The 64570-nt window shown below is 45.7% G+C and overlaps 2 protein-coding genes across 6 annotated transcripts; one reads left to right on the plus strand and one right to left on the minus strand.

The window, feature by feature from the left end:
* Positions 1-11018: 11018 nt before the first annotated feature.
* Positions 11019-44007, minus strand: GNPAT (glyceronephosphate O-acyltransferase). Of its 4 annotated transcripts, XM_047824972.1 has the most exons (17): positions 43039-43208; positions 42173-42401; positions 35368-35550; positions 28563-28739; positions 25859-25988; positions 24595-24722; positions 24035-24110; positions 23620-23771; positions 23352-23482; positions 21591-21814; positions 17789-18031; positions 16378-16457; positions 15172-15312; positions 13986-14085; positions 13813-13906; positions 13110-13171; positions 11019-11331 (listed from the first exon to the last, which is right to left on the minus strand). In XM_047824972.1, exons 3-17 carry the CDS (start codon positions 35473-35475, stop codon positions 11288-11290), a joined length of 1890 nt encoding a protein of 629 aa, XP_047680928.1. In that variant the 5' UTR covers positions 35476-35550; positions 42173-42401; positions 43039-43208; the 3' UTR covers positions 11019-11287. The 4 variants fall into 4 exon arrangements, with proteins under 4 accessions (XP_047680928.1, XP_047680926.1, XP_047680927.1 ...); XM_047824970.1 differs by lacking the exons at positions 42173-42401; positions 43039-43208 and adding an exon at positions 43875-44007; XM_047824971.1 differs by lacking the exon at positions 42173-42401 and having other exon boundaries at positions 43039-43210.
* Positions 44007-59952, plus strand: CD2H1orf131 (chromosome D2 C1orf131 homolog). Of its 2 annotated transcripts, XM_047824974.1 has the most exons (7): positions 44118-44318; positions 45966-46312; positions 56316-56372; positions 57058-57153; positions 57297-57383; positions 57943-57995; positions 59097-59952. In XM_047824974.1, the coding sequence occupies exons 1-7, from the start codon at positions 44231-44233 to the stop codon at positions 59233-59235; spliced, it is 867 nt and encodes a 288-aa protein (XP_047680930.1). In that variant the 5' UTR covers positions 44118-44230; the 3' UTR covers positions 59236-59952. The 2 variants fall into 2 exon arrangements, with proteins under 2 accessions (XP_047680931.1, XP_047680930.1); XM_047824975.1 differs by lacking the exon at positions 45966-46312 and having other exon boundaries at positions 44007-44318.
* Positions 59953-64570: the final 4618 nt, after the last annotated feature.

The raw sequence follows: 64570 nt of genomic DNA on the forward strand, positions 1-64570 counted from the left end.
AAGGCCCGCCCTCAGGGGAGACTAGTTAACCAGAGCCTAACCTACTGGGGCATTAGCAGAGCCTAGCTGACTGGGGAAGGGAATACCCAACCCCAGCCCACTCTAGCCAGCCTGTCCCACCCAAGGGGGGGGGGGGCGAAAACAGCTGAGAAACACTCCTGAAATTCACTAAAGACAGACCTTATCATTGGATAGTACAGCCCTGCTCCCCCCCACTCACCATATCACTAAAGGCCTATTTACAGCAGTTCCTTTCTTCCCCGGGAACCCCATGTCCAGCCACCAAGAAAAAAATGACAAGGTGTCCCAAAAGGCAAAAACAGAATTTGAAGAGACAGAGCAAGCATCAGAACCAGACATGACAGGGTCCGTTGAATTGAAAACAGACTGGGAATTGAAAACAACCATGATTAAAATGCTAAGGCCTCTAACGGATAAAGAAAACAGCCCGCAAGAACAGATGGGCAGCAGTAATGCAGAGATGGAAATCTTAAGAAAGAACCCCCCCCAAAAAAATGCTAGAGATAAAAGCAACTCACAAAAGCCCACATCGCAGTGGAAATGGAGAGCGCCTTTGATGGGCCTGTCAGTAGACTGGACCTGGTTGAGGAAAGCTGCAGGATGTATCAACAGAATCCTTGAAAACCGAAAAGCAAGGAAAACAGAGACTGAAACCCAACTAAACAAACACAGAACAGAATATCCAAGGACTGAGGAACAACTGTAAAAAGTGTAACAGGGGCCCCTGGGTGGCTCAGTCGATTAAGCATCTGACTCTTGATTTTGGCTCATGGGTCCTGGGATCGAGCTGACAGCACGGAGCCTGCCTGGGATTGTCTCTCTCCCCTCCCCTACTCATGCTTTCTCTCTCTCTCAAAACAAATAAACATTCAAAACAAAGTGTAACATATCATAATGAGAATACCAGAAGGAAAAGAAGAAGGAAGAAACACAGAGTATTTGAACGGGTTTCGCTGAAGCAGTGTTTGTATCAGCAAAGGAATGGAAACTACCCAGAACCATATCAAACTTCAGTGCGCATGCACAGTGTAATACTATGCAGCTTAAAAAGGAATGCCCTGTCCAGGTACCGAGGTGGAAACATGTCTTAAGTAAGTTGTTAAGAGGGGTGGCTGGCTGGCTCAGTGGGCAGAACGTGACTCTTCATCTTGGGGTCATGAGTTCAAGCCCCATGTTGGGTATAGAGATTACTTAAAAAAGATTTCTTAAAACAGGGGTGCCTGGGTGGCTCAGTCAGTTGAGCATCCTACTCTTGGTTTCGGCTCAGGTCATGATCGCAGGGTCGTGGAATCGAGGCCCGCATCAGGCTTTGCACTGAGTATGGAACCTACTTGGGATTCTGTCTCTCTCTCTCTGCCTCTGCCCCTCTCCCCCACTTATGCTCTCTCTCTCTCTAAAATAAATAATAATAAATTACTTAATTAAATAAAAATATGTTGTTAAGTATAAGACAACATACAGAATAATCCTACAGTGTGCTGCTTTAGGAGTAAAAAAAGAGAAAATACAGGTGTATATTTGCAGAGAAATTCTGAAGGGGTCTGGGCAGCTAGAACTGGGAGACAGGGATAGAGATGCACTGTAGATTGGTTTTGTTTCGTTTTGTTTTAGTACTTGAATGCATCACCTTTTCAAACCATTAAATAAGAAAAAGAAAATTAAGTACGTTATGTTAAAAATTAGATCCACTCTCTGTTCTGTGCTACATCTTCCCAGCACTTTTGTTCTATACATTATGTGTGAGGTCTAAGGATACTTATTATTTTTTTTAATGTTTATTTATATTTAGAGAGAGAGAGAGAGAGAGAGACAGAGCACAAGTGGGGGAGGAGCAGAGGGAGAAGGAGACACGGAATCTGAAGCAGGCTCCAGGCTCCGAGCTGTCAGCACAGATCCCGACGCGGGGCTTGAACCCACAAACTGTGAGATCATGACCTGAGCCGAAGTCGGATGCTCAACCGACTGAGCCCCTGCTAAGGATACTTATTTTTAAAGACTTTTTATTTTGAATTTTTCAACACACAGACAGTAACAGAGCAGTATAAAGAATCCCCGTGTCCTCATTACCAAGCTTCAAAAATTGTCAACATTTGGCCAGTGTTGTTTCACCTGTACCCAATAGCTCCCCCCACCCCACCCCATCTCCACTGGTTGTTGTTAATTATTATTATTACTTACAGTTTTGCTGGAGATAAGCTTTGGATGCACTGGAATGCATAAATCTTGGCTCGAAAATTTGGAAAAATGGTTCTGCGGATGTAACAACTCCCCAGTAAAGATGTAAAACGTTCGTGTTTTCCCACGTGGCGATGGCGTTACCTTTCTTGCGTGGAGCACTGTGCTTGTTCTTGCCCTTACCTCAGGTTCTTTTTCTGGAAAAGAAAATCATGTTTTCAAACATACTTGAGAGTAGTAACACTTAGACCCCGTTGCTTGGAGCTCGAAGGTCTCAGTCAGGTACGCTGGGGAGGATGTTAGGGGAATCTGGGGTGGGTGAGTCTAGTCTTTCTCTAAGAGATGAAACATCTAAGGTTGGACTGTCCAATATGTAGTCACTTAGCCACATGTGGCTGTTTAAATATAAATTATCAAAGGACGCCTGGGTGGCTCAGTTGGTTGAGTGTCCGACTCTTGATTTTGGCTCAGGTCACGATCTCACAGTTTTGTGAGTTTGAGCCCCACGTTGGGTTCTACGTTGACGACAAGGAGCCTGCTTGGGATCCTGTCTCTCTCCCTCTCTCTCTGCCCCTCAGCCTCTCATTCTCTCCCTGTCTTTCTCAGAATAAATAAACTTAAAAAATATATACAAATTATCTAAGGGCATCTGGGTGGCTCAGTCAGTTAAGCCTCCGACTTCAGCTCAGGTCATGATCTCACAGTTCGTGAGTTCGAGCCCCCTGTCGGGCTCTGTGCTGACAGCTCAGAGCCTGGAGCCTCCTTCGGATTCTGTGTCTCCCTCTCTCTCTGCCTCTCCTCCACTCTCACTGTGTGTCTCTCTCAAACATAAACATTAAAATATATATATACTATTAATAATAATAATAATAATAATAAACTCAGTTCTTTGGATATACTAACCACATTACTAGAGCTAAGTAGTCACAGATGGCTAGTGTATACCCTATCGGACTATGCAGTTATAAAACATCTCCATCATTACAGAATATTCTACTGGACAGCGCTGATCTAGGGCACGGATGAGGGGTGAAAGGGAGAGAGAGGGATGTGGGGGGAGAGAGGGACAGAGAGAGGGAAAGAGAGGGAGGTAGAGGGGGGGACAGAGAGGGATAGAGAGGGAGGGGGGAGAGAGGGACAGAGAGAGGGAAAGAGAGGGAGGTGGGGGGGACAGAGAGGGATAGAGAGAGGGAGGGAGGGACAGAGAGAGGGAGGGAGACAGAGAGAAAGAGAGGGACAGAGGGGAGGGAGGCGGTGGACAGAGAGGGGGCCTAGCGGGGTGGGAGGTGGGTCGGGTGCTGACGGGAAAGCCACGGGCAGCCGGAAGCCCTAGCCGCCTCACCTGAGAAACTGAGGCTCCCAGCCCAGGGCTGTTCCGTCCCCAGCAGGGTCCTAGAGCTTCTGGAGTCACGCCATCCCCCATGGCCTGGCGGTGTCGCTGCCCCAGCTCTGGGCCTTTGCCTGGGTTCCGGCTGCTCTGGCCATTAGCCCCCTGGCCTGAGATTTTTGTTTTGTCTTGTTTTTCATGGAAACAAGAATTGGACTTTATAGTCTTGTTAGTCCATGATTCTTTCACAAAATTCACGTGAATGGAACCGGGAGACGATTTACTCCCTCGTGTCACTGACCTTCCACGGGGCTCACTTCCCTTGTTGGTGAAAAGGGGGTAATCCTCACACGACCCTCTGCACACTCGTCCCGAGCACTCAAAGAGTTATTTTTTGGGGGGCACCTGGTGGCTCGGTCGGTGGAGAATCCGACCCTTGGTTTTGGTTCAGGTCATTTCCCCAGGGTTGTGGGATCGAGTCCCATGTGGGGCTCTGCAATGAGAGGGTGGAGCCTGCTTGGGATTCTCTGTCTCTCTCTCTCTCTCTCCTTCTGATCCTTCCCCTGCTTGCACGCACTCTCTCTCTCTCTCTCTCTCTCTCAAAAAAAAAAAAAAAAAAAAAGAGCTAATGTTTGGAAGGCACTTCTAGAAGTGCCTGGCACACAGTAAGTGCCCGGTAAGTGTTACTCAAATAGAACAAGTAAGTCGCAAGTCTTCCCTCTGCAGGGGACACAGCCAGCCCGTCAAGGCCTGACATGAGCCCAAGGTCCCCCGGCTCCCCACCTGCTTCCCCTAAATTAAGCTCCTCAGTTCAGATGCTGTTGCACAAGACAAGGAGTGTGCTGGGTGAAAGTCACCTTCGGTTTTTTGAGCTAACATTACCTTCCGTTTTAATAAGCGATTTTTACACTTTAAAAAAAATGTTGATTTATTTTTGAAGGAGAGAGAGACAGCGTGTGAACGGGGAAGGGGCAGAGAGCGAGGGAGACACAGAATCCGAAACAGGCTCCAGGCTCCGAGCTGTCAGCACACAGCCTGATGCGGGGCTCCAACTCACAAACTATGAGATCATGACCTGAGCTGCAGTCGGAGGCTTAACTGACTGAGCCACCCAGGCACCCCTAAGCTTTTTTCTTTTTTTTTTTTTCAAAGTAGTTGATTGAGAGAAATCTGGCAAAAACGTCGCAGGCGTGCGCTGAAAGTTACCTGACTTAGGAGATCCAAACCTTAACCTGCAGGAGACAAGCCAACCAGTGTGCGCCAGGGAACCCAGCCCCGGAACCCTAGCGAGGCTCAGGAGAGGCAGGATCGTGAGGAGGAGCCTGGGAACCTGTGAGAGAAGCAGTTAGAGTCCTAGAAAGCCCGCCCACCTCGCCCCTCCCAGCAGCTCTTCCTCATCCTCCGGGTTAGAGACTTACTTTCTGAAGAGGTTAAACCAACGTGACCCTAGTCTTAGATTCACCGAGCACCCCGGGGCCGGGTGTTGTGAAAGCGTATACGCTGGAGGAGACCCCCAGGCTCCCGGATGCTAGGAGACCAAACGATTCCTCTCTGGAGAAACGAGGGCTGCCGATCAGCTCAGTCCCGTCTCACTCCTAAATGTGGATAGATAGGCAGAGGTCGCTAGGCATCTGGGGAAATCTCATTAAGATGGTAGTGTGTCCCTCAAACAAAGACAGGGCGTTAGCAAATTAGAAGCCAGGGGTCCTAAAATAAAATAATATGACTTTTAGCTGTAAAGAGTAAAGGAAACAGAAGGAAGACAGTTATAAAAGAAATAATACAAGGACATTCCCTAGCACTGAAGAACACGCATCTATTAAAAAGGTCCACTGAGGGACCAGGATAAAAAATTTAAAAACATTGACAACAAATCAACAAAATGAAAAGGCAACCTACTGAACAGGAGAAAAGATTTGCAAATCACACATCTGATAAGGAGTTAATATCCAAAATATGTAAAGAACTCATACAACTCCGTAGCCAAAAAACAATCCCATTAAAAAATGGGCAGAGGCTCTGAACAGATATTTTTCCAAAGAGGACGTCCAGATGGCCAACAAGTACATGAAAAGGTGCTCAGTCTCACTCATCCTCAGGGAGACGCAAATTAAAATCACACTGAGATATCACCTCACACCTGTTAGAATGGCTAAGAAGGTTAGGTGTCTTCAAAAAGACAAGAAATAAATGTTGATGAGGATGTGGAGAAAAGGGAATCTTCGTGCACCGTTGGTAGGGATGTAAATTGGTGCAGCCGCTGTGGAAAACAGTATGGAGGTTCCTCAAAATATTGAAAATAGAATTACCATATTATCCAGTAATTCCACTTATGGGAATTTATCCAAAAGAAATGAAAAGATACCTGCACCCCCATTTCACTGCAGCATTATTTACAACAGCCAAGACATGGAAGCAATCGAAGTGTCCATTCATGAATGAATGGATAAGAAGGTTTGGTTCATGCACATGAAATATTATTCAGCCACGAAAAAGAAGAAAACTTTGCCATTTGCAACCACATGGATAGAAGTTGAGGGCATTATGCTAAATAAAATAAGGCAGACAGAAAAATATAAATACTGTACGATTTCACTTATAGGTAGAATCGAAGAAACCACCCCTCCCAAAAACAACGACAACAAAAATCAGTTAGTTCATGGATACAGAGAAGAGATTGGTGGTTCTCTGAAAGGGGTTTGGAGATGCGTGAAATAGGTGAAAGCAGTTTATAGGTATACATTTCCAGTTATGAAATGAGCAAGTCAGGAAGATGTAATGCACAGCATAGTGACTTTAGTTAATACTGTATTGCATATTTGAAAGTAGATAGATTTGATCTTGAAAGTTCTCATCACAAGAAAAAAAGCTTTTAGAACTATGTATGGTGACAGATATTAGCTGAACTTAATTGTGATCATTTTGTAATATATACAGATATCAAATCATTACCTTGTACACCTGAAATTAATATACTGTAATGTCAGTTATATCTCAATTAAAAAAAAAAAAGTGGAAGAGGAATATGGAAGAGAAAAAACAAAAGGATGTAGAATGAGGCCTCCACCTGACATTGCTGGATTTGAAGAAGCCCCAAGCCAAGGAATGAAGGGAGCCTCTAGGAGCTGGGAGAGGCAAGGATACTGATTCTCCTACTAGAGCCTCTGGATCAAGGGGACACCTTGATTTTATCCTAGCAAGACTCCTTTCAGATTTCTGACCTTGGCAACTGTAAGATCATAAATTTGTCTAAGCCACAAAAACAAAACAAAACAAAACATAAAACACAACAAAGCACATCACCTGAAATTTCAGAAAGTATAAAAAACAGATCCTAAAAACTTCCTGAGAAGGCAAATAGTTTGTATTCAGGAATCAGAATGTTCTTTTGACTTCAGAGAAAAATAACTTTAGAAACTAGAAGACAATGGAGAAATACGCTTTTCAAAATTTTCGTAGAAAATTATTTCTAAACTAGAATTTCTATACCCAGCTAAATTGTCAGACAACTGTGGATGGAAAAAAGACAAGGTGATGTCTACAACATTAATCCCTCCTACAGCTGGAAGATAGGCTTCACTAGAATTGATAAACAAAAGGGAATAAATGTGACCCCAAAGAGGGGAATCCACCACAGAAAAGTGAAGGGAATTGTCAAGAGAACAGTGAAGGGAAATCCCAGGTTGACAGCTGTGCAGCAGGTCCAGAGATGGCTCTAGAAAAAAATGATGCTTGAATCTATTTTTTTTAAGCCTATTTATTATTATGAGAGAGTGCACATGTGCGTGCATGGTGGGGAAATGTGGAGAGAGGGAGAATCCCAAGCAGGTTCCATGCTGTCGGTGCAGAGCCTGAAGCAGAGCTCGATCCTATGGACCATGAGATCACGACCTGAGCTGAAATCAAATCGATGCTCAACCGACTGAGCCACTCAGCTGCCTAGATGTTTGAATTTGTCGATGGGAGATTTGTGCTTCTGTCAGAGTTGGTAACTTAGAAAAAAAGAAAGAAGAAAGAAAGAAAGAAAGAAAGAAAGAAAGAAAGAAAGAAAGGAAAGGAATGAACAAAGTCAAACGATACATCAAAATCTACTTTCTACCCTACATTGAATGTTCCCATTCTATTAATGGAAGAAGAGATGTAGGGAAAAGTTGTGATTTCCAGCACCGCTCAGCTGAACTTGGAACATGACAGGTGTCTGTGGATGAGGTACTGGGGCAGCGCACAGCATGATGCTGTTGGGCTGAGCAGCTGGGCTGAGGCACATGCATCTGCAGCCACAGAAACCACCTGAAAGCATCCAATCTCATCTTCTTTGAGAAGCCAACTAGGGTTTGTCCCTGTCAGTAGTAGTAGTAGAAGATAATAAGTAGATAGATAAGATAAAGATAAGTAGAAGTGTAATAAGATCACACTTATTGCCAAAGACTGTTTCAAATATGCTACCGGCATTTCTATTTCTTTTTTTAAAAATTTTTAAATTTACATCCAAGTTAGTTGGCATATAGTGCAATAATGATTTCAGGAGGAAGTTCCAGTGATTCATCCCCTACTTATAACACCCAGTGCTCATCCCAACAAGTGTCTTCCTTAGTCCCCTTACCCATTTAGCCCATTTCCCCACCCACAACCCCTCCAGCAACCCTGTTTGTTCTCTATATCTAAGGCTCTCTTATGTTTTGTCTCCCTCCCTGTTTTTATATTATTTTTGCCTCCCTTTCCTTATGTTCATCCATTTTGTATCTAAATACCACATAGGAGTGAAGTCATATGATATTTGTCTTTCTCTGACTTATTTCACTTAGCATAATACTCTCCAGTTCCATCCATGTAGTTGCAAATGGCAAGATTTCATTCTTTTTGATTGCCGAGTAATACTCCATTGTATATATATACCACATCTTCTTTATCTATTCACCAGTTAATGGACATTTGGGCTCTTTCCATACTTTGGCTATTGTCGATAGCGCTGCTATAAACATTGGGGTGCATGTGCCCCTTTGAAACAGCACTCCTGTATCCTTTGGGTAAATTCCTAGCACTGCAATTGCTGGGTCACAGGGTAGTTCTGCTTTTTAATACTGTTTCCATACTGTTTTCCAGAGTGGCTGCACCGGTTTGCATTCCCACCAGCAGTGCAAAAGAGATCCTCTCTCTCTGCATCCTCGCCAACATCTGTTGTTGCCCGAGTTGTTAATGTTAGCATTCTGACGGGTGTGAGGTGGTATCTCATTGTGGTTTTGATTTGTATTTCCCGGATGATGAGTGATGTTGAGCATTTTTTCATGTGTCTGTTAGCCATCTGGATGTCTTCTTTGGAAAAGTGTCTATTCATGTCTTTTGTCCATTTCTTCACTGGATTGTTTTTTGGGGGTTGAGTTTGGTAAGTTCCTTAGAAATTTTAGAAATTTCTTTTTGCTTTTTGAAGTAAGCTCTGCACCCAACATGGGGCTTGAACTCATGACCCCGAGATCAAGAGTCCCATGCTCCACTGACTGAGCCCCCCAGCATTCCCGTTTCTCACAGCCCAAGAGGGATCATCATCCCTAGTTGATGGATAAGGAAGCTGAGGCTTTGAGTATAAGTAAATCCTACAAGAACACAGGGCTAGCAGATGGCAGCGTTGGATTTCAAACCCGGTTGGGTTCCAGACCCTGCATTCTCAGCTGCGACATTGTGTTGGGATAGCAGACTTGGAAAGCCACATGCTAGGGGCCTTTCTACCCACTTCAAAGCAGTGGCAGCTTCAGGATTTATAGATGGGATGGAGTGGAAGGGTGTAGGCACAGCAGTGTGGTCTGAAACCACGTGTGTGTAAAGGAGCACATGTGGGGTAGGATAGCATGCTTTGAAAGTACGTTAGCATAGGGAGCACGCTATTCCCCCAAACTTTAGGTTTGCCTGGGTGATCCCAGGGGGTTTTAGGGGAGCAGAGCCTCTGCTGCAAAGCCTCGTTTGGTTTTGGCCACCCCCGCCCCTCTTCCTGCCCCTCTCTTTATCTGCTTATTTGCTGGCTCGGATGTCAGAGCTGGCCAGGAGACAAGTCCGTCGCCACCTGTGCCCAGAACCCCAGGCTTTGCCCCCAGACCTGAAACGTGTTAAATGTAAACAAGTCGTCTTACTCAGTTTTCAACATTTATATGCATAGCACGACTGTCATGGAGAAAACCAAACCACCAAAATCGGCTGTATGGGGACTCTTTCGAAGGCACATCTACTCGGGAGGAATTGGCCAGGGTCCCAGGTTGCCAGCTGCTTTGAACTCACTCTCCCTGGATGGTCAGCTTTGTATCCCCGTCTAGCTGGCATGCCATGAAATCCTTTGCCAGGAACACTGTTTAATTGACTTCTTGTTGTCAACACACATAAATCTCTGGCTTTCCATACAAGCAGAGCCACACAGAGGGCCCCTCTGCCACCAACGTGTGGACCAGCACAGCAGCTCTCCACAATCTGCACGTGCAGCAGAAACCGCCTGGCCTCTGCAAAACAAATGCACGTTCCAGGAATCTGGATACAGCAAGTCCTGGCACCACATGCCGAAACCTTCCAACATTTTCCATGGCACTTACGTTCCAGTTCAAATGTCTTACGAGAGTCCCTCAGTCCCCATGTGTTAACCCTGCTGCTGTGGACTGAATTGTGAGCCCTGAATTCTGATGCTGAAGCCCAAACTCTCCCAAACGTGACTGTGGAGAGGGAGCCTTTGGGAAGTCATTGGGGCTACACAGAATAACGAGGGCAGGACCACCGTGTGCGCTCACAGCAACATGGTGGCCTCCGACAAGCCCAGAAGAGAGGCCTTGGAATGAAACCTACCTTGTTGGCACCTTGATCTTGGGACTTTCAGCCTCCAGAACTGTCAGAAAACGGATTTCTGCTGTTTAAACCACCCAATCTGGTATTTCGTTATGGCAGCCTAAGCAGACTAATACACCTGCCTTTCTTTTTAATTCCGCTGCCCACGACTGTGGTTTCAGCCACGTTGGCCTTTCGGGTTCTCCAGAACTAACCCCAGAACACTGTGATCACCCTTCTCTCAGCACACTCTGCTCCTCTGTCCCCGCTCTGTCCCCCCAATCCCACACTTGGAGGGCTGGCACTCATCTTAATTCTTAGCTTAAATGCCACTCCCAGTGGTGGCTGGCTGTCACAGTTTTTGGTGTCACCCATCTTATTTCGAACTCTTCTCCTGGATTCTTAAGCCTATTTATGATCAATCACATAACGTCTCTTTGTTGCACATACTTTCTCCAATGCAGCTTTATTGCTTAAGGCCCCTGGGTGGCAAGCTTTCATGTAAGCTGGCTGATTTATCACACACCTCTGTCAAACTGGTACTTGTTTGACGCCACGTGAGGTGAAGGAAGCCACAGGAAATATAGGTGTGCCACTTCCGACAGCCACCGCCTTTCGTGCTGATGTCACACTGCAATTCAACAAGTCGGTGTAAATGTATAATACATGTAACAAGTTAGTGAAATAGGAGCTGGGCTTTGTTTTTCCAAACATGTTTCCAAAAGACTGTTTTATTTTAAAACACACACAGAGTCGGACACAGATGCCTTTTGAACCGTCACGGTGGAGAGAGTTACACTGATTGCTTACACCGGCTACCTCTTCCTCTCTGCCGAGCCCATGGCTCTCACGTCTCGTGAAGCACGAGCAGATGACTCTCTTCCTTCATATCACTGCTTGCTGGAATAAGAGTCCTCAGATGACAGCAATTATGTGACCACATTTCGCATAACTGTTTGGCAATTATTAAAGTTTTGCAGTTGCCGGCTTTCCTAGGGGTATCTTACAACCTAAGGAAAAAAAACCAGCTCATGAAATGACCTTGAGTTTGCCCATCCCCATACAGCTGTTTAAGCCTGACACCTGTGTGGTTTCACAGGCTGACAAAGCCCCGATGGAGACACCTGCCTGTCCGCAGGGGAAGCAGCAGCCCCTCCCCTGCTCTACTCCCACCCCCGTCCCACTGGCCAGGCCCAGAGCCAGGATTAGAACCCAGTCTGCTTTCTGAACTTCCAGCCTCCTATGTTGTAGTACATCCACACCCACGTTACATTTGCCATCCATGATTAAGAAATCCATTCTGTCATCCTCACTGAATGAGGGTTTTATTTAGGGTTTGTTTTGGTTATACGCACCTCTTACCAAACTAAAAGATTGCATGTTCTGAGATTGCAGACATAATATGACAGAAGACTGGGATTTCATCATTCATATTTTCTTCAGCAAGAAACTAGCATTCCCACCTTCGCTATTTATGTCAACCATTCCTTTGTCCGTCTACCCTTTCTCTTCAACCCTTCTCTGTCAGCCACACGCCCCGTCCTGGTTTTCCCTTCATCCTGGCGGACAACTGCCTAAAGCTCTTTCATGTAGGTTTGACAAATGTACTGAATTTCATGTAGGGGTAACAAAACTGCTACTTGTAAGAATATCCACTCAACGATGTAGTGCTTATTCAATATAATCAGCAGACAAGTATTTTTTTTCAGATGCTAACACTCTCCCCTTCTAAAACTATCCCATCATTCCTATGAGAAATGTTTGCTATCTCCTCTGACCTTTAGATCTCTTTGCATACCATAAACAAATGACCCTGCCTTTCTGGACTGGATTATTTGTTGATAAGCCAATGGCATCTGGAGAAGAGTAAGGCTGGATTATTCTCCCAAGGAGGTGCTATCGGCCCCTATTCTGAGTTCAGAAAGTCTATATGCTGTGAACACTGACCCCAACCCTTTACCGGGGAAAGAAGGGATCCAAGAGTAGACAGGGAGAAAATGAATCCAAGGACTCGGATGAGAGGTATTTTCTCCATGTCCAATAAGACTGGATGTGAAGGGTCCAGATCTCAGACCCTGATTAGTTATGCTAGAAGCTGGTAATTTTTTTTTTAATGTGTATTTATTTTAGAGAGAGAGAGCATGAGCAGGGGAGGGACATAGAGAGGGAGACAGAGGATCCAAAGTGGGCTCTATGTTCACAGCAGCGAGCCCAATGCGGGGCTTGACCTCACGAACCAGGAGATAATGATCTGAGCTGAAGTTGGACGCTCAACTGAGTCACCCAGGTGTCCCTGAGGCCGATAATTTTTTAATTTAATGAAAAAAATTTTAAGTAGGCTCCATGTGGGGCTTGAACTCATGAGCCCTAAGATTAAGATCTGAGCTGAGATCAAGAGTCGGACAATTAACCGAGCCACTCAGCTGCCCCACATAATTTCTTTTAAAGGTTTGGTTTTCAAGTAATCTCTACACCTGGTGTGGGGCTCAAACTCAAACTCTGAGATCAAGAATTGCACGCTCCACCTACTGAGCCAGCCAGGCGTCCCTAGAAGCTGATAGTTGTTATGTTGTGAGGAGACTGCCCATTTTATGCTTGCTGTGTGTTCTCTGCACTTTGTCCTCACTTCCCTTTGGAAAAACCTAGATAATATAAATAGTTCTCTTTATATTAAAACTCTACTGTTGTTCATTTTGATGAAGTTTCTGGTGCCACAGTATATTTTCTTGTTTTACTGCATGGTGATAAATACAATGTGAAACCACATATGTCACTAAACTGTACTTACCAAGCATTTCTTCTAATTTTGTCGTGGCAGGTTCATTCACATTAAATACACTGTGACTATTTCTAGGGGAAGAAAATGCAAAAAACTCTTATCGCATAAACTTGGGTGGGGGGAATGTTCATTATTTATACAGTCAATGTTCATTATTTATACAGTAAGACTACTTTTCTTTTGTTTTCAAGTTTATTTTATTTTTTAGTAGTAATCTGTACACCCAGTGTGGGGCTCGAACTCACGACCCTGAGATCAAAAGTTGAATGTTCCACCGACTGAGCCAGCCAGCCGTCCCTAAGCTTGACCGCTCTTACCTTCATTCACTCAGAAGAGGAAACATCTAACGATCTGCACATACACGGATGTATTTAGGTATTGCACGTGGGCATATACAAGTGTATACATGCACACACACTCTACTGTGCTCCCCCAAAATCTTTCTTATAATTAATCTATACATTTCAATATTAGGTCAAAGCCAAACTGCTGGCCTAAAACACTTTTTTTGCCTCAGTATCATTTTTATTCATATCCACATAAAATTTGCACAGTAACTCATACTGACGTGACCCATCAGCAGATGGGTGAGGGAGGTATGGTATAATGTTTACAGATCATCTATTTCTACGACTTTGTCTGGATTCGGGGCTCAATTGTCATTAGCCGTCGCCGCCCCTTCAGCACCCATGCGATCCCACGCAGTACTTACACTTTCTTCTTCTCTACCACACCTAGCCTCACAAAAGCTGCTAAGGCATTTTTCTGTACATCGGAAGACAATACGTCGTAACACTGCGAGGCACCTGGGACAGAGAAAGAAGTGAGTGGACCACTTCTTGTTTTCAACCACAGGAAATCACCACCCGCAGGGGTGTGACTGACCTTGATCAAGAAGCCCACTGGTGAATTTTCTAACTCCATCCAAATACTGTTTCTCGGTGAAGTAGTCTTCTTCTTCGTACAAGAGGTATTTGCAAATTATCTGGTTTTAACAGAAAGAGAAAAAGGCAGCCAAATACAATAGGACAGCCAGTAACGTGATAGTGCCCCTCGTCACAGAAAGATACTTTATGTAAGAGCAGAATAAATGCCCTCCAAGGTTTGGGCACAGAAAAGCCACAGAATTCTTGGGTCCCTCTTGAGCTCGTATCACTGCTTATAGTTAGAAAAAAGAGTTTGAAATAGTATTGACATTTATTAAAATACAATTTCTCACTTTGAGGGGTTGCAAATTACGTGAATCACCATCAGCTTAACAGATCTTACACTGCTTAGGAAGAGAGGACCGAAAGTTTTCCAACTGTTTTTTCTCTAAAAACACCTAATAGGCCCCAAATGCTGATGGCTTCTAGCACAGAATGGTACTTTGAGATAGAAGGAGCATTTATCATTTATCTACTAAGTGCCAGACTTTGTACAAGAACTATTTCATAGGCCAGAGCGCCGCTCTGCCAGGAGGTCAGTCCCGGGTGCCTCTAACCGGTGCACAGAGCTCAGAAACAGAGCCCTCTTCTTGCAAATATGTACAGTCCCTTGAGAGCTTCCACTGCAAACTCCCCTTCTCCCTTTGAATCCTGGCACAGTTCCTGCCGGGCATATAGACCCTCCCCCTCTCGAAGCACTCCTAGAGCTCTGACACACTCTTTCTGATACTTGCACCCCAACCTTTCCTTTCCCTTCCAACATCAGCCTTTAGTGATAGAAATAATTTGTGTAGAAATTCTGATAGAAATGACTTTCTGTATCATTCAAATCTTGCATTTACCGCGCGCCTATGATGTATCAAACACCTTGCTACGTGCTACGAAAACAGCTGTTAAGATACAGCATGACAGTGCTTGGGTGTAAGTGTAGTTATGTGGCGTCATAAAGCTGCTACCCTCTGGGGTCTGAGAGGGTGAATCACCTGAGAGGTGAATCTTTCACCCTATTGATCAATCTCCCTACCGTTCCACCATTCACCTGGGGGAGACACTTGCCCTTGGGACCAGAAGGAAGTACAGGCTGGGGGGATCTTAGTTATACCGGATATGGGAGGATGAAGCAGAACTTCCTAAGAGTTACATACCTGGTAAGATTCCACAAAAGGTTTAAAGAGGCCTATTAAAAATTCTAAGACAGGATTTCCTTTCGGGGTAACTAGGATGTCCCTTGTTGTCACTTGTATTGTCTCACTTTTACAGAGCAGGTAACAGCCTTCTTCAAAGTCCTGGGAAGGAAGAGGAGAAGACAGAGTGCATCCACTAATTTAGGTTAACGGGGACACTGAGAGAACACCAGTTAATTCCACAACCCTTCCGGAAGGTTCTGGCTGTTAGCAGCCAGAGAAGCGTGTGTGCTAACACACAAAATGCGGAACCTCAAACAGCAAACACACAGAAGATTCATAAGCCTTAGAAATCATGACCCGGGGGATGGATTTTCTCACTCTGCATGGCCACACTCCTTACATTCCAACAGGAAGGACATACAGCAGGGCCTCAAAATATGTGGGGTTATGCTTATGCTCAAAATCTGCTGCCCTCATTTTCAACTGAGGAAAACCTGTGCTCCCTGGCACAGCGTACAGAAACCTAACTACTTGCCATCCTGGTACACCGCCCGCCGCGGCAAACCAGCGGGCCAGCAAACTACCGGGAATCTGGGAGCCCGATTCCTCATGAGCTGTCTATACCACTGGGTAACACTACTGCTCGCCAATCTCAAAGCAAGAGGCCCGGCACATTCCAACAAGTTGTTAACGGGAAAATGTGTGGCAGTCGGTAAATTTTGTTTTAAGTTTATTTACTTATTTTGAGAGAGAGAGAGCCAGAGAACCAGGCAGAGCGAGTGGGGGAGGGGCAGAGAGAAAGGAGACATAGAATTCCAAGCAGGCTCCATGCTTGCCAGCACGGAGCCCAACATGGGGTTCAAACTCACGAAACCGCAAGATCATCACCTGAGCCTAAACCAAGAGTTGGACGCTTAATGAACCAAACCACCCAGGTGCCCCTGCTGGTTGGTAAATTTTTAACAAAACGGTGTTGATTTATTTACAGTGGCTGCACTGAAGGTTGAAAGAAAGACTCTCTTCTCACCAAATAAGCCCTACATTACTGATTAAACTTGACCAAGAACCAAAACAGAGCTTGCTGAGCTGTGAGTGTCCAAGTGTCTCTTTAATTCTGCCAAATGAAGCCTTGGAGAAAGGGAGGTCACACTCGTGGATACAAGCCTACCATTTCCAGAACTCACACTGTGAACACACTTGGGCTCTTCGGCTGTAAGGATTTACCTTGACTGTGTTTCCTGGAAGGAAGATGAACTCATCTGAAAAAACACTGACCAGGAAGCGAAAGCAACCGTAGACATCCTCTGGAAATAAATTAATTACATCAAATTACAACATTGCTTTTGAAGGGAGTACCAAGAAGTCCACGACTTTCCAAAATGCACTGCTTCAAAGGCATGTTATTCAAAGCCAGGGCCAAGAATTAGGGCCCCCAAAGGAAGTTATAACCAATCCAAATTTTACGTACAGAACAAACTATAGTTTAGCAGTTTCAATAGTTGAATCTTAATCACAACTAGGCCTCAAACCAGTCAGTTTGGTGACGAACGAGATGCCACATTTCTTGGACGCTAGGGTCCTTCACTTTCCCCTGCCCATGGTTCCTTAGTAGAGAAGGAAAGCAATGACTTACTTCAGTCCCTTCTCTATTCATATTTCCGGCTGTCTTTACTATATTTTTAGCACTAGAAGACACACAGTAGAAAATACGGATTCTCCAGACACGTAGGTCTACCTCGCCCATCAACCACAGAGCCTTCTTCATTTTTCTGACATATGCTATGAACTTCTCATTAGAAGAATATACAGACGCATGGACAGGAAATGTTGCCTCCAATTTTAGGGTGTCCCTAACACTCTAGAAGACCATGCATGTGATCCTTAGTTGTGAATGAATTTCAATGTAAGAAGCCTCAGATCAAGATTTGAGTTTCCTGGGTCTTGAACTAAATTGTCTGACTTCTCTCCAGGGCCATTTCCCCATCCACAAAATGAGGGCATGGACACAGGACCCTTGAGGTTCATTCCAATGCTAAAGGTCTATGGTTGGCACCGATAATTCTATCTTTGGAGCTTTGAAAAACAAAAACAAGCACAGCAATGTGTGGGCCACAGTCCAGACCCACTGAATCAGAACAGGGCTCGCCCTTAGTAATTCCAGCATAGCCTGGGTAGAAAACCCCTGACCTCGACTACAGGTTCCGGTGGACAAAAACGGTTTTATTCATTGTTTACACTCCTCATCGCCACTGGGACGTTACTGGGTATCTAGTAAGCACTCCTGCGCTGCTGGATTGTTGTGCCCATGCTGACCGGGACATGGACAGCCGTGCTCTAGTCCCAGAACCTTCCTTAGGTGATTAGGTACCTTTCCAGGCCTCACTTCCCTTACTTATAAATGGAGAGGTTCAGGTTAGATGATTTCTTAGGTCCCTTTCAACTCCCAAATGTTAAGTGGATGGCCATGTATTTAGGGAACAAGCCTAGCTTCTTCCGAGTACACAGGGCCCCTTTGATGGTGTCTGGGACGCACACATGTGGCTGAGCGTGATAAGGCTTCAAATGCTGCTCCCTATATACGGAGCTGAACGGCCAGGTCTCTTCTAAAGTTCAAGACCACATTCCCGAAAGTTACCTTTCCGCAACCCGGGTGTCATGTGCAGTGCCATGGCTACTAAGGAAGGGCGGACAAAAATGTTGAGCAACTGGTTCCTGTAAGCTGAGCACATGAGGAGAGTGATATGCTGGAAGAGAAGCCCATGGACCACTTCTGAGTCTCCGGAGTCCACGTTCAGAACCACCTGGTCTTTGACAAGGCTGGCGATGTTGGAATGCAGAAGAAGGCTGGACTGGATAACTTCTTCAGCAGCTTCATTATCTACACACAAAGACAATGCGTTCAGGCAGCAAAGAAATGGGATGGGTTCCCTGCTGGGAGTCTTAGGCCAGTGCATGCATCAACGGTAGGGACCTGACAGATTTACTTTCAAGCACCAGGTTCTGGTTTTAGGCTCTACCAACTGAAGTAATGATACCCTACATGAAAGATACCTATTTCTTTCTCTCTTTCTTTTTTAAGTAATCTCTATGCCCAACATCGGGCTCAAACTCACAATCCTGAGATCAAGTGTCACATGCTGTTCCCATTGAGCCAGCCAGGTCCCCTGTGAAGGATATTTTCCAAAAGGAGTATAAACTCTGAGGACATTTAATGCACTTTCTTATCTACCCCTAAATTGTCAGCCACTCTGAAATGCATATCAATTCCCAGTCTAAAAACCAACACTTCCTCAGGAACCAAGGGTATCCAGAGTTTTGTAATAGCAAGTTACAGGATAAGAAAATCACATGCATGTGAATTCGCAAAATACTAAGATAAGAAGGCTCATGATGAAAACATACTTCACTCTCTCTCTCTCTCTCTCTCTCTCTCATACACACACACACACACACACACACACACACACACACACCCCTTGCTTAGACCAATTAATTCCAAGATGGCAAGAATATTGCTTTGCAGCTTTGCTGGTGAACAAAGGGTAAACCCAGAGGCACTCCCCTAGCACCAGGCTTCCCTGGGCACAGGCGGACCCTGAGGAGGTTTTCTGGTTTTTTCACATCGGAGAAAACTAAAGAACTGAGCCCCTAACAGATGCTGGTAACTTACCACCTGACACCATGCTGGCCTAGAGAAGGCCAAGAAGTTAGTATTACAGAAGCGTAAGGAAGAGATGGTGATATTTAACCAACATTCTTGGCAAGGGAAATCATTTTACTGTTTCCCTGAGCCAAAGAGCTGGTTGCCGGGTATGTAGCCAGGCACACTGGTCAAGCTGGGCAAAGTCTGCTAATGCTTTGCGGAAGAGACAACTGAGGGGTGTGGGGTTTCCTTCTGGACTCGATCACATTGCTCTAGATGCACGTGTCTTGTCTCCGCTTGCTCAAGGTAATGACATATGGTAATGTTATATACACGATATAATATGACATGGCATAATGATACATGTATCATGAAGACCACTTGATAGGAGAATGCTTAGAATACGTGGTAAGTGGAGTAAGGAAGAAAAAAGGAACTGAACGGATATACCACATTCTGAATCAGAAATCATATTTAATCACTCTATTACTGTTACTTAGATACCAACAGACTCTCACTCTATAATAACTTATTTTAGTTGCTGAATAGATACTCTTAGCTACAGACTGGCCTACTTCTTCCATCTTGAGAAAACAAAAACGCTTGCAAAGACAGGTGTCTAGGTTTTCACATGCTCCTGGGCCAAGTAGGAGTCAGCACTTTACCTACGCTTTTCTCATGATTTTCTACCTGAATCACACTCAACGTGTCCTTTGCCGCCCACGGGAACATGTGTCTGACTCATCTTTGTTTCCCTACTGGTGACCACTATTCAAGGCGATGGCCACTTCTGCTGGCAGTTCTGCCTAAACACCTCATAGCCCTACCTCAGCTCTGCTATTGCCTTGTTCAGGCTCCTTCCCTTCCCATTCGTGTGGCCCAGCTTGAAAACGGACACTGGTTGTTTTCTACAGTTGTTTGCAGTCATGTTTCCCTGCTTAAAATCCTCGACTGTGGGGTGCCTGGGTGGCACAGTTGGTTAAGTGCACAGCTCTTCATTTCAGCTCAGGTCGTGATCTCACGGTTCGTGGGTTCAAGCCCTACATCGGGCTCTGTGCTGACAGCATGGAGTCTGCTTGGGATTCTCTCTCTCTCTCTCTCTCTCTCTCTCTCTCTCTCTCAAAGATAAATTAAGGGGCGACCAGGTAGCTTAGTCAGTTAAGTGTCCGATTTCGGCTCAGGTGATATCTCACGGTTCGTGAGCTTGAGCCCCGCATTCGGCTCTCTGCTGTCAGCACAGAGCTTGTCAGAGCTTGCTTCCGATCCTCTGTCTCCCTCTCTCTCTGCCCCTTTCCCACGCTTTCTCTCTCCAAAATAAATAAACATAAAAAAATAAATAAACTTAAAAAAAAATCTGCAATTGAGTCCCGTAAACTACAGCTTCCAGTCCAGATCCCCCAGGCAGCAGGCCCAGCTAACCCAGCCTGTGTCCACATCTTTACCTTCCATCATCCGTCTCCCAGAGCCAACACTGTAAGCTCACCCACCCACCTGCAGGCCAGCATCACCGTGATGCGGTGCTGTTGCACCATTTCACGTTTCCCAATCCCTACGTTAGCAATCCCTTGCCCGCTCGTCTTCCAGAATGGCTCCTGCTTTTCCATCAAGATCGGTTCAAAAGTCATTTCTATGAAACCTTCCCCGAGCGTGGCCCTTCCCTACACAGGGGTCTCAGCAACGTTCTGCGGTCCATTCAAAGTTCTTTGTGTGTGTTTCGCTGGCCCCGCTTCACTAGATGCCCCGCCCCTGCCTTCCACACGCCAGGAGGACGTCCCACACAGGGGTTGCGCCTTGTTCTCTCTGGCCTCTGGGTAGTTCCCAGCACCCACCAGGCACTCAAGAGGTTTAATGAGTGACCAGTGGGGAGCTATGAACGGATTACATTTCCATCTGTGGTCTCTGCAATTTTGACTCAAAGAGATTGGAAACAGCTAAAGCTAACACTTGGCACACACGTCCCAAACTCCCGGCGAAGTGTTTATAACGCCAATGAGGGCTTTACAAAGTTGTCATTTTCTGAGAATCGTATAAAGGTCCACGAGACTGGCCCTTTGGTCCTTTTGATGGGGTGAATCGAATGGGCTGCAAATCTAATGTGGTTTAAAACGAGGTGGGTGTATTACACTGACCACGGTGAGCAGTGAGTAATGCGTAGAACTGTCCAATCAAGGCTGCACACCTGAAACAAAACACGTGACGCTAACTGTATTTTAGTAAAAAAAAAAACAAAACAAAAAACTTTGAAAAAATAAAAATAACAAGAAGTGGGTACGGAGGGAGGAATATGCGGAGGAAAGAAGATTCATCCACTCTCCACCCTGCTAGGTGCCAAGGAGGCAGCATTTTAATTAACATACCCAGAGTCTCATAGGAAGAAGTGACACGTAAGCAATTGTTCTCAAATAATCAACATACTGTATTCAGTGTCCCCCAGTGATAAAAACAAATGACGTTTTCTTCCTGTCTGGGGCGCCTGGGTGGCTCAGTCAGTTAAGCATCGACTCTTGATTTGGCTCAGGTCATGATCTCACAGTTTGTGAGTTCAAGTCCCTCATAGGGCTCTGTGCTGAGCCTGTGGAGCCGGCTTGAGATTCTCTCTCTCCCCCTCTCTCTGCCCCTCCCCTGCTTGCTCTCTCTCGCTCTCAAATAAATAAACTTAAAAAAAAAGTTTTCTTTCTCTCTGAGCAAAGCTTTGCTCGGTGTCCTGTGTAGGTGTTTCATGTCTAGGTGACAGCTTTTCCAAATTAAGAAACAAAAAGCAAGCACGCTCCTCACATACATCTCACATACGTACCGGGCCAGGTGAGAAACCCCCCGAAGGCCTGGGTTAAGCTTTTCAGCCATAAAGTCTTCTCCACCAGAGCGTCAAAGTCCATGGAAGGCCGGTTCTGAAGCAGAACAGCAGCCATGAGGGCCCACGGGCTCAGAACCAGGTTTTGAATTTGCAGAAGCTGCATTTTATAGGCAACTTCAGTGACAAAGGCATGCATGTCCTCTGACTGTTTCTGAGGGATATACCTATAAGAAAGAACAGGGAACAACAAATTACAGTTTTGCTACCCACATTGATGTGAATGGTGGGGGAGGGGAACGGGAGAAGGCAGACCCTTTAGAAGGCTTCTCATTCTTTCTGCCAACCCAATTCTCTCAGGTCACAGTGCAAGAATATACTTTCACTGTGGTGTCATCTGTCCCTCTGTCTCTACGGTATGCTCTTGAGAGGTGATAAAATACACTCAGGGGGACACAGTCCTATTCTTCCTGGTTCCAGGCAAAACAACTTCTGTTGTTTTATAACTAGGATGTATCACTTCCTCTGTGAAACCTGATGCCTCCCCCAGTGGACTGAACTACTCTGCCCTCTCAGAATTCGCTCGCTGCCCTTTGAACACCTCTCTCACAGAACACACCAGCTTACGTGGTAACCGCTCGTGCCTGCCCTGGATGGGCTACACAGCTTGCCTGACTGCTACGCCACTCTGCTGAGAAGCTCACGATCCTCACCTGACAGATTCTTCAGGCATGGATCACCAACCTCGGCATCCGATATCAGGAACCGATACAGAACAGGCTGAAGCAGGGACAGGCACAGGACCTGAGAGTGTCCACACCGTAAGGTGGCTTAATGGGAAAGCTAGAGCCAGTGAGGGCACCCCGTCCTACGTATCCGAGATCTATAGCGTGGAGCCTGTGGCGGCATAAAGCTACCATCTGCTTGATCGCCGGCGAGGCCGCCAGTGAGGCACTCCAGCTGCTGCGGAACCACTGGCGCTACGGATGAATGATGAATGAGGATGTGGTCGTGTGAAGCCTGTCTGAGCAGGTGGTTTCTGTCTCCCTTACTTCCCCATGTGTATTTCTCTAAATTAAGAAAATCCAAAGGTGTATCTGCACCTGCAACCTGAAAGAACCTAATACATTTCTGTGCCCATAAAACAATAACCTGTTTTTAAAAAATTACTTGAGAGAGAGAGAGAGAGAGAGAGGGAGGGAGAGCATGCGAGAGTGGGGGAGAGGGGCAGAGGGGAAGGGGGAAGAACAGAGCGAGAATGCCAAGCAGGCTCCACGCTCAGTGCAGAGCCCGACAGTGGGGCTTGATCCCATGGCCCAGGGACCACGATCTGAGCCAAAATCAAGAGTAGCGTGCTCTACCAACTGAGCCACACGGGCGCCCCAAAACTATACCCTTCTTGAGGACTGGGACTCACCGCCATTCATTCTGACCACATAATCCTTTCTAGGATTAACCACACTTTGGCCGACCTACCAATAGTGCTCAACGATTCCCACACACGCAGTACGGGCAGCGCACTGCACACTGTGGTGTAGCGTAGGCGGTAGGGCACTGGCTCCCCTGAGAATGAGCACTGACCTTGCCTATTTGACACACGTATCCTGCAAACGTAATTCTTTAATTGAAGCTTTCTGCTCCTCTGATACGTCATCTCGGATAACTAAGTTGCAGTCCTAGAAGGGGTCAACTCAAGAATCACAACTACCCTTCCAGATTTTCATCCTAATCTCTATGTCGGTTATGAAAACACAGGTCTTGCACCTTGGAATCAAGTTATACGGGCTCCGACTCATCCTTCCAGCTGCCAGAGATCGAAGTGACACAGGGTCTCCGAAGTACACGTGGATATTTCCAAAATTTTCAGAGAGAATCTTCCTGGCTTTCAACAATCCCTAGTGGCGTCATGACAGGGGAAATGGGGATAAACAGGAGTAAGTTCAGAAAGGAGTTGGTGTATAAATGAGCATTTTCTCTGAATTCAAGTAAAATCAAATTCAAATAAAAGTTTGGTTGTCCTAAATTTACGCACAGTTGTAGACTCCTTTGGCTTAGGCACCCCCAGAAGCTCATACGCATAAAGAGTTTCTTCCAATATCTTGTCGTAACTGATGCTAATTGGAACAAGGTACGTATCAAAAACTTCTCTTTTAAAAAATGGTTCCATCACAATATTCAGAAGACCTGTAAACAGGGAGAAAGGGTTTTCCAGATGTATTGAAAAGTGGAGTAAACAAGGGGACACAAACAGGAAGACCCTGAAGTGCGCAATAGACATTAAGCCCATAAATAGAAACAGTTACAACTTAAACAGGCAGGCTTAAAAAAGAAAGAATATCTTGCCAAAAAAAAAAAAAAAAAAAAAAAGTGCCCAGCTGTATCCAGTAGCTGTGACCACACCACATCTTCTGGATTTGTATTCTTCCTTCAATCTCTAAAGGACCTACCAAATTTTGGAGTCAGTGTCTTAGCAGAGCGACTTCTTGTCCCTTCGAGGAAAAATTCAACAGGAGCATAACCATTCTTTAAAGAGAAAACAGAAACAAACAAAACAAAACACAAAACCCATTGCCTAGTCTCAGAGTGAGAAATGCTTTCTCCCCCATACCCAAACCATTTATTTATATATTATATATATGTAATATATATTATTAAATATGATTTTAAAATATAATTATTAAACATAATTATTAAATATAATTTATCGTCAGATTGCCTCCATACAACCACCCAATGCTCATCCCAACAGGTGCCCTTCTTTTCATTCCTTCCCCCAGGCTCCCGACCCCCCACGTCCAGCCTTTGGAACCAACACTGTGCACGCGCAGGGCGCAGGGGCAAAGCACGGGCGAGAGGGCCGCAGGTCACACAGGCTGCGGAGGTCACGTGCGTTCCTGCAGCGGGACGAGAGGCTGAGCGTTCGAGAGGGAAGAATTTAAGCTCCTCCAGCAAGCTCGAGTGAAAAGGAAATACAGCTTGAAAGTACTCGGGAATTATCTGCATTTACCCGTAGCATGGTTTTCACGTATTCAGAGAACACGGCCCAGTAAAGTTTATTGCCACCAAAGGTGCGTCGCATGAAAAAGGCACCCGACATCCGCAGCAGCTCACTGACCATTTTCATTCCGAGGAAGTCTAGGAAATAAATACAGAAGGGGATCATCATTTTTTGCAGGTCTTGGAACTTTCCATAAATACCTCAACTCATTCTATGAAGAAAGATTTCGTGTGTGGAAAACACCCCTATGATATTAATAATTACACTTCCCGGGGCGCCTGGGTGGCTCAGTCGGTTAAGTAACCAACTTCGGCTCAGGTCATGATCTCACGGTTCATGAGGTCGAGCCCCGCATCGGGCTCTGTGCTGACAGCTCAGAGCCTGGAGCCTGCTTTGGATTCTGTGTCTCCCTCTTTCTCTGGCCCTTCCCCTCTTGAGCTCTGTCTCTCTCTTTCTCTCTCTCTCTCAAAAAATAAACATTAAAAAAAATTAAAAAAAAAAATAATAATTAGACTTCCCGACATGAACATCCGTTAAGGACCTCTAACAGTCTGATGGGAGAGGAGGGGCCGTGTGGGCAGGCCAGCTGGGAGGCTACCTCGAGGGCCACTGGGCGCCTTGGCGTTTACGGCCAGACCCACCAGAGACCGTGGCCTCAGTGGGCAAGTGGCCAGCTCAATGATGTCATCATGCCGAGGTCTTCAGTTAGCACTGCTGCCGACCTGGACGACAGACCAGCACATGTGGTCCATGTTGGACAGCTGTCCAGACCGACTTTTTCTTTTTGTTATCCACCTTTCTTTTTTTACCCAGCCTTCTCTGAGTGGCACAGAATAAATCCACCAAGTCCCGGATGAGAGGAAGAGTTCTATCATCAGTTTAAAAACCCTCCTTCTTTCCATTTTCCTTACTTTTCAAATAACTCCCTCACATGTCTGTACAGATGAAAATGCTTTTAAAGTACTTAAGTCCCTGGCTGTTTTCACCTTACTGTTTGCTGCATTTATTAACCAAGGTGTATTCTTGAACCCCAACTTTCCTGGCTGCCTCAAAAGGGAGGTGATAAACAATTATTTGCTTTAGCAATCCTGCTTTTGGGAATCAGTCCTACAGAAGTAAAAACACTCATATAAAAATATGTAAAATTGAAACGGAAGAAGGGACAGGGTATTTTCACCATCACCTTCAAACACCTCAGGAACTATTAAAATCGCGTTGGTGAGTATTTTTTATTTTTGTAATTAAAATAAAAAACGGGGGAAACAATACGTACCCATTCCTGCCGCGATGACTGGTACAGGTAAATCATAGTTGTATAAGAGAAAAGACAACATCAGAAAGTCAATGTAACTTCGATGACTGGGCAGCAGAACAACCGGGTGCTCCTGGATAGCTCGCTGTAGCTTTAAAACAAATGTTCCCTTTTGAATCATTTCAGTTTTCATATTGTTAAAATCACATGCCACATCAGAACAGGAAGGATGTGTGTATACGTACAGAGGGAACACTAAGGAGAACAAGGTCTTTCTGCCTCCCCTGCTACAAACAGAATCCCCTATTACATTTCAGAGTTTTACAGAAATAAGCACACATGATGCAAGAACATTAAAAATGTAAATTGCATAGAAAATAATAATAATAGTGATAAACACTAACATATCAGCGGGGCACCACATTAAGCACTTCACATATGAAGCATTTTACACGCATTGTTTAATTCCACATATTTGTAAAGGAGGCCTAAGCATTAGGTTCCTCATTTGCGACATGGTCGTGCATCTGATCGATGGCCAGGCTGGGGATGCAACTGAAATCAGTCTGAATTAAAAAGTCAGCTAGCTGTCAGGGCACCTGGGAGGCTCGGCTGGTTGAGTGTCTGATGCTTGATTTCAGCTCAGGTCATGAGCTCTCCTTTGGGGAGAATGAGCCCTGCGTTGGGCTCCGTGCTGACAGCGTAGAGCCTGCTTGGGATTCTCCCTCCACCCCCCTCTCTGCTCCTACCCCACTCACACGGGTGCGCTTTCTCTCAAAAAATAAACTTAAAAAAAAAAGGTCAGCTGTTACCCACTGTGCTAGACTGATTGTGTGTAATAAGAGGGAACAAAGCTTCTCTTGGGCAGATTAATGAAAACAAATCTGAATTAGAAGGATAAATGAGAGGTACGGTATTTCTCTATACACTGGACTGGCTGCAGGAAGAATGGGAGCCCTGCAGTTCGAAGGAATTTGAGCCTCCAGATATATTTTGTAGGCTGTCAAGATACCTCAAATACATTCACCGTATCAGTGTGTTATCTGCTTTTCTTTTCTTTTTTAATCTAACTATAATTCGCCAAGGCAAGGTAATGTGTGATCAGTTAAGAAGACATGGCCAGGGGCGCCTGGGTGGCTCAGTCGGTTAAGCATCTGACTTTGGCTCAGGTCACGATCTCACGGTTTGTGAGTTCGAGCCCCACATCGGGCTCTGTGCTGACAGCTCAGCCTCGAGGCTGCTTCGGATTCTGTGTCTCCCTCTCTCTCTGCCCCTCTCCTGCTCACGTTCTGTCTCTCTCTGTCTCTCAAAAATAAATACATGTTAAAAAATTAAAAAAAAAAAAAAAGAAGACATGGCCAGTCAACACCAGTCAAGATTCTCTGGATGGCTTTTTTTTTTTTTTTAAGGTTTATTTATTTTTGAGAGACAGAGAGAGACAGACCACGAGCAGGGGAGGGGCAAAAACTGAGGGAGACACAGAATCCAAAGCAGGCTCCAGGCTCCAAGCTGTCAGCACAGAGACTGCCTGACACAGGGCTCGAACCCACCAACTGCGAGATCATGACCTGAACCGAAGTGGGTACTCAACCAACTGAGCCACCCAGGTGCCCCTCTCTGGGTGGCTTTATCAAACATTCTTTGACAGAGATCCAGAGAGTAAGTCAGCAATCTAGAAAATAGTCAGAAAAGGAAAAAAAGAAGAAATACTTGAAAGTAAATGACTGAATAAAACAAAACCTTAAAAGACATGTACAGGAAGGTCAATGAAGGTGAGAGCTTCTTGGTAAGAGGAAAAATGATATTAAAAAACATAAATGAATAAAAATAGGAAAAGCTCTTCCTTTCAGAGGGAAGCAGGCTGTTAACAACAGTGATGGAATTAGAAAAATCACCATTTCGCAATCATTAGAGTAATAACTGGTTCAGGCAAAAATCATCAGTCAATGTAAAAACTAATGGAGGAAGTAAGGCGGACCCCTCTCGAAGCATCTCTCCACAAGATACTTACTCATTCCAAAGGGAAATACCACCTTAACCAAATGCTGAAAGTGCACATCACCGTGCTCCTGACCTGCTGCGCTGAGAAGGACACAATGTTTTCCCACTGAGAAAACATCACTCGAAACCAAATCAAGGCAAGCTATAAAACAACTGGTCTGGTTTTGTTTTTTGGGTTTTGTTTCCAAAACTAATATGAAACACAAACAAAGGCCGAGTTATTGTTCTAACTTAAAAGGGTCTACAGAGATAAGGAAGCTGAATGTGACGCGTGATAGAGGATTTTCTTTTGCTGTACCAGACATAACAGGGACGACTGGTGGACTACGAATGAGGTCTGTATTCTAGCGTTCAATGTCAGTTTGCTTATTTTGATAACTGCGCAAGATGGGAGTATCCTAACCCCTTATGGGAAAAACACACCGGAGAACTGAGGAAAAGGATGAAGGAAATGTTGGAGGGGAATCCAGGTGAACCGCGTACAGAAATTCTCGGCATTACTTCTGTAACTTTGTGGACATCTGACATTAGGTTAGCCTGTAAGTATTACCTGACTAAGTAACTTAATCTCAAGTCTGAAGATCTGAAAGTGACAAACATCACCCTCCAGAGAGGCAGAGCCTCTTCCGGCCTGCTCATTTGGTGCAGAGTGAGATGTCTCTGCGTTGATTGTTATCATGAGGGGTAGAAGAAGAGGTTGTTTTTTTTAACCAGCAATACTCACTTTCTGAATACCTTCTTCATTTACACACACTTTTGAGAAAATTTGTTTAAATATTTTGCTCAGCGCAAAGGCAAAAAACCGGATGACTCCCAGACGCAGTTTGTGGCTCATTTCATCCAAGATCTCACAAACTTCCTCTCGGAGGACATCGACGGATTGAAGGGATTCCTTGGAAAGCTAGAAGGAAAAGGAAAAGCAGGGAGACGTTTCTGTAGGAAAGAAGCCAGAACTGTATTCCCTCAAGCCAGTATGACTAGTTCCAAATGGACCAATACTATATAGCTCAAAAATGCTACGCTCTCTTCTTCATTTAAATTGACATAATTTATTTTCCAATATAACCACAGTAGATAAATGATCCTATTTAGATAACCTCACAGACTAGAAATTCAAAGAGAATCGTCTTTCAAGGATAGTATTTTAGACTAAAGAAAACCTCTCACCTTTCATTTGATTTGTTAATAAGCTTACAACCAAATTCTCTAAAATAAGTTGTTGCCTGTGTATTAGTGTCCTAGAATACATATTTAGCAATTTCTTTCCCTAGAATGTTGCAGCACTCCATCTGCTTGCTCAATGCTATTACAGGGTAATATACAAGGTAAAAATGCCAGATTACATCACAATAACCGTTTAAACTATTCAGATATAGAGGTCACTGGGACAAAACTCTCCCAAGTATCAAAGGGTAACTAGTGAAATCAATGACCTCACAATGGAACTCTCTTTATTCATATGGCACACCACATCTTCTTGTAAAGAGAACGAATATGGGCGTGTGCTAGGCCTGGAGATGAACAAGTCCGTTTCTGTCCTTAAGGAATCCCAATCTGACTCTTTTTACTTCCCCCTAAACAAGCATGTTGGAAACAAGTGTGGAGTCTATGTGATAAACAATAATTATCCTTTGCAGAGGAGAATGTTCTGCTTTAGGATGAGGTCCAGAAGATCAGAGGGTAGAATGCTGGAGTCCCAGCTTCCTAAATTACATGTTTTTTTTAAAAAAACAATGAGGTGTGCTCGCTTCGGCAGCACATATACTAAAAAAAAAAAAAAAAAAAAAAACAATGAGGTGAAATTAATATAGCATAAAATTAGCCATTTCAAAATCAACAGTTCAGTGGCATTTGGTACCTTCACAAATGGGTAATTATCCTCTACCTAGCTCCATATTTTATCTTTTTCAGGGAAACAGAGGAATCAGTGGATTAGTGGTAAGGATGGATTTCAGGAAACAAGCCTAGGAAAGGGAGTCCATTTGAAGAACTATCAAAATAGTTGAGGCCAGAGACAGAAAAGGCCCAAACAAAGGTAATAAAAGGTGCTGAAGAGAAGGCGAAGGGCAGAGAGATGCTCAGTTCTTATGGGCAACAGAATGGATGGTGGGGCGGTCCTGAGATGGGGGAGACAGACCAAGGGTAGAAGGCAGTGTGGTGCAGGGGTTGAGAAGGCGGGGATACTGGTTCTGAGGGGTTTGTGAGACATACAAATTAGATGACCTTCAGGGAACAGGACAGTCAGAGATAAAAGTCTGAACCCTGATAATCTAGCCAAGGCTAGAGATCCTGTCTGGACATCACCAGACTACAGGTGAAAATGGAAATGAAGACAATGGACAAAATGGATCAGGGAGGCTGCAGGGATAAAGGAGGCTGAGGGTTTGACCTTGAGAAACACTTGCCTGGTGGATGGAAGAACCTGTAAAGAGATTAAGAAGGGAGATATTCAGAGAACTACACCGGGTTGCACCATAAACGTCAAGAGAGGTCCTGCAGGAGACTGCCCAACAAAAACGGACACAGTTAAGATACAGCGAAGACTAAAACGGCCCCTGGGATCGGGTCCCTTGGAGATCCACAGTGACCTTTACTGGATGAGGTGCATGGCCTGCTAAAAGTGGGGCGTGAATGGGGAAGGACAGACTATACCTTTGAGGAGCTGAGCCGAGAAGGGAAAGAGAGATGTGGCCGAGAGGGCCCTCCCCCAGCCAGGAAGCACTTATGCCAGCTGGGCCGGTAGAGAAGGCTGAAGAGTAGGAAGGACATGACCCCCGGGGTTCTGAAAGAATTACACACATGAGGCGTTCAGGGGAGCAGGCTGGTCGATTCAGAAGGAATGCCTTCTCCAAAACTGGACGAAAGCACGGAAGCAGAGAATGACCTGATCCCTTATTCTGTGCACCTGGGCTTCTCATTTGCTCAACAGGTATGTCTGTCCTTCCAGCACCCTCTTCCTGGAAACCTCAGATGAGATTAAAAGATGAGCAATAGCTCTGTAAGTCCTTGTCCGGGTGCTGTCCCTCTTCAGTCTGCTCTCCGCACCACAAACCTGAGTGGTCCCTTAGATGCAGCAGTAATCTCATCTTTCCTCGGCTAAAAGCACTTTGATGGCAGCTCTTGCATTCCTGTGAGCCAAAGACAGCCTGAGTTGGAGAAGCGGCAGCAGAGATGGAAAGAAACAGACAAGAGCTATCAAGGGGAGCACAGGAGCCGCTCCTAGTGACTGACTAGGATGAAGGGTAGGCAGGAAGCTGAAGACGGCATCCAGATTTGCGGTTTGAGCAGCAGGCACATGGCAGGGTTGTTCTTGGAGTACAGAAAACAGGGGGAGGGGGGTGTGCGTGGTACAGCGGTAGGGGTGGGAGGGTAAGAGAGTTTGATTCAGACACCCTGAATTTGAGAGGTTTTTGGATTTTCCAAGTAGGTATTCCAATAGACATCAAAATATGTGTCTCAAAAGAGATCTGGACTGAAGCAACAGATAGTAATTATTATTTATTACATACTGTTGTTTATAACATATTACTAACTAACATAACAACATAAGTGTAAGGAAGATACTTATAATTCTGGCAATAAACAAAACTGCTCAGAGAGTGAGTTAGAACAAGAAGTTGAGGAACAGCAGCATTTAAAGACACAAGCGAAGGAAAAGAAGCACATCAACGGAGGAAATCAAGAAGATTTGGTGGGAGGGGGGATGCCTGGCTGACTCGGTCGGTGGTGCATGTGTTTTGTTTTTTTTTTTTTTAGTTTATTTATTTTTGAGAGAGTGAGTGAGCCAGTGTGAGTGGAGCAGCGAGAGAGGGGAGAAAGAATCCCAAGCAGGTTCTGCACTGTCAGCACAGAGCCTGATGTGGGGCTCCATCTCACGAACCATGAGATCATGACCTGAGCCGAAATCAAGAGTTGAACGCCTAACTGACTGAGCCTCCCAGGCGCCCCGGATCACGGGATTCTTGATCTCGGGGCTGTGAGTTTGGGTCCCATGCTGGGTGTAGAGAGAACCTAAAAACTTCTAAAAAAAAAAAAAGAGGGAGAGTGTGCCAAAGACTGCGAAGGATTTCAACAAGGTTGATTTTAGCCATAAGGAAGGAAGTCATTATTTGCAATCCTGGAGAGATTAATTACAGCGGGTTGGAAACCACATTCCAGTGAGCTGGAGCTGCGTATACACAAAGGGTGAGAAAGTACAGAAAACAGCCAGCTGCTTCTAAGAGTAGAACACAACAGGGAAAGGAAGTGCTGAGTCATAAGGGGGAACAAATGTGCTCAAAGGCTGATTTAAGCTGGAAGACAATTAAGCATGTTCAGTGAGGATGTAAAGCAGTAAAGAACAGTAAAAAGTTAAAGACATTTGGGAGGACAATCGAGCAAACAAAGTCCTGGAGAAGGAGGGAGCAAGTCAAGTTCAGAGCAAAGGAGTAGGGGAGGGACTGAACTCCCAACAGGAGAAAGGGCTCCCTGTCCCCTCTGAACAGGAAGGAAGAGGAGAATTATGGGTATCAGATGCAGGTCAATTAGTAGCTTGATCACAGGAAGTTGAGAGTGGTCATATAATGGTTTACATTTTTTTGTGAAGCAAGAAGAAAAATCTCATGTTGAGGGTAAGGCGGGGAGATGGGAGGCTCAGAAAGAATGGGACGGACACTGACACTGTCATTTTGGAGAATGGAAGAGACTTCACTGGGGAAACAAAGAATTCCTGAGTAACAAGAATTACAGAGGGCCCAGTTGGGTTACATAATCTTGAGTTATAACAATTCCAATCTACCTACATTATGGGATTTTTTTCTCAGTAGCACAGCCAAGTTTGAGAAACACTGGCTTGGGTCAGTCATGCTTGATCTGGCTATGCACTAGAATTATTTGGGGAGCTTTTATTAACTTTTTAAATGTTTGTTTATTGACAAAGAGACCGACCATGAGTGGGGGAGGGGCAGAGAGATGTAGAGACAGAATCTGAAGCAAGCTCCAGGCTCTGAGCTGTCAGCACAGAGCCTGACACGGGGCTGGAACTCATAAGCCGTGAGATTATGACCTGAGCTGAAGTCCGATGCTTAACCAATTGAGCCACCTAGGCACTCCAACTTGGGAAGCTTTTAAAAAGAAGATGAAAAAGAAGAAGAAGAAGAAAGAGATGCCTGGGTCCTATTCCAGAGTCATTAAATCAGAATCTCTGTGGACAGGGCCAAAGCATATTTTTTTATTCATTCATTCAAGAAATATTTACTGAATGTGTACTATGTGCTAGGCACTAGGAATACAGCAAAAAAAAAAAAAAAAAAAGTCATTAAGGGAGATAAAATTTTTGCCTTCATGGAGTGTATATACTGGTGGATAATAACAGTTAGCTTTCTGTAAAAGTTCTATCAAAGAGCCGGTATTGAGAACCACTGTCTTTGGCTTCTAATTGACGAGGAAACTTCATGCCGCTGATGGAATAGGACCAATCAGAGAAGACTAATTGTTTCTTCAAGACAGATCATGACAGAGAGATGAAAACAAAAGGATTAGGAGCACAGGTCATACATCCAAATCAGAAGAAAACAGCAGAGATAAAGAGCTTTTCTGAGGCCATACATCTGACTAAATTCCGCTTAAAAGTCAATGAAGCAAAGATCTCTCCAGGTTCACCTCAAGGCACAAGAGAACTTGGGCAACAGAACAGGGAGGGCCGGCCACCAGGAAGCTGTAGTCCTGCCCACTGAATGCCTCTATCCTGCTGCCTTCAAATCACACGTCCAAGACAGAACTTAGTGTTTCTCCCCAGTCCATTCCTTCTCCTGGGCTCCCTATCGCAATGAATGGTGCTCTCATTTCTAAGTCTTTCTTGCCCTTCCCTTCATTCAATAAGGTCTACTCCACCTCTTAAATTTCTTAAATCTGTCCAACTCGTTTCTACGACCACTTACTGGTCTAGGCAAGTGTGATCCCACAAAGGGAGTATTGCAAAAGCATCATAACCAGACTTCCCCTCTCCGTCTGGAGCAGAACGGTGCTTCTAAAACATAAACCGATCAGGCCACAGTCCAACCTGAAACCTTTCAATGACTTTGCACTGTATGCAGGATAAAATCGAATTCCTCTGGATGGTTTTTAAAACCCTTCACCATGTGGCCGCTGCTTCCCTCTCCAGTCCCAATTCTTACCACTACTCCTTCTGTGCCCTCTTCGGTCTGGTCGGACCTGCTTCTAGTACTGTGAGTACACATGCTCTCTAGTCTTTAAAACAAGCCAGTGGTTCCCAAACTTTGCTATACTTTGGAGTTGACTGGGCTTCTCTAAAAACTACTACTAGAATGTCTGGTTCCCTCCCTCTGACGTTCTGATTCAATTCATATGGGGGTGAGATCTATGCACAGGGATTCCTGAAAGCTTCTCCAGCAACTTTAATGTGCAGTGAAATTTGAAAACCACGGGGAAAATGTTATCTGCTCTGCTAGGAACATTTCTTCACCCACTTCACCTGGACAACCCCTAATCATCTTTTAGGTAGGCATCATTAAAAAAAAAATCGATTTTCTTTTTTTTTTTTTTTAATTTAAATTCAAGTGAGTTAACATACAGTGTAGTCTTGCCTTCAGTAGAACCCAGTGATTCATCTCTTACATAGGACACCCAGTGCTCATCCTGAAAAGTACCCTCCTTAATGCCCATCACCCATTTAACCCATCCCCCCACCCACCTCCCCTCCAGCAATGCTCAGTTTGTTCTCTGTATTTATGAGTCTCATATGGTTTGCCTCCCTGTTTTTATCTTACTTTTCCTTCCCTTCCCCTATGCTCATCTGTTGAGTTTCTCAAATTCCAGAGATATGTGAAATCATGAGATATTTGTCTTTCTCTAAGTGACTTAGTTCACTTAGCACAATACCCTCTAGTTCCATCCACGTTGTTGCAAATGGCAAGATTTCATTCTTTTTCATCACCGAGTAGTATTCCATTGTGTGTGTGTGTGCGCGCGCACACACACACACATATACACCACATCTTCTTTATCCATTCATCAGTCTATGGACAAAAAAAAAAAAACTCGCTTTCCCAACTCCCTACACAAATTATTTGCCTTATAAGTAATTAGTGCCCCTGTATACTGGGCTCCTGTCAGCATATCAGATTTCATTGTCAATTCAATGGATTATACAACTGTTGTCATTCCCTATCAGACTATAGTTGACCCTTGGACAACGTGGGGGCTGGGTGCCAACCCCCCATGCGGTTGAAAATCCATGCGTAACTTTTGACTCCCCAAAATCTTGATAGCCTACTATTGACTGGAAGCTTTACTGGTAACATGAACAGTTGATTTACACGTATTTTCCATGTTATATATATTATATACTATATTCTCACAATAAGCTAGAGAATATATTAAGAAAATCATAAGAAAAAAATCATAAGGAAAATACATTTACAGTACTGTACCGTATTTATTAAAAAAAAAAAAATCCACTCTAAGTGGACCCGCACAGTTCAAACCTATGTTGTTCCTTGTTGGCTGTGGTTGAAGAGGGAATCACTTACCTGTTTAATGACATAATGAACCTCTTCAGAATTGAGAACACTGTATTTAATATCACTTGGCTTGCAAGGAGTAATCCCCTTATAGACAAGAGGTGTGTAGCATTTCATTGCAAACTTCAAGTCACTGACATGCCTCCTCTCCTCTAAAATGTCTTCAAATTCATCCCATTTTTTGAGCTCCTTCTGTGGGTAAGGAAAATGAAAGAAAGTAACGCACATACTGTAAAATAAATTAGGGCAGATTAGGGACTACACTGGTAAGGTTTCATCTTTGCCAACATTTTTATTCAAGGACACATGAACAAGAGCAGAGTGCACTGATAAAAGGTTCTCCTATACTAAAAAAAAAGGAAATATAATGACAGTTAGGGGTCAATAAATTGATACTGAATTATCACAGTATTTTATTATGTCTGTTTGCTATCTTTGTAAAGCCAGTACCCTTTTGGAAAAGTCAACAAAGATAGTAAAGATGAGAGATTAAGCTCTAGAATAATCTGACCAATTTTATAATCAATTTTATCTGGTCAATTTTATCAATCACATTGATAAATATGTTTTGCCTGCCTCTTCTCCTTAGGATTCACAATTAAATCAAAGCATACAATAGAAATTCAAAATTATGTCAAATCAAACTACATGGGTGCCAATCCACTTAAGGCACCCCATATGTCCTCCAACTTCTTCAAATACTTTTTTCCTCTGGTGACTGAAGGGCTGAAGTTTGAACTTTACCCTCTTGGAGAAGTGCTGTTGGGGCGGCAGGGATGCCCAGGTCATGGCTCCTGCCACTTCCGTCTACAGGCTGTGATGAGACGCAAAGAGCCACCTGCCTTCTCCCTGGCTACCATGTGTGTTGCTGACACAAAGGGTGTCCTCTATTCGGGGTTGGGCAGATCCTAGGAACTTCTATTTATCTTTCCTGCATTAACCTGTGTGAGCAGCGGTCAACTTACTGGGGAGAAAAAAATGCTTAGAGATTCTGGGGCACTTAAATAGCAATTCAGATTCTAGTAAAATGTAGTATTATTATTTTTTTTTAAGAATTGTTTTGACCAGGGAATTAAAAAATTTTTAAATTAGTTTTGAGAGAGCATGTATATGTGAGCACGTGTACAAGCGGGGGAGGGGCAGAAGGGGGAGAGGGGGAGAGGAAGAGAGAGAGAGAGCGAGTGAGAGAGTGAGCGAGCATGTATCCCAAGCAGGCTCCATGCTCAGCAAAGAGCCTGATGCAGTGCTTGATCCCATGATCCTGGGATCATGACCTGAGCCAAAATCAAGAGACACTCAACTGACTGAGCCACGCAGGTGCCCTTAATAAAATGTTTTAAAGCCAAAAATAAATAAATAAATAAATCTGGAAGTTACAGTAAAGCTCAAAGAAGAAAATTTAAATCACCTGTTGTCCAATGACCCAGGGACCATTCTAGTGAACGCTTTTTTTCTGGGCATATACACACATTCCCACCTGACACACATACATTTTGATTTGTCACTTGAGTTTTTCACTTCCTGTATAAACTTCCTTGTCCTTTCAGTTTCTTCCACCATATTATTTTTACTAATGGAACTTTTAATTATTTTCTATTTGCTATTAAAAAATACAACACACATTATTATTTCTTTCTAATTTAATCATTAAACCCTGACCTCCTTCTAGTCTTCATCTTCCTAGACCTCCCTATGGCCTGACACCATTCTTAAGGGCTCCCTCCTTTCCCCACCTCCAACCATCCTGAAATTTTCCTATTTTTTTTTAACATTTATTCATTTTTGAGAGGGAGAGAGAGAGAGACAGGGACAGAGCATGAGTGGGGGAGGGGCAGAGGGAGAGGGAGACACAGGATCTGAGGCAGACTCCAGGCTCTGAGCTGTCAGCACAGAGCCCGACGCAGGGCTTGAGCTCACAAACCTTGAGATCATGACCTGAGCCAAAGTCGGTTGCTCAACTGACTGAGCCACCCAGGCGCCCCTTTACTTTGGTTTTTAATTCATGACTCTTGTCACAGCAGAAGATCCACCTCATTTCTCTAGTCCAGTGATTTCTCAACCTTGGGGGAAAATTTCAACCAAAATGAAAATGTTTCTTCTTTCCTCCCATTTCCCTTAATGTTAACATATCCAACTGTCCTGTCTCAACCCACTGTACTGCTCATCTGGGTTTAGATACTAATTGTACATGTGGTCGAACCTCCTGCTTGGTTCTCTTCTCCCATGGGAGCTCCTGATGTACACATTTAGTTGCAAACACTTCACATTTGGCCCTCCTAAGGTTTATTTATTTCTAAGAGACAGAGAGAGACAGATCATGAGCAGGGGAGGGGCAGAGAGAGAGGGAGACTTAGAATCCAAAGCAGGCTCCAGACTCTGAGCCGTCAGCACAGAGTCTGACACGGGGTTCGAACCCCTGAACTGTAAGATCATGACCTGAGCCCCAGTCGGATGCTTAACTGATTGAGCCACCCAGGCGCCCCGACATTTGGCCTTTCTAAAACTGAACTCATTTCGCCTCTGCACAATCCTACAACCTGCTTATTTTCTGGAGTTTTACACCAGAAATCTCAACAACCACCATGCCATCTACATCCCTTTGCATTATTCTAGACCCCTCCTCCCTCACCCTTGTGTGCAATCCATCTGATCCTGTTAAGGTGGCCTTTAAGAACATAGCACATCTACTCCTCAACCACAGGTCCAGCCTGTGTGCTTTATCACAGCAGCCTCCTCACTGGTCTCCTTGACCCTTTGACTCTACCCTCCATGTTGCCATGTGCTCTTTTCAAAACACAATTCTGACCCAGTTGTTCCCTGCTTAAAATACTTAAGTGACTCGCCACCTCCTTTAGAGTAAGACCTAAACCATTTCTGATGTCATACAAGCACCCCTATGAGCTCGTCTGTCCCCCCCTCTCCAGACTCATTGGCCACCATGCTAAGGTCTACTCAATAGCAAATGATTTGCATTTCCCCAACACAGTTCATTGTTGACATGCTTCTGGGCCTTTGCACATGCTCATCTCTGTGTCTGGAAGGCCTCTTTGTTCCTCTGTCATCCTTGCTCAGGCATCACTCTTGAGAGAAAACTCTCCTTGAGTTTCTCAGAGGGACTTACTCTGCCTTCCCCATCAGAACGTCTTTACCCAGTACCTCCACCTATGATGGAATGTACCCATAATACTGCAATCGTTTGCATGTCGTCACCCCAAAATGCAAGTATCCTGAAGACAAAACACATGTCCTCTTTGTATTTCCCAACATCCAGGTGTGTTTGGAATAGAGCACAACTGAATGACTACATGTTGAAGTAACAGAAAAAAATAGAGAATGTTAAACTGAGAACATGACTAGGCATGATGAGAATACAAACAAAAGAGCACTTAAGAGGAGTTTCAACATCAAAAGGGTAGCATGTAAAATGTGAAATACGCAAACACAAACACTGTTATGCCCACATATATAAAGTATAAAGAATAGATGAGGGAAAAATCTTCTAATGCTGGGATTCTACTGTAAAACTTTGTCCTTGTAACATATCATACTCTTGCTTGTAAGGTTCAAGAACCTTCTCAAATCTCCCATTTCTCATCAGTAAAAGAATATACAGTTTATGTATAGGCTCAGACTTGGTACAATGTAACAAACTGTCATTATAGATTATATAATTTTAGGGATGAAAGGGGATTTAGAGACTTCCCACTTAGTGGTCCTGGGAGTGGGAAGAGAAAAGGATTGGAATCAGCTAGGGAGACAAAGATCTTCTCTCTCTCTCTCTCTCTGTACACACACACACACACGTAAGGCATTTATGTTTATAAACATTTTTATATTACATATGAATATACAAAATAATTATAAATAAGTGTACATATATAGACAGGGAGAGAGATGGAGGAGGGAGGGAGACCCTTCTGCGCTGTTCACCTGAAAACACTTAGCCATCAACCTCAGCCTCTGTTTACCTCTGTGTACCATTTCCTGACTCTCCCCCCTCAACCTAGACTGAACTGACCATCTTCTCCTTTGACTCTTAACTGACCGTTTCATGACAGCATCTAAAATACTTCATTAAACCCAGATTGGTATCTCCCCTGCAAGACTGTAAACTTCTTGTCTGCATAGGTAGTGCGTCTTATATGTTTTTGTATTCCCAGTTCCTAGTAGGAACTCATTGTAGAATGAAAAAATAAATTACTGAATGAAGACACTTCCTGAGCCCTGCTGCTGCTGGCTCCCTAATATTCACAGGCTAAAGCTCAAAGTGCTCCCAATCTGGTCCTGACCCAATGGCTAATCCAGTGATTTTTTAACCCAGGCTGCACATGAAAATAACCTGGGCACTTAAAAAATATACTAATGCCCAGGACCCCCTAGAGATTCTTGATTAATTTAGTCTGTGAATGGTACCTGGGCATCAGAATTATTTTTAAAAGTACTCCAAGTGATTCCTACATGCAGCTAGGGTTGAGTGTTAACTACTCATTTGTTGGCCTTCCCTATACATGATGGAGAAGTATTTACTACCATTAGATAAATGTATTTGCACAGCTACCCATCTAGGGGCACGATACAAAGAGGAGCCCAAGTAAGATTTCAGTTAGTTCCCCCCATTGTTTTTCTATCTTAATTTTTACAGCAGCCCCTTCTTATTTGTAGCTAAACAAGCTTCTCCTTGTACCTGCCTTTCAACTGCTCTGGAGGATCCATTCATTCAACAGATAGTTAGGGAGAGCCCACAACATACCAGGCGCTGTTCTACAGGCTGAGAAGAAAATATGAACAAGGCAGACAAAGAACATGTAGGAAAGGAGCTTACGCTGCCTTACGGAAAGACAGGCAACAAATAAGTTCACTTAGGCATACTCCCAGTGGCACGCTGGTGAATGTTTAACCACGGGAGAGCCCTGGCAGATTTCAAGCTACCAACATGACTTCCGTGGGCGGAGAGCTGGGGAGGGATGTACAGTAGCCACTATTACATAGCATCTCTACCTTACAGTCTGATGGACATCAATAACCTCAAAAGCGTGGGTAACAGTAAAATTTAGTAAAATAATTAGGAAGTGCTGAGCTTGGGGTATTTATTACTTTCGTTTTTAACAGAATTTATTTAACTGTAAATTTACAAAAGTCAATCTTTAATTTTTCATAACGGTTGTGTGTCAACAATGGGCTCTACAAACGTCATGAGACATTAACACACAGCTTTGAGAGTCAGTACAAGACTAATGTTAACACGACATTGGAAAAGGGAATATAAAGAAAATAAAATATAGTAACTAACAAGGAAGGACTGGAGAGCTACTTTAGATTGAATGCTTGGGTTGAGGCCTCTCTGGGAGGTGATATTTGAACCGGGACCTCAAATGGGACAGGGGAAGCGATGCAAATTTCTGGGAAAACAGCATGCCACACAGAGGGAACTGTAAGCATGCTTGAGGGGAGAGCCTGCTTACTGTCAGAGAAACAAAGGCCAGTGTAGCTAAAGCCCAGTGAGCAACATTAGTAGAATCAGAGAGGTAGCAATGGTGTAGTCTTGCAGGACATTGTAAGGAGTCCAGATTTTTCCTTCAGACTTTAGCAGGAAGCCATAGTTTGGGTTCTGGGTACACCAGGAAGTATCTATCCCCAGGCTTCTTTTCATTCCGCGCTCTCACGAAAAGGTTTCAAGCAGACCTACGGCTTCAGCTACAATTTGCTTGCTGATGTCTGACAAATCCGTATCTTTAGGCTAGACCTGCCTCCTTTCCTCTGGTACCATGTTTCTAACTCTGTCTGGATGTCTCCCAAACACCTGTGAGGTATGGGGTCCATAACGTAGTAATCCACGACTTAAAAATCATTCATTCTACCACTCGCATCTGGAACTGAACACATCTGAAACTGACACAACCTGTTCCTCTCCCCAGATTCCCTATCGGCAGCGTCTGCCCAGTTGCCAAATCACAGAAACCTCCTTTTCTTCAGCCACCGCATTCAACTATCCTGACCAACTCAAACTGACCAATTTACCCTTCTCCCTAGGCTCACTGCCATTGCCTCAGGCTTTTATGACTTCTCTGGATGACTGAAATCGTGTTCGGTTGCTCCCCAGGCTTATGGCGTCAGATTCCTTCTATCAGATTCTCCTTGTACCGTCTCTACTTGAGTGAAGGTTATCCACACAAATAACCACTCCAGAAACTCAGTCTCCTTAGACTTCCAAAAATATAAATCCGATCATCCTTAAAGGTTCCCTTAGAAAGCTTTTATTCTTTTTTAAAAAAAATTTTTTTTCAACGTTTTTTATTTATTTTGGGGACAGAGAGACAGAGTATGAACGGGGGAGGGGCAGAGAGAGAGGGAGACACAGAATCGGAAACAGGCTCCAGGCTCTGAGCCATCAGCCCAGAGCCTGACGCGGGGCTCGAACTCACAGACCGCGAGATCGTGACCTGGCTGAAGTCGGACGCTTAACCGACTGCGCCACCCAGACACCCCAGAAAGCTTTTATTAAGCGTGCGTAAATATGATATATAAAATCCCTCTAGGAACTATCTTCTGCCCACTTCCTTAGTTTTGTTTCCCACGTCTCCTTTATTCTACCCTTGCCTAACTACTAGGTTCTCCCAAACATGCAAGGGAGTGGCTTTCTTACATGGGTGCCTACCATGGGTGTCTTCCTCTCCTTCATCTCCCATTCACACCTCAAAAACTCAGCTCACATGTCGCCTTCTCTTAAAAGTCTCCTCTGAGTCCCCAAACAGGTCAGGTGCTCCTTCTCATTCCTGCCACAACGTGCTGTGGATGACTTGACCTTTGCCCTTACCTCACTTAATTGTAATTGCAATTGTTTATTTTCATAACTTCAAGTCCGTGGAGGCAAAGGCTGGGTCTTCAACGTCCATATCCTGGGTGTTGAAAATAATGACTAGGATGCTGTAAGTAACCAGTGCTGTAATGTTTGTTGCAATCAGGAGTATCTTACATATCTCTAAGTACTACTCTCACATTAGAGTATTGCACAAGAACAGTGTGGCTGAGGAAATAAGGACAGCCTGAAATAGTAAGAAAAAGTTCAGGTTATCCTAAGAGGAAAGCCTATGCAGTTACGAGAATAGTGAGGGCTTCTGTCCAGCTTCAGAGGTAGAAAAAGCTCACATACAATCGCCTTAATTTTTCATGTGAAAAAGCCGACCAAAGTGTTATCATTAAAGAACCAGCAGTTAATGGGGAAGTAAAAAAAAAAAACCCAACTCTTTCCTTTATATGCATGTGCAAAATTGCAGTCAATTCACAAGCCAGTTTAGGGCTGAAAAAGCTCCCTATGGTGAGTCAGGATCTACACAGCAACCCGGTTCCCTGTATGCCTGGTCTGGAACAGCAGAGTCAGAAAACGAGGTCAAAATAGTTCCCCCACAGAGCTGTGGGGTGAGGTCAACAACTAGGGAGGTTAAAGTAATAACTCTCCCAGAAGTGGGCAGTTGACAGCAATTATAAGCCCAGAGCTCTCCACATGGAGGGAGAAGTTTCCCCATGTTCCAAAGAATGCTGGTGTCCCAATTTGAAGGTAGCCCTGTATCTACCTTCTCTTTCGAAACTGAGTTTTTGGTTTATCTCATTGTTTTGTCTTTTCCCTGTTACGACTTTCCTGCACACAATAACATTATATTTAAGACAAATATTGGCACTAACCTCCATGACATAGTAACATGCTTTTTAAAATGCATTCTTTCATTGCCTTGTAAAGTACGTAAAAATTAATTTCGTGGTTAAAAAAAAAAATCAGCTGCCCCAGAATTGTGCAATCCTGAGAACTACAAAGCGTTCACCTCATAATTTCTTCATATAAATGGTGAGCGACCGACATTCTGTTGGCAAAAAAGATCAGTTAAAATCGGGAGAGGGAGAGAGGGTTGGGGGTTAGAAGGCAAGTTGGGAGAGACCGGGCGGCATTAGCTTCCTTCCGCAAAACGTACGGATGGAAGACAAAAAACGCAGTAAAATTTTCCAGAAGTTCCCAATCTTTCTATTTGAAAAACTTTTAAGTCTTATCACAAACTCTGTGTCCCCATACGAGCCAAATACTTTTCTCCCAGGAACATCACGGCAGCAAAAGGGCGGGGTGGGGAGCCACACGCTGACATAGCAGGGCAGGTCAGAATCGCAGGTTTCTCCGGTTCCACCTACAGGCAGCCCCTCGCTGGAGGCAGAGAGATCCCTTTCTCACGCCTCATTCCTGCGTCAGGGGCTCTCTGAAGGCCCCCCGCCTGGTGGAGGCAAAGAGAAGGAACGAGTGGAAAGGAACCAGAGGAACCGTCGCCCATAGAAACTTCTAAAAGCTTACACACATTCACACACACAGCGATACACCGTTGCCTTGGAAACCAAGTCAACCACCTCACCCCTCCTCGGCGACCCCGGCACCCACTCTTTTGGGCCAGGGGTCCTGGCCCGTAGGAGGCCGGGGCCGGGAGGGTGGGGTCCTCTCTTGCGGCCCCGCCCCGGGCCTCGTTCCCCGGGGCGCCTACCGAGTAGAGGAGCACGACAGCGCCGGGACTGGCGGAGCCGACGGAGAAGCTAGAGTTAGATGAGCTGGAAGAATCCATGATGCGGCTGCCGTCCGGGCGGGGCCTGAAATTCTTTGCTAAGCGGTCGTAGTGATGCTGCTGGGGGCGGTTCTTCCGCGCAGGGCGGCCCGACCTCGCCTAGGGCGGCGGCACCCTCTGCGGCCGCTCTTCAGGACCCCGGGCGCCGCCATCTTAACCAGGACGGAAGCCGCGCCGGGACCTGCGACGCACGCGCGCGCGCGCGCGCAGCGCGTCAGAACTCGGAAGTGTGGGCGTCCGGGCGGGCTCTGGGCCGCACGGCGGTGGCAGACCCCGCGATGGCCCAGGAGCGGGGATCGGAGGCCCCCGCGCCTCCGGGTTCTCAGACACTTCTGGATGCCCTGCTCCGGAACCTCTACGACTTCGGTGAGTGAGGGGCCTCGGAGCCCACGTGGACAGCGGACTTGCAGCCGAGGTGTCTGCTGTGCCTTCCGAACTGGGTCGCCTTCGGCGTTCAAGGCTAAAGGTTCTTGCACGTGGAGCACCCCTCCCTTTGCCGACCTGGTTCCCAGGATGGGTTCAGCACACACCTGCGTCCGAGTTCCCCCTTTCTCCCCCCCCCCCCGCCCCCACCTTCAGCGTCTGTTGTTACTCTTTACGAATACAGCCTCCCACGTCGCCCCTGAGTGTGGGCACCACTTAGTTACTCGTCATGAGCACCAAGGCTGTCAGGTTTAAAGGGTTCTCGGAATAGCCCACCCTTTCACATTTCTCGGCCCTCTGGGAAGCCCACTGCCCACCCCACATTCTCCCCCAAACTCGGTGATCCTGGTGCCCTGGTACCACCTTGTGACGTTGGTGCCCCATCCTTCAGTGTGTTCCTCCCCCACGGACTTCAGAGAACGTTTTCACGGGAAACTTTTTTGCTGCAGGCTTCCCTTCATTAAGTTGGCCAGCCTGTGGTCTCCTTTTATCTTGACTGGGGAAAAGGAAATACAAAAAGGTCATTGGGATTGGCAACCGCCAGGCACTTTAGTAGGAAGACAGTTCCACACACTGAAGAACTTTCTCCAGGGAAGGCGACATCCCTTGTTCATGCAACAGAGATGATTGTTAGGCGTTAACGCCCTTAAGGAGCAAGTATTTCTTAAATTTGTAAGGTGATGTTTCAAAAGCTATTTTAGTTTGGAGCCATTGCTCAAAATGATCAGTTTATTTAAACAGTAAACACAATAGCTGAAAGTATAGAGAATTTCCCATGCACTCCATATTTTTCATGTATTTACTCATTTAATTTTCACAACCCGGTAAACTTGATCCTGTCCTTAATCCCATTATTACAAATGGAGAAACCAGCACTAGAGGTTAAAATGCTTCCCAAAGCTCACCTAGCTAGTAATTTGCAGAGCCTGGGTTCCAATCCTCAGACTCCCTCGTATGTACAGTCCCTGTATTTGTATGGACTTCTACTCTGGACGATAGGAAGACTGTGATACTTACCTATACCCCTAGAAAGTGTTAAAAAAACAAATAAAACAAAACACCAGCTGCAGTGGCAGACATTTTCAGCACAAAACGTGAGCCAATTGGGATTACCAGTTCCTGGGATTATTGCCTTGATGTCACTTTTATTACGGAACAAGGTGAGAACTTATTATGCTGCAAGGGTCAAAGGCATGGATACAGTCAGTTACCTAGGAAAAGATGTTGCATTTTGGATTCTTTTCTTTTCTTTTTTAATGTTTATTGATTTTTGAGACAGAGAGAGAGAGAGAGAGGCAGGGGGTCTGAAGCAGGCTCTGGATGTGGGGCCCACACTCACCACGAACTGCGAGATCATGACCTGCGCCAAAGGCAGACGCCTAACCAACTGAACCACCCAGGCGCCCCACGCATTTTGGGATTCTATGAATTGTGCAAATACATCCCTATCTGAAGGAAAAGAAATCGTTTTTTTTTTTTTTTTTCTTTGTATTTCTGGGTGTTGATAGCTGTGGCGTATGTATAAGTGCCTTCATCTCATTCGATAGAACCAAAAATATTTATCTTTCCACTCTGTGTTTGAACAAACAGGGGAGACAGAAGATGAGGCAGAACAGAAAAGGATCAGAAAGAAGGGAGAAAACAAGAGGAGAGATGTAGGGACTCCAGTGACCTTGGCAGCAGACCCAGCTCCTGTACCTGGTTCTCCCGTGAGAGGCCGAAGGAAGAGAGTCTCCAGCTTCTTCAAGGAACTCAGGGAAGAGCTGCAGGGTGTTCCTGCTGTGACCCCCACCAGCTCTCCTTTAGGACCAGACGCCCCTAGTGCTACGGCATCTTCTTCAACACTGAGGAACAGCAGGGAGCGAGTACAAGTGATAGAATTTCACAGCAGAAATAAAAAAAGGAAAGGGAAGCCGGATCAAGATGAGAACACACAGGTAATGAGTTGGTTAGTTTCAATGTATGTGTTGGAAACCCTGATATTGCAGTTGTAGAGAAGTATCTTTTTGTTTCTTTGTTAAAATTGTTTACTTATTTAAGTAATCTCTACCCTCCCCTCCCCTCCATGGAGCTCGAACTCCTGACCTCGAGATCAAGAGTCGCATGCTTTTCCGACTGAGCCAGCCAGGCGCACCTAGATGAGTACTTTTACAGACCGTGTCAGAGGTCCCCAGAACAACCCTCAGGCTTGAGGATTGGCTAAAAGCATTCACAGGACTCAGGACTTGGCTATAGTCATCGTCACGGTCACAAATTATTACAGCAAAAGGATACAGAGGAAAACTAGCGAAGGGAAAAGGTGCATGTGGCCAAGTCTGAAGGAAACCAGGTGCAGGTGTCCAGAGGTCCCTACCCAGTGGAGTTGTGTGGGATGCGTTTAATTTCCACCCGCAGTGATTCGTGACAGCAGGTCGGAAGTGTTGCCGACCAGGGAAGTTCACTCCAGCCTGGGTGTCCAGGGTTTTTATTGGGGGTCGGTTGTGTAGACATCCAGACTGACCTTAGTTACTGAAGCTCTTAGACCCCCAGGAAAAAGGACGTGTTCACCATAAATCCCACGGCTAGTGTAAACTATCCAGGCAGCCTTGACTCAGGGGCTCGGGGATGTAAAAACACTCTTATCAGACAATATTCCAACGCAAGCCTGCCGAGTTGACTCTTTCATGCGCCTGGGGCTTCTGCTTAACTGTGCTCTGAGAAAACGGAGTCATTCAGCCACTATTTCTGGCTGCTATTGTAGGCACTGGGTTCCAGCATTGAACAAAATAGACCAAACTGCTCCCTCTCAAGGAACTCCCCTTCTCACGGAAAGCAGTTTGATTTCACTGAGCGGTAATCTCAGACTGAGTTTGGAAGTCTCACTCAAAATTCAGTCCAGGAGAGAGGTATGGTTGCTTATCCAGCTTTGCCCACAAGGATATCATTGTGGTTTGGTCAAATTCATTGCAGAACTCCAGGGACTCTATTTCTGTTGCATTCTTCATGTCCTATAAACTTCTGTCTATCGTAAACGGAAAAGGGGATTGTATTAGTTTCTAGGGCTGCTGGGCAGAAATTCATTCTCTCACAGTTCTAGAGACCAGAAGGCCAGAATCAAGGTGTTGGCTGGCTAGGTACCTTCCGCTCTGAAAGAGAATCCTTCCTTGCTTCTTTCAGCTGCTGGTGGCTCTAAGTGTTTGTTGGCCTGTGGCTGCGTCACCCTAACCTCTGCCTGTGTCTACACATGGCCTTCTTCTCTATATGTCTGAGTCTTAAATCTCCCTCTGTCTCTTCAAAGGACAGCTGTCATTGGATTTAGGGCCCACCCGAAATCTAGAATGGGTCTTGTCATGAGATCCTTAATTACACTACAAAGACCCTTTTCCCCCAATAAGATCCATTCATTGATTCTGGGGGTTTAGAACATGTCTCTTTGGAGACCACAACTCAACCCACTGCAAAGACAGGCTTGCATGGTTCTCAGTGAACACGTGTGTGCATGTGCTGGTCGGTGTCCAGGGCTTACCACATCTTTTTTACGATTTAAAAACCATCTGTATAATCTTTCCTAGAATTCAGGTAGCACTTCATGTCAAGTGAAGTGATCCTCATCAGGATCTCTTCCTCAAAGATTAATAGTGCTTTTTGTAATAATCTACCTTTATTTTAGGTTTCCTGGTCAGTTCCCAACTCATACTCCAAATGCTGGGGCACTGGGCACTGTTAGAGGTGGACTAGGAAACGGATTCCCTTGGTCCTTCAGCCAGCAGGAACTCCCAAGCTGATCAGCCAGGGGAACTCACAAGAGATCAATATTATCATAGTGTCCCCTAGTGTGCCATACAAATGTTAGTATTTTCTGTGTGTGCCGTGCAGTGAGAAAGGTTGGGAAACAGTGCTTTGCATTATATATAATTCTGCATTTGGGGAGTTTAGCAAAGCATCTGAGTACCCTCCCTCATTTCCTCAGGTCCTCGGTCTTCTGTTTCCTCCTACATCTGCTTGTGTTCTCTCTAGAATGGAAAGTTTTCTAGTGGAAAGGACAAAAAGGTTAGCATTGAGTGAATGCATTTCTCTGTCTCTTAATAATAGATCATCTGCAGCAGGCTGTTAGATTCATTTTCTTCCAATTCTAACCGATCCCTTTTTCATCGTAGCTGGCTTTTGTCAGGAACCTCAGCTCATTGGACATTTTGGACTTCCTGACCCTAATGAAACTTCTCAGTTGCCCTTGGCCGTTCTGCCCTTTCCTCCTTTTTAAAATTGATCCTTAGAATTTTTTTTATGTTTAATTTTGAGAGAGAGAAAGAGAGAGCGTGTGAGCGTGCAAGTGGGGGAGGGGCAGAGAGAGAGAGGGAGACACAAAATCTGAACAAGCTCCCGGCTCTGAGTGATGCGGGGCTCAAACTCAAGAACCGCGAGATCATGACCTGAGCTGAGGTCGGACGCTTAACCAACTGAGCCACCCAAGAGCCCCTAAAATTGATTCTTTTGAAAATGTGAATGTGTCTGGCTAAGGAGACGGGATATGAACACAATAAAAACACATATGCCTGTAAAAAGACTTCAGCCTGTTGGCATTGCAACATGTAAATAAATACAAACGAATACAACACTGCTTATTAATGGCATATCCTGGATCTAGGGAATGCCAGGTAAGGAATAGTCAGTCGGCTGGGAGTAATTGGGATATGTGATGCCATGCTAAGAGTTTGTACAACATAGTAAAAGATAGTTGTGGCCCCTGCTCTCTGCAAGCTTACAGGTCATTGTAGGACAGTTCAAACAGACATGGAATCAGCAAAGAAGTGTAATAATGATAGCCTGCATGGAGTCAGCTGGTCGTCTTTGGAGAATATTTGAGAGGTACTAACCAGTTAGATAACCCGGCTGGCCCTGCCTGAACCCAGGAAGTGACCGTCTTTCCCTAGAACTTAGGCTTGTGCCATAAATACTGTGATTAAACTGCATTGTGTATTGAAACAGTTTTTCATGGTGTGGTATGGTGATTTATAATAAAAAAAATATATATATATACTTAGTGTGTGTGTGTGTGTGTGTGTATGTATATGTCTATATCTGTATCTGTATCTGTATGTATCTATGTTTTCTTTGTCCCCTGTTTCAGGCACAAAACCCTTATAACCCTTGGACTTTCCTAGGTGATAAGAGCAGTAAAGGTATCTTTTGTAATGAGTAAGTTGGAAAGGCTGTAAAGATGGGACAGACTGCCAGGTGAACCCACCCCGTGACAAGAGGTTTGGAACTTTCAATCTTGTCTCTCTGACCTCTGAGGAGAGGTAAAGGGCTGGAGGTTGGAGTTATTGCCAATGGCCAGCGATTTAGTCCATCATACTTAGGTAGTGAAGCCTCTATAAACGCAAAAGAGTTTGGAAAGCTTATGGGTTGGTGAACACTTGTAGGTGCTTAGCGAGTGACACGCTCAGAGAGGACATGGAAGTGCCTTGTCCTGTCCCACCCGCTGTACCGTGTGCATCTCCCCCATCTGGCTCTTCCTGACTTGTATCCTTCTGTAATAAATCAGCAATCTAGTCAGTTAGACAGGTTTCCTGAGTTCTGTGAGCTGCTCTAGCAAATTCATCCAACCCAAGGAAGGAGTCGTGGGGACTTGTAACCTGTGGGTAGCCAGTCCTAAGTACAGGTAACAACCTGGGCTTGCAGCATATGAAGCGAGGGACAGTCTTATAGGACTGAGCCCTTAAGCTGTGCAGTGTGGTGCTGTCTCCAGATAGAGTTGGATTATAGCTGGTGTGGGAGGATTGCTTGTCGGCTGTGGGGGGAAATCCTCCCCGCTGACATCACCCCCTTTAATGGGTTCATCTGGGAACTTGGCCACCATTTATGTAACATTTTACCCATCCCAGGTGTCTAACCTACAGATGAACTTCCTAATCCTATCCTTTTTACAGTGGAGTGACTATAGACGTAGTCTATCAGGAAACAGTAGGTAAAAGATCACCTGTGTACTTACTTATTCCACAAATAATTTGGGTGCCAACTATTTGTCAGACCCAGAAGATCCAATGGTGAATGAGAGAGAGTCCTCTGCCCTCATGGAGTATACTCTCTACTGGTGGGGTCAACCAAACTCCAGGTAAATTAATAATATAATTAAAAAGTTATAAACCTTCTGAAGGAAAAGAAATAGGGCCTTGAGAGTAGCAGGCAGAACCTCCTTTCGGTAGAGTCGGTGGAAGTCTCAGGAGAAGGTGACAAAGCTCTGCTGAGGTTTGTCGGAGAAAGGAGCCGGGAGACTAACGCGGGTGGAGAGTACACAGCATTGCCAGCGTCCGGATGCGTGAGAAGGCCTAATGTGTTCTGGAAGCTGGAAGCCTAGTGGAGGAGGACAGAGAGGAGAATGGTATGAGCTGCGGTGGAGGAACAGGCCAAGGCCAGCCCCTGCCGGGTCTCGTAAGCAATGGTAAGACCTTTGGAGTTCAGTTTAAAGTATGTGGAAAGCCAGCAGAGAGTTTTAAGGGCATGAGGTGATCTGACTTAACCTTTTAAACATCACTCAGGCCTCTGTGTGGTAACTAGATGACAGGGAAGCGGTAGCAGAGGCCTGCAGGAGCTGAATCAGGAGTTGACCGCAGTGCTGCTGGGTCAGGATGGGTGGCCTGACGGAATATGAGGAATGAGTGCGTGAACCATTCTTGAACGGGTGCAAGGCTGCCTACGAGGAAGGGTCTTGAGAAATGAAAGCATCGGGTGTGGCTGGAAATGACGCAAGTGTTGTTTGGCTCACAGGGATGTCTCACCAGTGTTTTTTCCACCCTTAACATCGGCCCCTGCCCTGAACCTTAGCCTCCTTTGTGGCCTCCATAGAAAAGAAGGGGTAAGAAAGACAATAGAAATAATAGGACGGTGGACTCTAGATCAGAAGGGGCTCTTGGCTCCTGGGGCCTGGACCCAGGTGCATGTAGACTGTTCCTGAGCAGGGAGCCAATCACTCCTAATAACCAAGATGCGCTGGTGCTTACTGCGTTCCACGAGTGATGATTTCTGTTCCCTAGTTCGTTATCTCGTGGAATCCTCACAATTCATGCGCCCTGTCTTCATGTTACAGAGGAAATTGATGCCTGGAGAGGTGAGGGTGCATGCCTGCGTTTAAACAGTCAGCCGCCCCATACCTGCAATCCCAGAACCCCGGAGCTTTGGAAGTCACAGTTAATGTTTCGTTTCGAAGTTTGATGCAGATAGATTTATTTGGCAGCAAAACCTGAACTGAACTCAGATGAGGCTTAGGAATTATTTCTGTTTGTTGCATTTGGCATGAATATTCATAGATACTGCTGCAGAAATGTGAACGTGCTTAATGGATTATGGGTTGCTGTCTCGGCCCCCACTGGAAATGACGTATGATATTCAGTATAGTCACGGTATTGCCTTTCTCAAATGTGAAAACTACTTAATTTTCTAAGGATTCCACACAAAGGATTATGGATGTGAAGTAAATACCAGAGCTCAGGTTCGGACCCCGGGGTTTCTGGCTGTGTGAGAGCTGTGTGCCTCACCACTACGCCAGAAAGAGAGAATACAGGTCAGGTTAGGCTCTTTGTCCTTTGAGTAACACAAGTGCCCTGCTTCCCAGCATCTTCACTAGATAGAAAGACCTGTCCCCAAGTTATTTCCCCAGGTTCTTACTTTGTTCCACACCCCTGTTCTTTGCGAGATCCAGTGTCAGATAGGTGTAAGAGTAATGTAGTTGAAGAAACATCTCCTCAAGAAGATCAGAGTACATTTCCTGATGCTCTTGGAACTGCTTGCATTTAAATTACATATACGTTATTATATTTTTATAAATACAGTTATGTAGATACATACTTTGTATTTATATTTTTTATTTGTATTTTTAAGGAGGCTCCATGCCCAGCACGGAGCCCAGTGCAGGGCTTGAACTCACGACCGTGAGATCAAGACCTGAGCCGAGACGGAGAGTTGGACGCTTAACTGACTAAGCCATCCAGGTGCCCCAGAACTGCTTGCTTTTTAAAACGAGACTGTTTATTTCCCCAGCTACTCTCTAATTGGACAAAGGTTGGACAGTGTAGCTGATAGAATAGAAGAATCTAACCAGTGCAGGAGAAAGTACTTGTGGTCAGCAAGTCAACCCGTGGATGAGTTCACTGAGCCTAGGGGGCTGCGGGCCTTTATCCATCGTCCCCGTGCATTTCTCCCAAACGGTTTCTTCTTTCCACAGCTTTCTTTCTTCGTAGCCTAACACGCAAGTTCTCAAAATCTGCAGACATTTCTCTTTCCTGTGTGTGGGACAGTAAGGCTTTGCAGGTCAAGTTAGATTAGGCTGTGGTTTAATAACATAGTCCCTCCATCTTAGTGGTTCGAAGGCAAAAATTAATTATTTTTATATCTCCTAAGGACAGACTGCTCTGCCCTACACCGTCCTCAGCTGGGGGCCGGGGCTAATAGGGGCTCCACCATCTGGAAGGTTCTTAGTTGCTTTGGTGAAGAAGGGGAGTCAACAGATGACTGGTAGAGAGAGGCTCCATGTGCAAGGGGCACGCTTCCTTTCTGCTCACACTTCTTTGGCCACAGAAGGTCACGTGGCCCCGTCTAGCTTCAGGTAGGCAGCAAAGCCTAGAAGCAGAAGAGGACCCGGTATTGTCTGCAGGTGCTGTGCCTCCTACTGCAGTGGGTCCGAGGGGCAAGAAAACAGGGAAAACCACCGATTGTTTCTCTACCAGGCAATACGTTGTGAATAATGTACTGAAGTGGCTTTAAAGCTGTGAATAAAAGTTAGGTAATGGGGGGGGGGGGGGGGGCGGGTCATGCCTATGGATTCAGCATCACAAAATAATTAGCTAAGAATTATTTTCCAAATGTTTATTTTTATTGTAAACAAGGATCTAGAGGGGCGCCTGGATGACTCAGTCAATTAAGTGTCCGACTTCTGCTCGGGTCGTGATCTCACGGTTCGTGGGTTCAAGCCCCGTATCAGGCTCTGTGCTGTCGACGCGGAGCCCGCTTTGGATTCTCGGTCTCCCTCTCCCTCTGTGCCCGTCCCCCGCTCGTGCTCTTTCTCTCTCAAAAATAAACATTAAAAAAATTTTTTTTTAATAAAAATGAAAAGATAAATAAACAAGGATCTAGAATCCAGACCTTTTCTCAAATACATCGACGGCTACAAAGCTGAGGAGTTTCTAGTGACATGTTGATACAGGGCTTGGGAACGGCAAGATGATCTGTGTGAGGCCAGGCCTGCCACTCAGGTCTCCACAGCCCCTCGGCCCAGGTGTCCCCACGGCCAAGATAAACAGACGCCTGCATGCAAGGACTGGGTAATCTGTGGGCTGGCGTTGGGGGAAGCAGGGACATCAGAAGCCATGCCCCTGTCCTTTGGGGGCCAATTTCTCCCCCAGACCCAGGGGTTTCAGCCCTGCGGGGACTGTAGCACAGGTGGCTAGGAATTTTATTACAGTGCGTCCTTCCTCTTGCTGATCTTCTGGTAACAGTCAGTCAGGGGCATCTGTGACATCTCCAGTATTGCGGGAAATCTGATGTTCCTGAAAGAAATTGTCAACTTGAAAGAGTTTAGCCGTTACTTGATTGGATGGTTGGGACAGAAGAAGAAAGAGAAAGAACTACTTCAGTACTTAGAAATGGAGGTAAATGTTTCATGGGATTTTGGAGATCTGTGACCAGCATACAGGTTTCCTTTTTTCTTTCTAAATTTTATCTTTGAGCTCACGTGGGTTAGAGGGGCAGCACGACGGGGGTGGGGTGCGGGGAGGGACAGACGAAGGCAAAATCCCAAGCCGGCTGCATGCTCAGCGCAGAGCCCAACATGGGGCTTGATCCCACAACCCTGGGATCATGACCCGAGACAGCAGTTGGACACTCAACTGACCGAGCCACCAGGGCACCCCTATGGTGTTTCTTTTTAACATATAATTTGTATTTGAGGATCTGGATGATCCTGAAGTCATTAAGACTTAAGCCATTTGTTTTCCAAAAGTGGTATTAGTGTTCATCATATTGAGTAGGTTAGACGTGCGTACCAGTGGAGAAGAGTTTTTACCTTCAAGGTAGACGTAGACTTTTTCCAGTCATGGAACAGGAAGTAAGACTTTCTGGGATAAATGAATGGAGGTGCCTGGCGTCCTCCACGTACCCGTGGTCTTAATTAAGGCACTTGAGTCTGTGCAATACACGGTCGAAGAAAATCGTAAGCGTAGTAAAGGTCAGGAATCTTGATAAACTAACGCGGAAGGTGCATTTATTGGGACTGAGAGCACAGAACGAGGCCGCATGCTTAGAGCATCCTTGGTGGTGCCCTGTTCTGTCTGTCACCATCAGCACATGGGTCTGCAAGAGTCCGTGTGCGGCGTGACAGCCGGTGAGCAGTGTTGTGGTGCCCCCCAGGAGTCTTGTGACTTTGCAGCATTGGCCACGTCTTCCTGTTTATTGGACGTCGCTAACATCTACCATTGCACGCTTCATCCACTTTCATCGTAAGAACCCCTCTGTGAGGTCAGTACATGGCCTTGTGGAGACAGAGGCTGTCCCCTGTGGAAACAGTCACTGACTGACCCACACAGCCCAAACACAGCAGGGGTCGGGGGGACAGGCTGAGCTGAAATACAGCTCCCCTTTGCAGAAGGAGAGTCCAGAAGACCTGTAGATTGCAGTGTTTCTGGCACTTCCCAGCATGGTGTGGGGTAGGGCACTGAGCCAACCCAGCCCCCACCCTCCCCCCACCCCCGCCTGCTGAGCAGGAGCAGCGGGAGGTCCCATCCTGGGAGCAGAGCAGCCGGCCATCCATCCCTCTTCACCACTGTCCTGTGAGGGAGAAGGGTGCCTTTTCTTTTTTAGAGGCTGCTTCCCGTTGGTCCAGATCTGGTGGCTGGAGTTGAGTAGCGACCGCTCTTGTTAACCAGATGTGACAGTGTATTTCCTTCAAATCTCAAGCTTCTGGTCAATTCTGTGGGTCAGTAACCGTAGCTAGTAGATACATCGATATAAAGAGTCACATGCTTTGCAGGCTTTTGCAGTATCATCATTTTCTGTTGGGAAGTATAAGCCATTCTAGAAATCTGATGTTCCTGAAAGAAATACTCAAGTCAAGAGAGTTTTGTTAGCCATCATTCTAATGGCTGGATGGGAAGAAGAAAGAAGAGAAAGAATTATTCAAATATAATATTACCCTCCAGAATCCCTCAAACACCCACCCTTTTTTAAACCCCGCACCAAACAATCTTGTACATGTGGTTTATGAGAGACAGACACTAGTCTCTCTCGTCACTTTTTTTTATTTTTGTATTTAAAAAAAATTTCTCATCCTGGGGTACCTGGTTGGCTCAGTTGGTTAAGCATCCGACTTCGGCTCAGGTCATGGCCTCATGGTTTGTGAGTTCGAGCCCTACGTCGGGCTCTGTGTTGACAGCTCAGAGCCTTGAGCCTGCTTTGGATTCTGTGTCTCCCTCTCTCTCTGCTTCTCCCTCTCGTGCTCTGTCTCGCTCACAAGAATAAATGTTAAAAAAAATTTAAAAGAAATTTCTCATCCTTTCTTAAGCTTTGAGACTTCAAAAGGTTTTTTTTCTTCCATTAACTGGTAATTAGGCTTTTGTGCAACATGCTTGTGTTATTGTTTGGTATGTAGACATCTGGGCCAGTTTCTGGGCTTTTTAAAACATGGCTACCCTGGGGGTGCCTGGGTGGCTCAGTAGGTTCAGCGTCTGGCTGTTGATCTCTGCTCACATCATGATCTACTGGTTTGAGGGTTCAGGCCCTGCATCGGAGCCTGCTTGGGATTCTCTCTCTCCCTCTCTCTCTGCCTCTCCCCCGCTCATGCACACGCATATGTGCACTCTCTCTCAAAATAAATAAGCTGAAAAACAAAAAAAACATGACTACTCTGTTGGTGACAAATACTCTAATGATACAGTAACAGATGATCTTAATAAGAATTCTCTTTCTTTTCAGACCAAAACTAATATCCTTGAGAACGATGTGGATAGACAAGAATTTAACTTAGAGAAGGTATGTGTTTTGAAATTGTTAATCTTTTCAGCTTTATAACACACACACATACACACACACACACACACACACACACACACAAAAGAATATGCTTACATGTCCAGTGGTTGAGTAAATGGCTAAGCAAATCACACTACCTTCTCTTGGTGATTATTAGGCTGTCAGTTAAAACCCGAGGGCTTGTGACCACAATGCCAGTAATGCAGTGGTAAGTATGAAAAGCCAGGCGTGTGTATTTTGTAGTCAAAACTCGGTTTTTAAAAATGCATGAAAAAGAAGAGAGGAGGAAGGGATTGAGCTGCTAAGAGTGGGCATTGGTGACTTTTTCCTCTTCCTCTGCAGTGTCTTTAAACAAATGAGCAAACCCAGATCTGCATTTGAAACCTCCATGAGGAATGGTTTCTCCTTGTGAGTGTGTTTGGAGGGGTACCTTTAAGTGGAAACTCAGAGAGCATCTCTGCGTTTAATCTGAATTCTGTTGCTAATTTGTGTGGAGAGAAGTCTTTGCTTCACCTGTCCAAAATTAAACGTGGGAGAACGGAGACCTCCACAAGGCTGCGCAAACCACCCTCCACAGAGTTCTTGCAACAGCACGTTGTGTCTGACGTGTGTTACTCCCCGGGATGTATGTCCTGTCTGGAGTCTTTGGAACGCACCTGGGTCTGATTCTGCTTTGTGCCCACAGGCTCGCTTGGAAGTGCACCGGTTCGGGATCACGGGTTACGGAAAAGGAAAGGAAAGAGTCCTGGAACGGGAACGTGCCATAATGCTGGGTGCTCAGGTGGGGGGCTGCTTCCGTCTTCCAGCATCAGACAGGATACAAAAGCGGGGGAAGAGCCCGGGGCAAGTCAGGGCATGGGTCACTGGGAGGTCTTTGCAAAATAAAAAATGGTATCTTTTTTTTTTTTTTTCCTTTCATTTCAGCCTCCCAAAAATAGTTATGTGAATTACAAGGTCTTGCAGGAACAAATCAAAGAAAAAAAGGCAGCAAAAGAAGAAGAAAAGAGAATGGTAGGAGTAATAGCCTTTTCGTTCCTAAGCTAGAACAGAAAGGTGGCTGCCTTTGGCCACAGTGGAATGCTGGACCGGCTGCTTGGAAAGCAGTGTAGACAACAGTAAAATCTGGAGTTAGAGGATCATTTTCTCCACTTGTTCAGGTCTGCCTTATTCCGTAATACCAGCCAGGTAACCTGGCATATTTACATGAAAGGTTTGCTCTGAAATAGCAAACTCCCACTCGGATAACATAAGCTGCCTTGCTCTTTCTCCTGTATTGCATTTTACATGGTGTAGAACACGAGGACCCATGAAAAACCTCAGAGGAACAGAGGTTACACTCGCTCCCTTTCATCTAAAACGGAAGATTCGATGTTTCTACTGTCAGTCTTTTCTGGAATGACCTTTCACCCTCTGAAAGAGTTTTAGGAAGAAACTAAGTTTGTGTTCATACACCTACTTGAAAAAAAATATTAAGTGATAGCTTACTGGCTTTTGACCACAAACCTCGTCTTTTTTTTGAATCTCCATTATCCGTTATTGACACACATATTATCTTAAATTCTGAAATCAGGCCCAGGACACAGATATTTTCAAGAAAAAGAAGAGGAAAGGGCAGGAAGACAGGTGAGTGACACATCATCAGCTACTGGGGTGGAATGATCTGGATAAGCATACTGCATCAGTTGTGAAGATAGCACCTGGAGTTTACGCGGTGTTTCTAGCCCGTTAGGGTGCTTCACAGTCCCTCGTGGATTCTCAGTGAGTCCCGTGAGGGGAAGACCAGGTGTAGGACATGGCCCAAGATCGAATAGCTACCTCAGAACCAAACTGGGAATTTTCTCCGGTCTCCCATTTCCAAAGACCAGACACCTCAAGTGACCAGTGGAGAAGCTGAGATTGACGTTTCCAACAAAAGACTTGTGTCCCCCCCCAAGAGCCTGCTGATAAGACAGCACGGCCTGGGTCTGTACTGCCAGTTCCTTGACCTACCACGTAGGCAGGGCGCCACGGTCTGAGTAACGGGACATTGATGATGTTGCTCTACTTTTGTTTCTTAGCGTTTGTTCAAAAATGCCTTTTCTCCCTCCTTGAATTACTGGTTCCAAATCGACTTCTTTTGTCTTGGCCTTTTCCTTGGACTCCTAGTGAGCTTGCATATGCCGTCAAGCGGTCATTGGTTCTGACCATACATGTCTGTCCGTTGAGGGTCCCCTGCGTGCCAGGCATATGGGTGTCTTGGGTGTCGGGAATATAGGCATCGTCACACTGGCAGTTTCCTTGTCTTTGAGGAGCTTACACTGTAGTGAGGGAAACACACCAAAACATACGAACAGGTTAGCGAGGGGATGTCAGGCCCCGGCAGGTTCTACGAAGAGGTGGCGCTAAAGCATCGGGGGAGAAAATCACCAGGGATGGGCCGGGATGTCATTCTAGGGGGGTGACATCTGAGTTGAGAACTGAGTGAAGAGGAGGGGGCAGCCTGGAAAGATCTGTAGAGAACATTCCACAGAGAAGAAACCAATGCAAAGGCCCTGAGGCAGGAAGGAGGCGGCATGTTTCTGGGGCCACGTGAAGGCCCGCAGTTGTTGGGGCGGGGCAGTGGGGGGGACGCACAGGGGGACACCCGGAGTTTGTAGGGGCGGGGCCCCGGCCACCTGGCTGGCGGTGCGATAGCCCTTCCTCGTAAGCTTAACTTCAGTACCCTTCCCTGATTTTTAACTGCAGGAGAGCCAAAAAGAAGAAATCAGCTCCCAGCATTTTGTCAAGTGGACAGATTGGACAGGTTGGAAAATTCAAAAATGGGACACTGATTCTGAGCCAGGTTGACATCAAGAAAATAAATTCCTCCCGAGTGGCTAAGTGAAGTACTTCGTGACATAGAGGAACTCTGTACTGGAACTGGACCCTTATGAGACTTCTAGATTATTCTTAATTTGTTTCATATTTTAGAGACTGCTTTTCTATTTTAGGGGAAAACGTCAAGTAGAAATAATAAAATTTGTACCGGTGAGGTGTGTGTGTTTTATGGTGATAAGCGTACGGTGGGAAGGGCCAATCGCACTGTGAGTATAATTATAGCCAGCCTGTTGAAAAGGACGTTTAATCCTGTCCAGCGAGATTTATGCTAGATTGGCTCTGACTGGTGTTTTGTACCTCTGCATGTAATGGTTTTTCATAAACTTCATGATTTACTGATTTGTAAATGCTGGTAATTAGCTTTAAGTTGCCTTTTTTAATTTTCTAAAAATGGTGTCCTGTTACTTTGTCATGAAAGAACCACGTGTGATAATTTGTCAGTCGTTTTTGTGGGAAAAGCAGTTTTGATTTGTAGCCTACCACGTGCGTGAAATCTCTGTAAGAAGTTATGTAAATAGAACACAGCTTTTGTGGTATATGTGACTGTGACAGGTAACACAGCAGAGGATTTTAACCATACCTACATGTAAGCTAATGTCCTCTCCAGAATAATCACCGTGGATGGCTAAACATATTTTTTAAATTATATTGCACTTACTGAAAGCGTCTGGAACTTCTCAAAGCTTGTGACCCATTAAAAACAAAAAGTCTTCAATGATAGTAATCACTTTTGGCATTGTTTTTCTTTATGACAAAAAATCTTATCACACGGTAACATTTTGGTCAAAACAAAGGGGTAAAAATGGCTGACGTTTTTATGTGGCTCCAACGTGGACTCCAAGGCCATTGCCAAGTGAGGAGCTCCACAAAAGCCCTGAGTTGAAGCAAGAGTGGAATCAGTATTCTGTTTTCCAAGTTTATTTTGAAAGGCAGTACTTGGCAGAATACCTACTTCGGCAGTTTTAAAAAAAAATTTTTTTAATGTTTGTTTTTGGGAGAGCTGTCAGCACAAAGCCTGATGTGGGGCTCGAATTCGTGAACCGTGAACCTGAGCCAAAGTCAGACGCCCAACCAACTGGGCCACCCAGGCCCCCAGAGAGTGATTTTTTTTTAAAGGTGTAGAGGATCCCAAGCCTGACAAAGCACCAGGAAATATCTGAAGACCTAGAGGTGACCTATCAGAGCAGCGACTGGAACAGTTTGGTTCCCCTTCTCTACAGGCAGCCCAGGGTCCGAGGCCGCCCCACCCCACCCCCACCTCCACTGGCCTCGAAGCTCAGACAGCTGAACGCTTAGCCAGACTCTGGACCAGAACTGCAGACTAGTCCACTCGGGAGAAGTATGCAAGTTCTGAGTTTAAATTACTCACCTCGCTTTGCTTTCACCTTTTAATTTACTGAATAAATACTTAAAGAGTGGTCTTGTTACCACTGGGCGCTCCAGGAATCCTCAGATATTTAGGGACTAAGAAAAACCTATACTTTAAGGGCTAGAGAGCAGGCTTAAGATCACACTTTTTATTTCCCCATCGATGGAAGTTTCCTCTAGCAAGATAGCAGCAGAGAGAAGCCACCATGAAAACCAGTCATCCAAAGAAAGACGGTTATGACTAAGATTCTGCCAACAGCCACAGAGGGAACAGACGGCTTCCGTGTGGTGGGTACGTGTTTCCTTACTGTCGTCACACTGCCATTTCCCCTTTGCAGGGGTGTCTTTCAGTCCCCGACACGTCTGGTGGCTCAGCCGTTGTTCCACACGACGCCCTGCCTACCGTTATTCCCAGTGACCCACTTAGGGACCTGGAGGTTCCCGTTGGCCCCGGACACCTGGAGACCCTGCTTCCCAAAGGAAGAAACAACACAGCACGTGTCCCGCTGAACCAAAGTTGTCCAGGCAAGAAGAGCCACCACCTCACAGGGGTGACCTACCCTTGACCATCGAGAGGAGACGAGGCTGCCATCACCCGGTGGGGCAGGGAAAATTCTGCACCCAGGTGGGACTCAGGCATCTCTTCATAGTCCTTTGACCTGATTTTGATGGTAAGTAGACAAATGCAGCAACCCTGGGTGCGAAGGGCCTGGTGACCTGAGGCTCAGGCCCCCAGGGATGAGGGTCCCAACCACGATTAGCAGAGGCACTAGGTGAGAGTGAAGGGAGTCTAGAATGAATAGGAGAGGAGGCTGACCACGAGTGTCCCTTGCAGCTCCAAGACCAGCTCCAGCGTCCCTGGCCTTCCTCGGCTAAGCTTCCCTCACTGGAATTCTGAAGGAGCCGTATAGACCTGTGGCGCGGGGGGGTCGATGCCCGGATGTCTCCCTCAGATCCTCTTTCAGGTAGAAGAACTTACTGTTCTGAGCACTGAAGGCACAACCTTCAGCCGTTGGCCCTCTTCAGGGATCACCTCACCTCCTTCCCGGGGTGGCCCACGTCCGTGCTGGATCGAGACGGGAGTATTGAACCCAGTGCCCCTCTCCCAACCCAGAGCGGCAGAGGCCTTTGCTGGGTCTGCGTCCCAACCCGATGTCTCCCTTGGCCGGCCCTGCTTCCTTTGCTCCCAAGGGGGTTGATCCGCAGAGCCCTTGCTCTTAAATGCCCTGCTGCCTCATCTTGGAGTCTGCAACCGCCCCTCCCCAGGCAAGCCATTCAGGGATCCAGCAGCTAACCGGGCAGTGAGGCTGGGCCGAAGGGGCTGCTGGGGGAGGCGTGTTGAGATGGGTGTTTGTGAGGACCACAGTTTGAGGAAGGCTAAGAGGTTTCAGGTCGGACACACCTGGGCTCAGACGGTGTGGTTGAAGGGGCCGGTTGGTCTCCCTGATGCTCATAGGTTATTAGGAGGTCTCCCCCAAATCTCAGTTTCTTGTAACCCCTGACCAATGTTTTATTCACAAATGTACCTTAACCATGTGCTAACTGTTACCGATGTCTAGCCCTGTCCCCTCTTGCAAGAATGAATTCATAAAGCCCCACTTGTCTGAAATGCACCTTACTCAGAGCCATGGAACCGCTTCAAGATCTCGTGGGCACACGCAGCACAGCCCTATGGCGTCTCACAGGCGCAGGCCCTGCGGGGGAGAGACGGGGTGGCCTCCCTTCTGCCTCCCCTGTCCCAGCCGCCCGCCGCCACACAGGGCCCGCGTGGCAAGAGGCGTGCTGTGCTTCTGGGCAGTAATCCAGACCGGGCCCTGCCTTTCGGTTGTTGGCAGTGTCCAAAGAATTTATTTCAAATCTGCTCAAGACTGTGATAAAACTCAGGTTTTCCAGAAGGCAATACACAAAGTTAACCAACCCCCCAAAGACCAGAAAACACAGTGTTTGCAATTCAAAAAATACAAACGCTCGTGGATACCGATACAAAAATTAGAAAAAAGTTGCTTTCCCCCCCCTCTCCCCCCCTCCCCCCGTGTTTCCAGTGGAACACGAACACCAACGGGACCGAGAGCTGCCACCGTATACGGACAACTGTGACAGAAAGTGGATGCGATGGGGGGGGGGGGGGGGGGCGGGGGTAAAGGAAGGCAGGGAAATGCAAGAACTGTGGACAGCCAAAACAAGGACACAGAGCTTGTTACTTTTTAAATTCCTTTGCCAACGTTAAACAAATCACTCATGCTGAATACGACAAAGTTAGTGGGAAAGCAGCACGTCTACATCATGCATTTAACGTCTTCTGCTTGGCTCACTCTGCGCTTCCTCTTGGTGCCGAGGAAGTCAGGCTGGGGACGCCCAGCCACCGGGCGCGGGATGAGCTGGAAAGGTCTGCAGGCCCTCGCCGTGTTCCTGCTTCCACAGCCACTGGAGGCCGCTTTTCCGGATCTGAAGTCTGTGTTTGGAGTCTCCTCAGAGGCTGCCTGAGGCCTGGCCTGGTGAGTGGTGCCCACCTTGCGGGGGGTCTTCCCCAGGACTAGGTTGGGCAGCCCGCGCCCTCCAGACAAGACTCCCCTGTGGGGTCTCGACTCCCAACTCCTGCCTGAAGCCAACGTCGTTCACAAGGAAAGCCGGGAACCACCCCCCATCCCCCTCCCCAACAGGTAGTGCGAGTGGAGTCCCAGGGCCCTGCAGACCCCCAGCCGCGGGGCAGGTGCCTCCCACCTTACTCTTAGACATTGGTTCTCAAAGCCGCTCCCCTGCCGAGATCTTCGGAAACAATGGAGACACAGGATGGGTTGGGGGACGCCTCAGATGTTAGAACTTAAGGTGACCGAGGAGACAGAGAGGCAGGTCAACCTCTTTCTACATTTTATGGGGGCATCTGCACACAGATGCCTTTGGGACTAACAATGACAATGCTGACGTGTGGCCCGCTTACAGCACGTTGCACCAAAGTACCGTTAAAACAGGCCTCGCTGGGAATGGGAACGTCTGGGGTGTTGCTTTGCATGGTCATGTGAAGCCTATTTCAAATGTCAATTTTCCCTCCTCAAGGCCAGGCAGCAGTGTTAATACATACATGCTCCTGGTCACAAGTGGCTGGGATGGAAGACACTGTCTTGTGGTCGGAGAACATTCTGGAAGGTCACCACACAGGCTTGATTCTTTGAAGGGGACCATTAGCCTAGACTCAATAGATGAGAGACTATATTCTTTTCTTTCAAAAGCATTCCCTCGGTGGGGATACCGAGGCACAGAAAGATTTAAGACGTGTGAACCAATATCAAAGCCAGGTTCAAAGACACGAGTGTCTGAGGGCTGAATGCGGTGCCTGAGCCACACATCCTACCCCACGCCTACTCTTACCTATCGTACAGTCCATTTGAAGCGAAAGCCACCAGGATCCCTTTCTCTTTAAGGAGGAACCTGCCAAGGAAAGTGATTCTTGAAAACAGCTTACTGGCTTACTTGCAAAACAAAAGTAGAGATTTCCCAGAATCAGCAGAGACCCTAAATATCTTCTAATGAGATCTGATTAGATTTTTAAAACCAGATAATAGGCCACAAATCCATTAAGTTCCTGTTGCCTCCAGGCAAAAGCGGCCAAGGAAACGTTTGGTAACAAGTTTTGCCTTCTAGGAATGGGGGGTGTCTTCTAGGAGTGGGGGGGGGGGCGGTGCGGGTGGGGGCATCTTCAGTAAATACAAAATGAGATCTGACAGTTTGGCCTCTGTTGGTGGCTCACCTCCATTTCCCCCTACCTGCCCCGGCTGGCAGAGCACTGCAGGCCTATGGAAGGACAATCCTGGTCTTGGGTGAGAAGGTCCATACATTGTGATACAGGCTTTCCGGGTAACTCTGAAGTGGATACCCCAGCATCACCCTGCATATCAACGCATGGACACATGACAAACCGCTAGTGGTTCTCAACCCAGGGTGTCCCCTAGGGGACATCTGGCAATGTCTGTAGATGC

Source organism: Prionailurus viverrinus, chromosome D2, assembly GCF_022837055.1.
Source record: "Prionailurus viverrinus isolate Anna chromosome D2, UM_Priviv_1.0, whole genome shotgun sequence".
In the NCBI taxonomy this organism is placed as follows: domain Eukaryota; kingdom Metazoa; phylum Chordata; class Mammalia; order Carnivora; family Felidae; genus Prionailurus; species Prionailurus viverrinus.

Bases quoted from the DNA above. Each gene is read 5' to 3' on its own strand.
- CD2H1orf131 (XM_047824974.1), top strand. From the start codon at position 44,231: ATGGCCCAGGAGCGGGGATCGGAGGCCCCCGCGCCTCCGGGTTCTCAG. The intron at 57,154-57,296 runs GTGGGGGGCTGC...CTTTCATTTCAG, and splicing joins CCATAATGCTGGGTGCTCAG to CCTCCCAAAAATAGTTATGT. The intron at 57,384-57,942 runs GTAGGAGTAATA...TTCTGAAATCAG, and splicing joins AAGAAGAAGAAAAGAGAATG to GCCCAGGACACAGATATTTT.
- GNPAT (XM_047824970.1), bottom strand. From the start codon at position 43,952: ATGGATTCTTCCAGCTCATCTAACTCTAGCTTCTCCGTCGGCTCCGCC. The intron at 24,723-25,858 runs GTACGTATTGTT...TTTATTTCCTAG, and splicing joins AGTCATCGCGGCAGGAATGG to ACTTCCTCGGAATGAAAATG. The intron at 14,086-15,171 runs GTATGTAACTCT...TGTTAAAACCAG, and splicing joins CTTTTGTGGAATCTTACCAG to ATAATTTGCAAATACCTCTT.